The sequence below is a fragment of the Arvicola amphibius genome, chromosome 1 (genome assembly GCF_903992535.2).
Source record: "Arvicola amphibius chromosome 1, mArvAmp1.2, whole genome shotgun sequence".
NCBI lineage: Eukaryota > Metazoa > Chordata > Mammalia > Rodentia > Cricetidae > Arvicola > Arvicola amphibius.
The window spans coordinates 154,088,889-154,160,977 of NC_052047.1; the positions used below are offsets into that span (position 1 = coordinate 154,088,889).

Here is a 72,089-nt window from a genome sequence, read left to right on the forward strand (position 1 = left end):
AATAGATATTTTAGTGATTTCTGTACTACTTTAAAAATGACTGGAGAGAGCCAAGCATGGTGGGGCACACTGTGAATCCCAGCACTTGGGAAGCAGAGACAGTCAGATATCTGTGAGTTCAAGGCCAGTCTGGTATTCAAAGCCAAGTTCCCGGACAACCAGGGCTGTTAGACAGAGGAGCCCTTTCTCGAAACAACAACAACAAAATGATTGGAGAGAAAGGTAAGTGAGCTTAATGAATATGAATATAAAGTTTTTAATAGAATCATAAACTTATCCAGATGATATTGATCTAGAATTGATCCTAGAATAAGAGTTTCAAATATCATCTAATGTGACAAATATTCTCTAGAATGGATTATGATTCCACATCAGCTACAATTAGCCGAGAGAGAGAGAGAGAGAGAGAGAGAGAGAGAGAGAGAGAGATAAAGAGAAAGAGAGAGAGAGAAGCGCGTGGTCTTGTATGCACAACAGCAGCAACTACCTAGTATGGAGGGGAAGGGACTGACATTGAAAACAGAATAGACTCTTAGACATATAGGCAAAGGATGCTCAATCATACCACAAGGGCACTTGCTCAACTACATTCATAGAGATTTATTCATAATAGCCAGAACAAACCTAGATGTATTTCAACTGAAGACTGGATAAAGAAAATGTGATACATTTACACAATGAAGTATCACTCAGCTATTTAAAACAGGGACAAAAGGAAATTTGAAAGCAAATGGATAGAACTAGAAAAAAAATCATCTTGAGTGAGGTAACCTAGACCCCAAATGACAAACATGGTATCTACTCAGTAGCAAGGAAGGTTCGAGGGTGATGCTTGATCTCCGTTGGAAGGGAAAATAGGACGGATCTTGTGCATGGACTTGGGGCAGAGATTGGAATATGAGTGATCAGGAAGGGGTGGGGAGAGAGTACTGAAAGAGATGCCTAGAAAGGAGGTGCATTTCAGGGTCAGGTAGAAATCTGTTGCAAGGGAAACTCCCAGGTATCTACAAGGATGGCCCCAGCCAAGTCTCCTAGCAACAGAGGATGCATAGCCTGAACTGACCATTGCCCGTGACCAGGCAAGACTTCCAGTGGAGGAATTGGGACACCAATCTAGCCACATAATCTTCGATGTAGTCTGTCCTGCCTATGGGATGCGCTGGTATAAGGCTGGCACATAGATGTGGAAGTGGCCAACCAATGACTGTTCCAATCTGAGACCCATGCCACTAGAGGGAGCCCACCCTGGACACTGCCTGGAGTACCAGGGTCCAGAGGCTGGATGGCCCAAAGACCGAGGAAAGACCCAAACAGAACAGGAGAAAAAAATGTAATGATGCTTAGTAATATGCTTCTATACTTATAGATTGGTTCCTAGCTCAATTGTCATCAGAGAGACTTCAGCTAGCAACTGATAAGCAGATGCAGACACCCAAAGGTAGACATCAGGCTGGGCTCGGGGAGTCCTGCTGAAGAGAGGAAGGAAGGATTGTAGGAGCCAGAGGGGTCAAGGACATTACATAAATCGCCACAACATCAATCAACCTGGGCTCACAGAAGCTCACAAAGACTGAACAGACAACCATGGAGCCTGCATGGGATTGACCTAGGCCCTGTGTGTATATATATATATATATATGACAGTTGTGTAGCTTAGTCCTCTTGTGGGACTCCTAACAGTGGGAGCAGGGGCTGTCTCTCTTTCACTGACTTTTGGGACCCTATTTCTCATACTGAGTTGCTTTGCCCAGCCTTAATACTAGGCCAGGTGCTTAGTCTTACTGCAACTTGATGTACTATGTTTTATTGGTATCCATGGAAGCCCTGCACTCTTCTGAATAGAAACTGAAGAAGAATAGATGGGGGAGGGGGAGGGCACAGAGGAGAGTTGGTTGGAGGAAACTGAGAGGAGAGGAAGGAGCAGAAACTGTTCTCAGGATGTAAAATAAATAAATTTAAAAGAAAAGAAAATAGCCTTCCATCCACCACATAGAAAACAAGTCTAGCATCAAACTCATGTTGCTAAGGAGAAGAGCTGTCCCCTTAAAGTGTTGAGAAGAAGTGATATCCCACCAAGCCAATCCACCAAATTCCACTTTAGGCATTACAGTGTCCCTTCCATGTAGTTTCTTCTTTCTCTGCATATGAACTAAAGGAAGGCAAGGCAGCTTTTTCATAGATCCCATTGCATGTAACTGCTCAGTAACTGATGTTTGGAAATAGGAACGAACCCTGGATTAATCACGTGAGAGATAAACATAAGATTCTTTAAAAAAAAAGTACAGTAGTTATTACTGCATCCCCTAGGGTAGAGAGGAGGCTGGGAAAACAGTTCTCAGGTTGAAGGAAGCAGGCACATTGCTGACTCTGCTCCAGGGAGTTTGTGGAAGTCATACTACTTTGAACTCTTTTTTGACCAGGGAAGCATACCTGTTCCCCAGGAAGCCAAAGGCTGCCCTAGCCTCAGCTCTGGGGCTAGTTTCCTACTTCATTTACAGAAGACCATAAAGGAGAGCTTTGTCAATGAGTTGCAGAAGCCCTGGAATGATCTGACACATGCTGAACAGTCAGATCCTGGCTTTAATATGTCGTAAGGCTTTCTATTGCTAGGGCTGTGTGATGCCTGCAACTTCAGGGCCTTCACTGAGAGAGAAGCTTGCAGTGCACTCTTTACAGAATTAATATCAAATGCGATGGATAAAGAAGGCGGGCACCACTGTAGCTGCAGCGTTAGAAACGTTCCGCTGTGCTTCCTGTAATCCAGGTCCTGCTCATCACTCGTCCTTCAAATCATCTGCTATTTGTCTTCATCTCTAGTATTATAATAATTCAACTCAAAATCAGCTATCATCAAAAGAATACAGGACTGGGGGCTAGGGAAATGACTCGGCAATTAAAGGCATACACTGCTCTTGCAAAGGGACCAAGTTTGATTCCCGGCACCCATATTGAGCGGCTTACAACTATCTGTAACTTCAGCTCTAAAGAATCCAACACTTCTGACCCCACAAGTATCTGCATTCATATGAATGCCCACATGGAGACACACATGCATATGTTAATTAAAATAAAAATAAATATTTTTAAAATGCAGGACTTTGAGTAAATGCCATTTAAAATAAGTTCAAAGGCGCATAAAAAAAACCCTAAATATTTGTGATGAATCATTGACTGCCATCCATCTGAATCATGTGTATTCTCATAAGCAGCACTAAACCTAACAGTCTATGACAAAGGACGCGTCCTAAATCTGCACTGTAAAACAAGCAGGCAAGTTGTCACTGAGCACCTGGGGTTACGGAGAACTCGTTTGACTAGAAAACCAAACTTCAGTTTTGTGTAAGGATAAACGCTACGTGTGGCACTCAGGTTATCGTGTTGGACGGGGTGGTGTGAAGTCTGAAGGACACAGAACTTTCCCTGTCTCACTTTTCCCACGAAACATGAGGTTATAGTGACGATGTGGAAAACCATCCTGAATGACTGGAAATGACATGGCTAAGTCACAAGGAAACTTAAGAGTAGTCTGGACAGCGTGATGCGGACACAAAGATCAAGTACATCTGTGGGACTGAAATAAGAATGTGCAACATAGAACTGATTTGATGAATATTTACACATTTAAATATTTGCGTGTCGAAATATTTGCATATTTGATTGTCTGTAAAATTTCTGCAAATAAATGCTGGGTTCCCACAATTCACTGTATGCATATAATAACTTCAGGGAAATAAACTCATGCTTTCAACTTTAAATGGTAGGAAACTATACACATAATGAAGTTTAAAAACTGGCCAGTGATGGGACTCAGTGCAGAAAGTGGTTGCCACCAAACCTGACTATCTGAGCTTAACCCCAGCGACCAACAAGGCAACACAGTAGGTAAGTGACTCTTTCAGGTTGTCCTCTGTCCTCCACACACATGGTGTGGTATGAGTATATCCATATATACACCTACATCTACACACATGTGCACATATGCACACACACAGCCTGTAACTTTTTTTAAAAAAAAAATCAAATGATAGACTCTAGGAGATAAGGGAGTTCCCTACAAAATCCGTTCAACTCTTCCTCTATACACTTGCACTTTTCCTAACAACCAGATGTTTTGGCAACTGTAGATGTGCCAGCAGGATCCTCTAAGGTATTTTAGTAGCTGTACCTGCCCTCAAACAGCAACCCATCAATGGGTAAATTTAGGAATGTACAAGCAGAGTAGTCATCTACCCATACCTACCTCTTCACAGAGCAAATCACCTGGAATCTACGGGTGAGCTCCTGAACCAGTCTGAACCTGATCTCAGACAAGATGAAGACATTTCCCTGGAACACCTGAAATGAGGAGGCATGGAATTCTGTGGCTTAATAACATGAATATAATCTGTCAATTCTAGAAAAAATGGGAAATTTTCATTTTACATTAATTTTGCAGAAATAAAATAGATGTAAAAACATTTTATTCTCCTTTTTTGTGTATGACCTCAAACACTTTTGCCTCTATCTGCACAACTAAACAGAAAAAATACAACATTGAGAACATTTTTTATCTTTATTATCTACATATTTTAGTGTATTACATAATATTCACATATCTAATATATTAATATATAGGTGTTTTCCCTAAATGGCTTGCGGTGTCCTTGGAGATCAGAAGAAGGTACCAGAGCCCCTGGGACTGAAGTCACAAACTGAAGATGTGAGCCATTTTGTGAATGTTAGGAATCAATCCCTTGTACTCTGAAAGACTCTTAACCACTGAGCCATCTCTCCAAACCTCAACTTTGAACACTTAAAGGTATATTTTCTGTTTCCAAAATGGATCCCCATGTATATATTTCTAGTTCCAGTGTCCTAAAATACACAGTTTGACAAGACATGGGGTAAATAGAGAAGATGTAAGCTATAACAGTGGACTTTTACAAACCCCCTAATCAGAAGTGTTATCATTACATGTATAAGTCCTAGACCTCCTTCAGGAAACAGTTACATGAGTTATAACTGTGGCAAAAGCTTTTAATTAGAAAAAAATCCTGATGCTGGCTAGATGGTTCAGTGGGTAGAGCACTTGCCTAGCATGGCAGGGCCCTGAATTCAATGCCCAGCAGAATGAAGGGAGGCGGGAAAGGAAGGGATTATGAGATTATGTATCCACAAAATAAGCACAGTAAAGGAAAATCATGTACCACTTACAAATTTACTGATCCCACAGGAAACAGCAGGATAAGAAAACTCATAGTTGAAGCTCAGGACCCTGGTTACGGAGCAGTTGTTCCCCAGGTAAATGTCACCAGCTTTCAATTCTGTGTCGTTACCAAAGGGCCTCCTTTCTATTCTCACGATCAGCCAGTCATCAGAGCACACTGAAATCACTGCTAAAGCAACAACAGTAACAACAATAGCAATGTACACGTTATTTAGCTTTGGTGGGAAATGTATCTTTTCTAAAAAATTGGATAGTACAAACTGCCTTTATGAAGAATTTGATGAACACAGATAGTCAGAACATTACTGACAGCCTTAGAAATAGAGATTTTAGAATGGAATCAAACCTATCCAATAATCCTTTGCCTCTTAATATTATTATTATGGTACAATCCTGATGGCCAGTCCAAGCAAAAATAGTTGCCCATTTCCTCTTTGTATCCAGTCCAAGAGTTGTGACCTAGGTAACTTGAAGATAGACACATTTCCTTTAGAAACTAAATCATTCAGGAGGAGGTTAGCTATCATTCTTGGGAAAAAATATCACACCACGAGTTTGTTTTTCTCCCCACGTTATGTAGAGATCTGCTGTCAGCGCGGCAGTTGCTAGGTCAACACATATGTTCTTGCTACTGAGTACAAGATTCATGGGCAGGTAATCTATTCCTGTCCCAATGAAGAGGTTGCTCAAAACATTAAATAGTTTGCAGAGCCTATCAAGTCTGGAAACTACAGTCTATCCAGTGAAAGGCCATATCTTGGAGTGAAAACGTGGTATCTAGAATACAAGAAGTAAATTCTTTCTATCCATACAGGTAATCTATGTTCTCACTCAAGGCCTTGCTAACCAGCGTCAGATCTGCGGATGGAGAACATCAGTATCCCCTGGGCATCCCTGCCCTACGTAACCACTTCACACATATTAGTAAGACCTGAGCTCTCTCACACGTTTATTTTTGCACACCTAATATAATGGGTACCAAGAATTGCAAGATGACCAACTCTCACAGAAGCAGGTGAAGAGTTGCGAGGACCAGATGGGAGCAATCGTCACACACAGACATGCATTTTTATAGCACTAGTCTCCTCTAGAGGAAGGACCGCAACCTTTGTGTGTACCCGGCATGAAAGATCAGGAAAAAAAGTTATATTTAACAAAATAAAACAGATTGGTAGCACCATTGAAACAGGGAGTTTTAAACCAATTTTATTCATGGATTTTCTAGCACTAATCTAATATGACTCAAAAATATTTAATTCCCAACCCCGCCATCAGCCACACAACACTCTTTCCCTCTTACGTAGAAATATTAGACTCACACGACAAAAGGAAAAGTACCTGAAGGTGGGAAAACCTCAGAATGAGACACTACCAAGTAGGTTTGAGAGTCTCCTGCCAGACTAGGATAACAGCTCCACCCTTCCCAGAGGTACCAGGTATGATCATGTTAAAAGGCAATAGAGGTGGACTAGGTTTGTCAAGCTGTCAGTGGTTACTCCCTGTGAGCTCAGTGAAGAATAAATGGCTGCCTGCAGATATCAGAAACAATACTGTGTGAAAAATGCCTGTGGTTGTTTCTAACAAGAGTTTTGAAAGGAAAGGGAGACTTCAAAGACAAGTGAGTTAAAGTACTTCAAAGCAGAAACAAAGCCCTCTAGGACAGTGGTTCTCAGTCTGGGGGAAACAACCCCTTTGGGGATGTAACGACCCTTCCACAGGGGTTGCCTAAGACCACCTGCATATCAGATATTTACATTATAATTCATAACTGTAGCAAATTACAGTTACAATGTAGCAACCAAAATAATTTTGGGGTGGAGGGGTGGTCACCACAACATGAGGAACTGTATTAAAGAGTTGCAGCATTAGGGGGTTTAAGAACCTTGGCTCTCTAGGGCCTGGATGCTTAGTCAGCTGTAGATGCTTGGGGTGGGGTGGTGGTGGTGGTGGATTACCTTCTTGGCTATACAAGGTAGAATGGTTGGTAACGTCCCTGAGCAGCCACAGGTGTACCAGTTATAACTCAGCTGAGACAATCAAAACTGCCAAGCTGCCCTGGACAGCAAACCCTCCCCATCTGAGAGCCAGAGTGCCAACTAAAGGTGGGGGTGGGGGTGGGGGCTTTGCTTCCATAGAGACGCAGGAGAAAGCCCCCGGGCAAGTGCCTCCCAGCAGCATGAGAAACAGCAAGGCTAATGCGAGCCAGAGATGTTCTCTCATCTCCTGCACAGTAATACCAAAGACAGAATTGGGTGTTTGTAGGTCACTGGCTGTCTTGTCTTCTTTTATTATTACACTTTTTATTTATGGGGAGAAGGGCACCCATTCCACCTTCTACTTGTGAAAGTCAGAGGACAGCCCGCAAGAGTCAGTTCTCTCCTTCCTCCCTCCATGTGGGTTCCCCATGGACTGAACTCAGGTTGTGTTTAGCGGCAAGCGCTTCCACCCACTGAGCCATCTTACCAGCACAAACATTTTAAGGTATAATGCATCCCAAGGAATTTCCACTCATGGACACATGGAAAAAATTAGACACGTGGCTGAAGTAAGTAGCTAAAGTTTACACAGTTAATTGCCAGAGTTGGGGTTTATCTCTTTCTGGAACCTCAGGGTCTGAAAGAAGCAACTAGAACCCATCGGCAATTTCCATTCTGCCGAGCACCCTCCTGTCCTGGGTTCATATGTACAGGCACATCCCTCTGGCTGGCGAAGCCCTCTTTTGGCTTTCCTGAATTATATAAACCCAAGTTACAAAAGAAACATGGGACTAGTTGTTGAAAAAGAGAGAAAAAAGAGGCAGGAGGACTGTGGTGTTTTAGACAAGCACCTGGGCTAGTGAATGCCCAGCCAACACATGCTACTACGTTCACAACATTCTTTTTAAAAAAAAATTGAAGGGGTGGACGCAGAAGGTTTACCAGAAACCCAACAACAGAAATAACCAGAGTCCTCACTTCCAGACCTTGGAGTATAGACTGCAAAAAGCTGTCCTCTGGCCTCTACAGACTTTCACACACAAAAAGATGAACCTTTCCAAAGAGGCTGTTGATCATATAACCTGAGTCTGAAGAGCCATCAAATTGTTTACAACAAAATGAAAGGCCTTGAGCACAGCCTCGGCACGCTAACTTCAAGTTTAAACTAAGATTAACTGGAAACACCAACCCTCCCTGTTGTGTGATCAGCCAGGGCAGGGTGAAAGGGTCCTTGGAAAAGTCTCTTTAAATCAACATCTACCAAGGTATTTGTTTATACCTGGCTCGAGTCCAGAAGCATTCCACAAGAGACAAAGGAGAAAGAACCCGCCTGACAGGGCTGTGAGCGTCATTATGTCGAACTCCAAAGCCTCGGGAACCAGCCAACAGGAAACAGATGTCCTTGCCGGTTTATAAACCTTTGGCTACACTCAGCTGTCGGCAGTTACCCTCTGCTTAGATGGGGCGGAGGAGGCGGAGACTCTTCACATCTTCTCAAAATATGGTCCAGCGGCCTGGAGTGCTGCATCGCCTCACCTGGAAGCCCGTAGAACGCAAACTGCCAGGCTCCGCTACAGGATCAATCATAAATCCCATTGCGGCAAGATTGCTGAGTAGCTCACATGCGCATCAAGTTTGACAGGCATTTTATCATAGCACACACTTAACCTAGTACACTAGACTTGGTTTTTAAAAAATCGTCCTAATATTGATGCTACAGTACAAATAAAAATGATAATTCTGCCCGGCACCTCTGCCTGTATGGATGTTCTAAGTCATGCTCCACACACCTGTATGATTCTTGTTGCTATATCCTAAGGAACAAGAACCAATGAATGTCAGGGGGCTGACACAGGTGGCATGTTTCCGGTTGGCTTTTTCTCTCATTCTCTCATTGTGATTTAGTTTTAAATTCCCGGAACTACTAATGAGGTTGAGCACCTTTTCAACATGTAGTTGCCTAGGAAATTTTTGAAATGGTTTTTCTGGTTTTCTAGTTAGTTGTGCATGCTTTACAGAGCTATGTGCCACAGTGTGTGTCTGTCTGTCTGTCTGTGGAGGTCAGAAGACAACTCGTGGAAGTTGAGTCTCTTCCATCATATGGGTCCCACAGACTGGCAACTGCCCACCTGCTGTGCCACATCCCTAGCCCAGACGGAATATCTTCTACCACTTTCAACGATGTTAGTCAATGCTATTCTGGGTGTGGCTGGGAGGTTCTCTCTCTGAGACTAACATTTAAAGAAGTAAGACACGTGTTCCCGCTCCTCCCCTCCCTGCCTGACTTCAACAGGTGACACTGTGCTTCTCCTTTGAGCGTGGTCTAGAATCTTGAAACTTGCAGTACCTCTTGGTTCTTAGACTATGGACTGGACTTGGGCTACAACAACATTGCTGTCACCTCTCCTAATTGCCAGCCTACAAACATCAGGAATAGGGATTTCTGAGACTTCACAATCACAAGAACCAACCCACTGTTTTGTATGAGTATGTCTCTCTCTTTCTCCCTCCCTCCCTCCCTCTCCCTCTCCCTCTCCCTCTCCCTCTCTCTCTCTCTCTCTCTCTCTCTCTCTCTCTCTCTCTCTCTCTCTCTCTTTCTCTCTCTCTTTCTTTCTCTCTCTCCCTCTCTCTCTCCCCCCCTCACACACACACACACTCGCACACACACACTACGTACACACACTCCACGCACCCACATACCTAGACTAATACAACAGAAAGTCTTGGTAAACAGAAGAATTAGTTACAGTATGTTCTAATCAGTCTTTCCCTTTAGTATACTGTCTCTCTTTTAATAAGCACTCCAGACCTGGGATCCATAAAATATGTTCTAGTGCTCACTTTGAGAGCTTTAGAGGTTGTTTAACATATTTATATTTCGAATGTGCTTGAAATTAACTTTTGTGATTGAAAAATCACACCATATGGCTGCCTAACCAGGTGTTAAGTAAGCTAGCTCGCTTATTTGAAAGTGTAGCTTCACGAGTCTGCACCAGGTCTCTATGTATGAGAGCTTTCGGCTTAGTGTTTTATGGGACTTCTGAGTGTGTGAACGAGTGGGTCCCTGATTCTTGTGCCTGCTTCTGGGACTCCCTTCCTTTAGATAAGTTGCCGTGTTTGGTCTCGGTGTGATGGGGTTTGTTTTATCATACTGTATTTTATTTTATTTTGTCATGTTTGTTTGTTATCTCTAAAAGCCTGTTCTTTTCTAATGAGAGACAGAAAGGGAGTGGCTCTAGCGGGGAGAAAAACTGGGGGAGCAGTGAAAGGACAAACTGTACTCAGGATATACTGTATGAGAAAAGAATCCATTTTCAATTAAAAAAAAAAAAAACAAAAGAAAAACTTAACCAAGGCTGACCCTCTACATTAGGTAGAAGCTGAAGGCACAGGCACAACCTGTAGCATGGCTTTATTTATTTATTTAAGTTGGGGGTGCAGAGTTTGATGTAGTCCAGTCTGGGCTTGAACTTACTATGTAACTGAGGATGGCTTTGAACTCGTGACCCTTCTGTCTCTTCCTCCACAGTGCTTGGATGGCATGCAGGTACCACCACACCCAGCAATTTTTCTTCAATACGTGGTTTGTTAATATAAAAATTATGAAATTATATTTCCTTGTAAAAATATACAATTAGTTTTCTTCATATCTAGGTTCATGACTGTTTTACATGTTTACTTTACTTTCTTAATGTTGCCTTATGTCCTGCCTAGACTGTCAACATCTGACTGAGTCAATGGGGCAGTTATAGGTACCTTGCCCTCACAGGGGAAGTGACCAGCATTTCACTATGAAATCTGTGGGGCTTGCTGTAGGCTATTTTAAGCTTTCCCACACTAAATCTTTTTGTATTATTCACTCAGTTTATTATCATTGACCAATTAATTTATCAAATATTCCTCACGTCTAACTGACAGGACTATCATCCATTAATCAGAAGCAGTGATAAATATCTAATTTTTCCCATTATTTAGTCTTAAATTTATTATCTAGATTACAAATCAAATTATTTACCTATCAGGTATTATTTTGGGTCATATATTTCTGGATGGGTTGCCCACGTTTTAAACTTTTTACAACTACATTCATCCATAGAAATTATATATTTTCTTCTCTTTACCCACTGGTAGCTCAAGTTCAAACCCTGGTACCCACATCAAGGTAGAGAGAACTGACTCCACATACATGTCCTCTGAGCTCCGTACAGACTCCTTAGCACACATGACTGCATGCACATGTGTGTATACACACATATACTAATAATATATTTTAAAATAAGGAGACTCTGGCCTCCACATTCACACAAGAATACATACACATGCATAGATTGTGTACATAGACTTTTAGAAATTTAACTCCATAAATTGAAATTAAAATTTCCCCCCTTCAATTCTCTTGAGCTTGTTTTAGATTAAATTTATTTTATCCTTAAATGTGTGGTAGAATAAAATAAAGCAAGCTCTTCCTGAAGGTTCATAAATGGAAGTTTTGAAAAATTAGTGGCTATAGGAGTTTTTTAAATGATTCTAAAGTAAATTTGTTGGTTATTATATTTATCGGTACCAGCTAACAGTTGAGATGCTCTGGCAAAATGTGTCCCGTGTGATGACACCCCTCTGGCTTCCGATGAGCATTGTTAAGCTTAGTGGCTAGCTCTCAGTGTCATTAAACTGTATTCTTGATCACTGCACACCCTTCACCATCTTTGTCCGGGGCTGAAATCTCACAGGACCACGGGTCTTTTCATCGATTGAAACTTTTACATTATGTCTCAAGTTTTGCAAAGAAAGTCTCATGCTCATGATACTAATCTCTTGATTTCAATAGAATGCCTAGGAAAAAATAAATATATTATGATTTTTCATTCAACCCTGCACCTTCAGTTTATTTATCTATAGTTCAGAGATCAGGAGAGAAGAGGCTCAAAATTCCCTGAATTCACATGGATTTTAAAGTATGTTATATGTGTGTGTGTGTGTGTATGTGTGCGCACATGAGTGTACATGTTCATGTACCATGTCATACATGTGAAGGTCAGCAAACAACTTACTTGCATGAGTTAATTCTGCCCTTTCACCGTGTGGGTCCTGGGTATAGAACTCAGGGTGGCTAAATCAATAACAAGCTAACAAAATCTTTAGCAACTTCCCATACTGAACTGAAAGAGGACTTCTCTGGCCCAACAAAAGTGAAGTGTCCCTGTAAGGAAGGGAAAGGTACAGTCTTGCAGCACTGCTGGTACTGATGAGAAGCTGTGGGAGACAGAAACACTGAGACTCGACAAGGCAAAAACATGGAAGAAGCATTTATTCAATTCCCATAAACTATTATAAATTTTGTTTGTTTGTTTGTTTGTTTTGAAACAGGACGTCTCTGTATAACAGCACTGACTGTCCTGGAACTCACTCTGTAGACCAGGCTGGCCTCAAACTCACAGAGATCCCCCTGCCTCTCCCTCCTGAGTACTGGATTCATGTCATGTGCCACCATCCCTGGCTACAATATTTTAATAAATCAAGTATCACATATATAAGAGATGTTAAAAGATGCTTGGAAAAAATTGTAGAACATTAACATTATTTTTTGAAGCAGGTATAGGTCACAAATTTGAATGACCACATATCTCAAGTTAGAATTATGAGGGTTCCTTCATATGTGAAAATAATACTCATTTGGGGAAACTAAATTCCCAGACTATCATCTTTTTAAGCAATTCTTTGGCTCATTTAAGAATAGCAATCTCAAAATAGGCATGATAATGCAGTCTAGTAACCACTTAGGAGGTAGAGGCAAGAGGATCGGGAGCTCAGGGTCATCCTTGACTACATATTGTTCAGAGCTAACCTGGGTTACACAAGACATTGTCTCAAAAAGAAAAAAAGACCTGTCTCATAGGCATTAAGTTCTTCTAGGATAAAGAAGAAATCCTGTTCTGGATTCTGTGGGCAACAGGGATGTGTATGGTACACACACATACATGGAGACAAATGCTCATACACAGAAAATTATTATTTTAGCTAACCAATATTGGGGCTGGCCAGATGGATCCACTGACCAGTAAAACACACTTGCAAGCCCAAACACACAAGTTCTATCCCTAGAACCCACATAGAGAGAGAACTGATTTCAGGACGTTATCCTCTGGCTTCCACTGATAATAATAAAGAAAGAAGTTGATTAATTTAATTACATAAAAGATAAACACAATCCTATTACATATTTATGTGACAGATTGCAAATACATTTTTCTCTGCCTAAAATATATTATATTATAAAACAGACACTGGGAGTGAAACTTCAAACTTAATGAGGAAAGTAGTGAGAAATACTGAGGAAATACCTACTAGCCAAACGAAATCACAATTACAATCATTCTGAAAAAAATCGTAGCATGAATTTAAAAACCCAGAGACAGATATTGGGGTTCAAGCTGAAGATTAGAAAAGCAAAACAGCCAGTCACTAGAGACTGAAGTTATGGGTCCTTCCTTGGCTGTGTTCACTGTAAAAAGGCTCAAAGATGTTACTTAAGTTTAACAGACGTCACAGAACACAGTTTAAATCAGTGACCTCATGTTAAATACAACCTCCGCCCTCTTTCTCTGCAGAGGTAGCAATAAAAACTGTGTGCAGAAAAAAAAAAACAGGTGCAATGTGGCCTCAGTAACAGTCCACCCAGTACTAAAATAGAATTCTGTCAATTGCATCAATGTATCCAATAAAAAAATAGGGTAAAGACCTAAACAGAGAACTCTCAACAGAAGAATCTCAAATGGCCAAAAGACACTTAAGGAAAACGCTTAACATCCTTAGCTATTAGAGAAATGCAAATCAAAAAACTTTGAGATACCATCTTACACCTGTCAGAATAGTCAATACCAAAAACATTGATGTAGCTTGTGCTGGAGAGGACATGGAGTATGGGGAACACACCCCCATTGCTGGTGGGAATGCAAACTTGTACAGCTGTTTAGGAAATCAGTATGGTGATTTCTCAGAACATTAGGAATAAAGTTACCTCAAGACATAGCAATACCACTCTTGGGCATATACCCAAAAGATGCTCAATCATACCACAAGGACATTTGCTCAATTATGTTCATAGCAGCATTATTCATAATAGCCAGAACCTGGAAACAACCTAGATGCCCCTCAACTGAAGAATGGATAAGGAAAATGTGATACATTTACACAAAGGAGTACTACTCAAAGATTTTTTTAAAAAATGATATCTTGAAAATTGCAGACAAATGGACAGAACTAGAAAAAACATCCTGACTGAGGTAACCCAAATCAAGAAAGACAAATATAATATGTACTCACTCATGAATGGATTTTAGACATAAATCAAAGAATAACCAGCCTACGGTCCACAAGCCCGGAGACCCTAGACAACAAAGAAGACCCTAAGAGATACATGCATGGATCTGCCTAGGAGGGAGAAAAAGGCAAGCTCTCCTGAGTAAATTGGAAGATATGGGGCAAGGGGAGGGTGGAAGGGTGTCAGAGATGGCAAAGCATAGCGCCCCTCCATGTGTGGTTCCTGAGATGCAGGAAGCAATTCCCTCCAGGCAACCCTGTGGCAGCTAAATAATACAAGGAACTTTGAAGATTTTGATGTTCAAAGATTAAAAAGATCCACTTGTTCTTTTTTCATCAGTTCATAACTCTAAAGATTTGATTATATAGTTAAATTTGACATCCACCAAAAGTTTCTTGTATCAGCATACATTATCATATTACTTATTCTGTAAATTAATAGTATTTTCTCAAGACTCACAGTTAACATATTTAAGAGTGAGAGATTTATTAGTTAAATTTACAAGGCCCAAAATTGATAGCTTTAATTTGACACAACTTTCTCTTTTTCTTCATTATTGAAAAGGTGAACATAGTTCTAAATAACTAACAATACAAAAGAATATAAAATAACGGTGAAAATTTTTTGCCAGATTACTTATTAGAGGATCTTCCAACAAAGATAAAAATGTATATATGTCCATTATATACAGAATAAAATAAAAGGAACTATACAAGCTATAGCATGTCTCTAGGGTACGAATTTATAGGCTCATATTCATTAATTTTCCAGATTCCTAAATTTTTATAAAAGACATACAAGAATATTAAAAAGAAAACAAAAATAAGTCCCTAAGCTTCCAATAGCAGCAAGCGGGCTTTTTCATTGAGGATTTAGTCTATTATCTGTTTTCTCATGGCTTAGATAATCCAATAGTTTGTGTTTTTCTGCTAAAGTAATCAAAGAAAACTTTATGCACCTTAACTTTGCATAAAATTAGCGAGTTTAAAGTACCTAGTTCAGCGGCCATTTCGTATATTTGCATGTGTGCAGCTGTCAGTTCTATGGCTTTTATAATATTTTCATCACCTCCCTACTGGAAAACCTACAACAGCTATGCAATTTTTCACTCTGTCCATGTCTAAATGCCATTCAAGCTCTGATCTTTCCGTTTCTATGGACCTACCTATTGTGGGTCACATAGTGTGTGACTTTCACATATACATTCTTACATTTAGTATGCTTCTAAAGGTTCATTCACATTGTAGCATATCAGTACACTTCTTTACGTGGTTGAATGTTTCGTTGTATTGATAAGCATGTTTGTTCATCCAAGCAATAATACATATTGGGAGGAGGAGTTTCCATCTTGGCAAACAGTTCTCTGAGTCTTTCTGTATAATACAACTGTTTTCAATTCTTTGGGAGGATATGGCTTACGTTTGGGGGTGCTGGGGATGGTTGGATGGTTTGGAAGGTTTTTGTTTTTTGCTGTTGTTTTCTTTTGTTTTTTTTAGAGAGAGTATGTTTTGTTTTGTTGATGGTCATGCTATAACTCAGGCTGTCCTGGAACTCACTATGTAAACAAGGTTGAATGTGTTTTATTGACTCTTATTCACCCCACTGCTGATGGGAGATTCCCATTCTAGAGCAATGATGACAACCAAACCTGCAATACTCAAAGCTAAAGAGACGGATTGTCAGCAGCTCATTAGTAAACCCACTCACAGCCGAGGAAGGAGGAACTGAAAGAGCCACCTAGGGGACTACAGGAACTCAGGAATAGGGCCATGGGACACAGTCCTTGCAGAATCAGATGAGGTGACCCTTGGTTCCTACAAGAAGATATGATTGACTTGTTTGAGTGATTCTGTAGGCTGCCAGGGCAATTAAACTCCACCATCCAGAGATAATCAGGGTTGTTTGTCTCAGCGACCTTGTTTTTGGGAGCTGAGTAGGGAGGGAAATGCAAAAATGAATTATTATGCAGCCTTCTTTCACCAGACATCAGACAGCTCACAAGCAGTTAGTGGAAGCAGCAAATTTTTCCAGACTGCAGTAGACAAAGGTCTAAACTTTTCCACACGCGGTAGACAAAGCTTCTAATTTCTCTTCTTCCATCTGGAAAACATTCTTGTTTTTGTTGTTGTTGTTGTTGTTGTTTTGTAATCTTAGTGGTTCTGAAAGTGGTTATCTCATTTTTATTTGTGTTCCCCTAATAATGTTGAATGTCTTTACACAGTACTCAGGATGCTGAAGCAGGAGGGTCATTGATTTTGAAGTCAGTCTATGCTTCATAGTAAGATCCTGTCTCAAATAAAAGGGAGTGAAGATATGAAACTTTCATGATTACCTAGTAGCTGCTGTCAACCGATTCATGATGTAAATAATTTTAAGAGGACATCTAAGAACTTTTACAAAATTTTTCAAATTCTGCTAACTAGACTACCACCGTCCAAAGTTAAGATTTTTGGAAATAAAAATTTACTTTTCGTTCAAAACTATCAAAAGCTAAATAGGACCTCATTTTCTCCCTAAATTTTATTTCTCTTTATGGGCCAGAAGGACAAATCCAAGACTTCAAGCTGGCTTTGACGTATCACTACATAACAGAAGAACGATGGGAAGAGGGAGAACACGGGAAAAGCAGAAGTGAGTCTTCCGTCGGCCCGCAATGGACAAATCTGACCTCATCCTTTATTACCCATCCCCATAAATAAGTGATGTGGGAATTAACAAGAGGGACAGGCTGAGAGTAACAGCTGTCACTATTCATCATGAAGACAGCCAAATACCAGCCTACAATTATGCAAGTCAGGATTTAAGCTTTGACTGGGAATAAAAATAGCTACTAAAAACGTGAAACTTTGGGGACGGAGAGATGGCTCAGCAGGTAAGAACACTTGTTGCTCTTGTAGAGAATCTGAGGTTCAGTTCCCAGCACCCACATGGTGGTTTGCAGCCATCTGCTACTCCAGTTCAGGAAATCTGATACACTCTTCTGACCTCTGCAGGCACCAGGCTCAAATGTGCTACATATGAGCAGGCAAAACAACCATACACCGAAAATAAAATTAAAACTCTTAAAAAAAACCCTTTAATTTTAAAAATGACATCATTACAAATTTAAAATGCAAGGACATTCCTTCCACCTTCTCACATAAAAGTTCACAAGTGTGGATTGCAAAGCAGGTCCTTCGTTAAGAATAGTAATTTGGAACGGGTTTAAAGATATTTCCAGGGCAGTGCACTACCCACGCCAGCCACTGTCCCCTAGTTAGTCTAGTAGACTTGTGTCCTCATCCAGAATCATGGTTTAATTTCTATGCTTAATCAGAAAGGGTTAAAATGCACATGGTCCACAGAGAGAAAGCTGTTCCTATAGCAAAAGGAAAAAACACAGTAGATTAAGTAACGCTGCTAAGAAACTATAATCCATGCAGAATCAGTGAAACTCCCACAGGAGGAGTGTGAGAGGAAATGACATCAATCTTAAACCTCAAAACCGTTAGAAACGTTTCATCATTAAAGTAGCACACATAGCTGGGCGGTGGTGGCGCACCGCCTTTAATCCCAGCATTTGGGAGGCAGAGGCAGGAGGATCTCTGTAAGTTCGAGACCAACCTGGTCTACAAGAGCTAGCTCCAGGACAGGCTCTAAAAGCTGCAGAGAAACCCTGTCTCAAAAAAAATAATAAAAAAATAAAGTAGCACACATAAATTATGTAGACATAAAAGTACAATGCATCTCTGATGGAGGACTTTCATTGGTTAATTAATAAAGAACTAACTGCTTGGCCCAATAGGTCAGACATAGGTGGGTGGAGTAGACAGAACAGGATGCTGGGAGTGAGGCAGACGTTCAGGCAGTCAGCATAGTCAGTCGCCATGCTTCTCCTCTCCAAGACAGACACAGGTTAAGATCTCTCCTGGTAAGCGACCACCTCGTGGTGCTCTACCAGATACTAAATATGGTTAAAGCAAGATGTGAGAAATTAGCCAATAAGAGGCTAGTACTAATGAGCCAGACAGTGTTTAAATGAATTACAGTGTAATTATTTGGGTAAAGCTAGCCGGGTGGCCAGACCCAGCCGGCCGTTCCATCTACACATCTCTAGTTTTTACTTAAAATATCAATTGATGCATATAAAGAATAAAAGGTCCTGTCCATGAAGCTAGAGACCATTTTTGTACCTTAATAGAAAATGCCTTTACTTTGCACAGAAACACACGGCTGATTGTTACAGTTAACATTTATATTACCACATCTTGGGACACCCAATCCTTAGCCACATACCTGTTGCAATCACCAAAAGTTTTTCTCTGGATAGCAAGATTGATAAAATCTCTATTAAGACTCAGTAGGTACAAAATTATGTGGTATCTGGGAAAATAATGAAAAATTCTTAGGTCAAAAACTATGTTAGTCCAACAAAATGTCTCAGCAGGTAAAGAGATTTGCCATCAAGCCTAAGAAACTGAGTTCAGATAAACAGATTTGCCACCAAGCCTAACAAATTGTGATCTACATGGTGAAAGGAAAGGACCAAAATTCTCCCATAAATTATTCTCTGAACTCCATGTATGTGCGTGCCATAGTCCATGCAAGTCCACAGATAGATAGATGGATAGATAGATAGATAGATAGATAGATAGATAGATAGATAGATAGATAGATATAGACAGACAGACCGATAGACAGACGGGACAGAATAGATAGACAGACAGACACGATAGATATGGTTATTCTTATCCAGAAAAATAAAATGTGAATATGAAAACTATACCCAATACTCATGTTTGCCATATTATTCATAACAGCCAACATATAGAAATAACCTAAATGCCCACTGATAAAGAGAATGATATGTACAGATTGGATATAGATATATCTATATATATTATGTTTACATATCTATAGTATAATATGATATAGAGATGAATAAACACACAGTATAATTACACCTTTATTCAAGAAAAGAAATACTACCTGTTACATTATGTTTCCTAAAGAATCCAGCCACAGAAGAGTGTGCATTGCACACAAGCCAAGCGCAAAGATGATTTTTTTTGTTTTATGTTTTGAGCATATAAAAGACATCTGTCAACTTTATAAGTTTGTTGGACTGTATAACAAACCCGTGTCCATGACGTATGGAAAGGGTAGTATATAATAATAAGTTATGATGACCCTGCAAACCAACAAGATTTATCACTGTCTCATTCAGTCTCAGCTGTTTTCAAGTCATGGGATCAGCATACACATCACCTGTCTTGTAAATTTTTCTAGTTTATTTTTTTATGTCTGTAGCCAAGATTTTCCAGTGCATCTCCTCCAATAAAATATGGTCTCTATTAATTTTGAAGGAATCCACAGCCTTCATTTCCTGTGAAAGCAAAAGCATAGCCTCTCTCCCAACATGATACATTTTCTAAATTCCATTTTAAAGTTAGACATCCCCTAAAGTATCTAGGTTTGGTTTAACTCAGCAATTTTCTTTACAATCCCATGTCTCTCAGCAGCTACTGTTTGCTCATCAGCATCATAAAAAATTCAAAGTCAGCAAAGCACCATGAGGATCCAGACTCCCTGTGGTTTTGTTTTTATTACTCTACTATTCTTTTAAGACTTTACTTATTTTTAAGCTATTTTTACTTTTCTCCTGTGGTTGTCTATGCCCATTTCTTTTCTTTCTTAAGCATCCATGCACACTGTAACCTGTTTAATGTTTTTGTTGTTGGGTTTTTTTTTTTTTTTTTTTTGGTTTTGACCTGTTTTACTGTGTACCTGTAGCACTCTCTGACCACATGAGCCAACCCTTAAACTGCTAATCAGCAGGTAGGCACTCTGCCTTGTGGCTTTGGCAGTTGGCTCCACCCCTTCTCAGCTGTGAGAGCCACACCTTACGCTGGCTAAGAGCCTGTGTTTAATTGGGAGCTGGGTTTAACCAGGAGTTCCATCTAATCTCCCCAGCTCTAGGAAGTTGGTACCCATACTGTGGCAAATGTTTTTACTTATCTTGCTGTTTCTGCTCAGCATCCTGGCTGCTCACACTGCTTCTGCTGCCCAGCAGCACCTCTTAAAGGAACTGCAACCTTTTCATTTTTTTTTCCCTACGTGGAAATTCAGTCCCCATGCTGGGCGCCATCTGTACTTGGAATTTTCTTTGGGCTGCCAACCCAGCTCCCAATAAAGGCACAGGGACTTATTAATTATGAATGCTCGGCCTTAGCTAGGCTTGCCCACACTACCTCTTTTAACTTAGTTTAACCTGTTTCTATTAGTCTACTTTTTGCCTCAGGGCTCTTTTTTATTATGTATGTCCTACTTTCCTGCATTCTTCCCATGTCTTACTGGTGGCCCCCAGGGTCTCCCTGTCATCCCCTTTTCTTTCTTCTACCCTCAAATCTAAATTCCTCTTACGACTTACTCTCCCTTCCCAGAAGTTCCGCCCCTACCTCTTCCCTTGCTTTTAGTTGTTCGGCTTTTTATTCGAGCAATCGGTGCCTTAAGCAGACAAGGTAAAACAGCAGCACATCCTTACCTAGTTAAACGAATATCCTATAACAAACAAATGCAGCAAAGCTTTGCACTTAAACAATATTCTGCAACAGTACCCAAGAATGGTTGTCAAGTAAAAAATGGAATCCCCCCTTCTACATCTACAGCTGCCGATCAAGTCAGCCAAACATTCCTTCATGGATGGGGAGAGACTCATGAGGCTCCACCCCTACCTAAAGTATTTTGACAGTTGATGACACTAGAGGAGGGAAAAGTATTGTTTATTTAGGAAGTATGGCCACAGATGCGGTGCTCAGGCTCTTGTCCATGCCCCCATACCCATGCACATATAGGCAGCACTAGAAACCCTAACTAACAAGATATGTGAGGTGAAGTTAGGTAGATGAATCATAGTGCTTAAAAGTCCTCCATTTGAACTGACACCTCTTCTTCCATGAGACTGATAGTGGACAGGGCGGGTGGATAGGATGGGTACATAGGAGCATTTTCATATTCTATATAATAAAGACATTTCCGTTCCATATTGTAAAAATGAGTCTGTATGCATATGCTATTAATTTTAGCATGTACACACTTGTTGTGGAATATCTAACTATGCAAAAATGTATTGCATTGTTTATGTCATCAAGCTGGACTCTGGGTTCTGTGAAAGAGCAGCCATGCCCTTAACCACCAAACCACCTCTCCAGCCCCAAACGACTTCTAACCAAGGACTTCCTTACAAGACCATGGTGAGGGTTACTTAGAGATGCATGGAATGAGCCCAAAACAGTATTACAAAGAAAAGTCCCACCTCTAGGTGATCTCCAAAAGCATGTAGATGAATCTTCCTTTTAACTTTCCACCTCCTGAGTACATTAGCATCCCCACACAAAACACACGGAATGAGCAGGCCAGGTGCAGCAGCTGGGGGGAATTGGGCCAGGCCCAGGTGCGAAGCAGTGTGGGGTGGGGGGGGGAGTAAGTGGCTGTAAAATTCCTCTGAAGCGCAGGCACCCTTCCACCATTACTCCTTCCATAAGGGAATACTAACAGGCCAAACTTTAGTCCGGTCTCTGAGGAATGATCACTGCTCTGAGTTTGAAGATGGTAATGGCTATGAAATTCCCAGAGGACAGCATCCACCCGGCCTTCTATGGTTTCTAAGCACACTGCAGAGTTGAGGGAAAGTCAGATGACCTTTTTACTTAGTAAACGAGATTTTACTGGAAGTGGAGGGAGCTTCACCAACACTTTACTAGGTAAAGGAAAGCAGATAAAATGCCTCTCTTAATAATTGTCTTCAACAGGGAAAGGGGAACTGCACATTATTTGTCTGACTTTTGTCTCAGCTTCTGCAGAGAAAACAGTATCATGTTTAACTGAAATTGAAGAACATAGTCTAACACAAGAGAGATTGAGATAAAATAACTATGAAGAATTAGGGTTTATCACTTAGGTCAATGTAAACCTAACACTCACTCTTCAAATTACATGTTTGCCAGTGGCCATGTCGGAGGAGCAGCAGGTGGCAACTGACTTCAGGACATTGACCCACCAGAAGCAAGGGACTGATGGGTGAATCTCAGATAGGCCAAGGCCCCAAGAGCTTCGTTAGGCTTTAGAATGTTTCTTGCTACTGTTGTGCCTTAATTATGTTTGTTGCTATTTTCTCTGGTATCTGGCATGGTGTGAATAGGTATAGGAGGATGCCAGTGCCTTTGATATAGTGTGATTATATCATGGAAATATCCCATTCTACTGGGCCTTTTTTCAGTGGATTATGAAGATGACTTCCTCTTAAGCTGTACTGTTTAACTGAAGTAATGATTTTATACATTAGTAGTGTTAGTCTAAATAGAACTTTGATGACTAGGGTTTTTAACAAATATAGTAAGGGACTAGGATAGATGTTAGTTTAGTGGGAAAATTAATATAGGTAAAGGTATGCTATAGTGTTGCCCCTGCCTCCTGATAAAGCAGGGGTTGCAGAGGACAGAAAATAACAAGAAAGTTCCATGCAGCTCAGACTCAGAAGTTTCTCTTGAGGAGCCATATAGACTGTGGCTTAGATTAATGATTAAGGAAAGCAATCGAGAGTCCCATGAATTAGCTCAAATTCTTTTTGATATTGGAAAATGTGTTCACAGGTTTTAGTGTACAATCATGACTAAAACAAAGCTTTAAGCCATATTGTCTTAATGTAACTAGAAAACAAAGAATTGGGTGACTAGTTAGTTGGACTACTTACGTTAAATGGAAAGTGAGCTAGAACCTGCTTTCTGGCAATATAAAAACTGCCTATGTAAATGGTTATGGCTTAAAGGCTCCTGATCTATGAGAAGTTCTAAAAAAAATAGAATCTAAAAACATAGATTATGTTGGTTCTTGGGGGACAATTTGCTTTCCACCTGTAATATGTAAATATGTTTAATCATGTAAGGTAAATGGCACAAACCACTTTACTTGTTTTCATGTGATCATTCACTTGAAAATAGAATGTTAACCACACTGTAATTTCTATATTGGCCTGAAAGATTTTGCTGGGGTATATAAGCCGTAAAGGGGAACAAATAAAGATGTGCAGAAGGAAAACAACCAGGGAAGGATGTAGAAGGAAAGATGTAGAAGGAAGACATCAAGAAGGAGTAAGAAGGAAAACATCAGGGTAGAAGAACAGAACAAGCAACAGAAAGAATAAAACAGAAATTTTTATCCCTCAGAAAAAGAAGTCTGCGTGTTTTTCTCACCAGCTCTGCATCCCATTTCCAGTCTTTCTTACCTGCAGAAGTCTGGACCATTTGCACATTTTATTAAACTCTAATGTACATTTGAACCATGTGAGTATCTTACCAAAATACTAATTACCAAGGGGTAGATAATGCAGAGTCCAGCCGCCAGTCTGCTCCATTGTCGCCGTCTGAGCACTGCTCCCACACCACTTAAGGCATTCAAATGGCAATAATAGAAGCAAAGGCAGAGGAAAGGTAGAAGTGATGTGGGTCCAACAGAGCCAGTCAGTCGTCACTGGTGTCTTCTCTATGTGCCATGGTCAGGGAGGACCAGGCAGAGACAGTGTCTTCTGGGCATGGCAGGAGTGTTGTAGCTGCTGAGAGTTCATGCGTACGTAAAACCTGTCTACGTAAAACCTGTCTAACGTCAAATCAGTCAGCATTCCAGCATGCAGAGAGGAGGGGCTCAGGAACCTCCATCCCTAACTGAGCAGCTATTGACTGATGATCACTGGGGAAGAAAAAGTCAGGTTTTAAGGCTGTGGCACCTGGGATGTCAACCATGCTCCAGTAGAATGCCCCACACCTTAGATATGGGCAGCACTAATAGACTTCTTAGTTTTTTAAGGACAAAGTTGGGAAGTGGTAGGGATAATAGAAGGTGGATCTTGGAGGCATTAAGGGGGAGAATAAGGTGTTGAATATGATCAAAATATACTGTATACATATGTGAAAATATGTATAAAAACTTAGAAAAAACTATGATCATTATACTTAGAATGATACACATTAATTCTTCAATAATTAGAAGCAGCTTTAATAGAAATTTTTATTGATTAATCTGATTTGATAAAGCTAAAATCAGGGTACAGCTTTTTAAAATGAGAATATATGAAGGTAGCATGCCATTTTATTTAAAACTGAAAATCAGTCACTTTTAAAAATGGATGAGAGAAAGACATCCTGCAACCATCTGCATTCTGGAGAAATGGAGAGGGAAAAACTCTAATCCACGCAGCTAGATGCTTCATCAGGCTGAAGCCTGCTGGTTCCCGAGGTCTGAGGCTCCTGCGACACCTGCCTGGTGTCTTGACCTGATGCTGAAAAGCTAAAGAGACAGAATATGATGTCATCGGAGGGCAGAGGTGACAACTATAAGTACATGTTCAGGAAGGATATCCAGGTGACACTGCTTCCTTGGCCCACTGATTGATAAATCTCAACATAGGTACCATCCACTCTGAAGATGAGCTCTACCTCCACTCAGTTACTCTTCTCTGGAAACACCCTTACAGAAACAACACCCAGAGGCATGTCTCCCAGACCCCAGGCTTTAAGTAAGACCAGTTGTCACAAGACCAAGAGGGACACCTCTAACTCCTATGGGATCTCTGACAAGGAACAGGCCTATCTCACTAATAATTTTTTGTTGTTTTTTGAGACAGTTTCTCTGCAGCTTTGGAGCCTCACTAACAATTTCAACAAACACAGGAAGGCCTAATCTAGAAGTTGTTTAAGGACAACGTGTCTTTAGTCAAATGGGATATGCCCTTAGCTGTTTTCTTGGCGTATTTTAAGTCACGCCTGACAAAGCTGTGAACTATGAGTCTGGGGTCTCCTTACTTTAGCGGCACTGCAGGAGCAGCCTGATCACTCTTGCGTACTGTCATGTCTACTTCCCATTCAGGAGGGTTGCCAGTTGAAGTCTCCTCTACTCTCAGCCTTCACAGAAAAGAGGATACCGACTAAAAGTGGGAGAGGGAAAAAGAGAAATATCACAGAGGGCTGAAGATCCATTCAGACCGTAGAGTTTAGAAGACTGCACTCGAGGCCAATTCCAGTGACGTAGATGCACGGACTCAAGTGAACCACTTACAACAACGTAAGCCTAGGATATGTGATTTTTAAAATCTTAGTTGTCGTGGGCAGTGGTTTAACATAGAAACTCACTAATGGCCAAGAACAGAAAACAATCATCAGTAAAGTGGTCATCCACAAACTGAGTCATTTAAATCACATACGCGCATGTACACACACACACCAAACGCACACCCACACCGACTATAAACAAAGAGAGTAGGGAGAGATGGTAAGAGCCAAAGGTCAGGGAGGACCAGACGAGCATCTCTGGAAAGGACTAGGCCTTTGCCTTCATGAGTTCACAGTACCTGCGGGTTACCGTCACAAAGACCTGCAGAAGATCAAGCCAAGGCAGCATGCATGATCCATGGACCGGGAAGATGCTTGTGAGCCTACCCGCTTAACTGAGGAGGAGCCATGAACAGTTAATGGCAACTGGGGAGGGAGGGCCAGGTTTTTTAATGGTTTGACTCCTGGTAGAGTCAATCATTACTCCAGTGAATGAGCCACACCCATGAGTATATGAATAGTACAAATTGGAGTCAATAAGTTATTTTTTAAAAAAATTTAAAAGAACACAATTGCTTATGAATAGGATAAGGAGGGGGAGGAGATAGCGGTAGGATGTGGGAATGAATATTATACAAATACATTGTATGCAATTCTCAAAGAATATTAAAAATTGCCTTAATAATGTTAATTGCTCCAGGACAGCCACAGTGGTTACATAGAGAACCCTGTCTCAAGAACCTTTAAAGGAACTATGTTAGTTGCTATGGTACGTATTACTCTGTGTGTGAAGGCATCATGGAGGATAGCTTCAATTATTACTTGAAGGGAAAATTAATTGTTTCAAGGAATCACTTACAAACAATGTAAGCCTAATGATATGTGATTTTAAGATCTTGAATGTTCTCTCATATGTGGATCCTGAATCAGACACCTAGGATCTGAGCGTCCGTTAGAAGGGTAAGAGAAGGCATTAGTAGAAAAGGGGAAATGGAGGGTAATGGGGAGAATATGGTCAAAGTACATGAAACACTTGAATTTAATATGTTTACGAGCCCCTCACTATGTGCAGTGAGCATAGGCTGATTAAAATTATTAAGTGATCTGATAAAGTGAGGCAGCGCTGAGGGAGGCTTCAAAATGACAGGGAGGCTGCCCACTAAGAACACGATTAGCCCAACTTCATGACACGTTTATGTGCAAAACCATTTGAAAAACACATTTTAAATCTCTTTAAAAGCGCTCATTAAATGATTTTAACCAGAAAAATCTAATAGATGCCTCCCCAAGCCTTGCCACACTTATTATGACTTTGCTAATCCCTGTCTCAGTGTTGCTAGTGAGCTATAATTTAGGCCCTTTCCTCAAAAAAAATACTTTTTTTTTCTCAAAAAAGTAATGATAAGATACTGAATCTCACCCCACGGGTCGGATTAATCTGCCTCTCTCCCTATGACGTCAGCCCTACCCACCCCTGCTGCATTGCTGGCCTGATTTCTCTGACATAGTTCTGTATCTTTCAGGCTTTTCATTCTGTCCTCATTACACTTGGATGTGGACTTCTTTTTAAAGCAGCCTGGCTCGATTAGCTGGGTGGAACCGCGAGGGTTTCAGCCATTCAGACATCATATTAAAGAAGTAGATTAATCTCCTCTTCTCCAGTATTCTAATGCTCTAGAAGACAATCATCACTTTGAAGGCCCAGGACCAAGGATATCAACATTTGTATTCCTGCTGGCTTTGGTTCCCACCAGCACCACACCTGCCCACACCCTGGGTTGTGTGGTTTAACATTTAGGGCTTGGGTCTTTCATCCAGAGGGTTGAGGAGAAGCTGGGGCCTTGGACAGGTACCCCACATGTGGTACTCACCTGTGTAGAACACAGGACAGACGCATCTCAGTTCGGTTAGTAGAGTTTTTTGGGATATACGTAAGTTGTGTCTGAAGCAGAGTGACATCATAAAGAACCTGAAGGGGCAGAGAAAGATTTAAAGTATCTCACACATCTCAGGAGATCAAGGGATTTGAGCTAGAGCTTATAGGTACTTCAAGTTCAAAAAAAAAAAAAAAAAACAAAAACCTTAAACAATCACTCATGAGGAGGACCATCTTCTAAGAGATAGGTTCAATCTAGTACACTACTCAGATGTAAACAGGCAGATCAACTTGTTTATGAAAGAGATCAGATCTTTCATTTGTATTTTTAAAAATCACGTGCTTACACCTCCTTTCCAGAAACACAGTAGAAGATAAAGTGTTGCTTATTTCGGGAGAACACCAGCTTTCAGATAAGGCTGAAACCCATTTGGAATTCAGACGTCTGAGAATTTCGTTTTAAATGATTGAACTCAAGACATCTGTTTTGAGACTGGGTCTCTCGTATTCTGTGCCGTCCTTGAACTCTCTAGGATGGCCTTGAATTCCTGATCTTCCTGCCTCTAGGGTCACAGGTGTGCTCCACCAAGCCAAGTTTCTGTGGTGTTAGGAATCAAACACAGAGCCTTGTACATGTTAGATGAGCGTGCTATCAACTGAGATACATGGATAAAAAGAGAATATCATTTCAAGAAGAAGAAGGAGGAGGAGGAGGAGGAGGAAAGGAAGGAAGGAAGGAAGGAAGGAAGGAAGGAAGGAAGGAAGGAAGGAAGGAAGGGAAGAAGGGAGGGAAGGAGGAAGGGAGGGAGGGAGGGAGAGAAGGAGGGAGGGAGGGGAAAAGAAGGAGGGAGGGAAGGAGGAGAGAGAGAGGAGAGAGGAGAGGGAGAGCGAGAGAGAGAGAGAGAGAGAGAGAGAAAGGAAGAAGAAGAAAAAAAAAAGAAAACACACCCTGATGAAGTTCCAGTACTAATCAGTTAATCAGTTCTCTGGCTGGACCACAAACAGCCTGCAGGATCCACCCACAGACGTCTGAGTTCCCACAGCCCAGCTCCTTTCACACAGTAATCATTCTCCAAAGGACACCTAATAAACACTATGCATCCTGCATGCACAGCTCCATCTAAAAATTTCTTCCTGTCTCACCAAATCTGTCTTTCACCCCAACCTGTAAAAATTGTGTAATGTCTTTTAATAAATATTACAGCATTTCTGATTTTTACTTTTGTAATCAACTAAAATTCCCAGTTAATGTTAGACAGCAATGCATAACAAATGTGTCAATGCCCCCCAGTCGGGAACTCTGAGGCCCTTTGTGATGTTTAACCAACGTCTATCCCTTCCACCTGGGACTAGAATGTTTGTGGGCTGCAATGTGGCAACTAGTTTTGGAAACTACTTTGTGATGCACTTGAAAACGGGTCTCTTCATCTCATTCAAGTTAACATCAGTTTTCCTGGATGTGACTTTAAAGACATTAACCCAGCTGTAAGACAATAGAAATTATGATTTCCATTTTGTGGGTCCAAGGAAGGGACCACAGACACTGGTGTTTCTTCTTACTTTATTGACAATGCCGCAGGAGTAAGTACGGTAGGTAAAGTCATAGACATACATTTGGCCAGACGGTGCTCACAGGGCAGCCATGTCCTAAAAACCACTTCATCAGGTTCCATAAATATATTGTGGAATAGTGTTGTGGCCTTAATCCTAAGATAGAACCAATGATTGGTGCATTGCAGACGAAGGGCTAGGAAGTAGAAAGGAGAATATTTCTGTTAACAGGCTGTATGTGAATCGTCACAGAACATTTGAGCAAAGCTAGTTACTGCAAGAGCTCCTCCCTTAACAAAATAAACATGTTGTAGAGAGAAGCAAGTCTCTAAAAGATGATCCTCTGCTATGACTCATCCCTAAGATACCCACAAACACTCCTATCTACCAAAGACATGTTTAGTAACTCTGTTGGGGAGTGGAGAGCAATAGAAATTTAAGACATTTTTAATCCTTTAATTCCATGCTCAGAAGTCAATAGTTTTCTTAGGACAAGTCTCACTACGTAGCTCTGGACGGCCTGGAACTCTCTAAGCAGACCAGGCTGGCCCTGAACTTAGATCCACCTGCCTCTGCCTCCCAAGTTCTGAGATTGAAGGTGGGCATCAATCATGCCCAGCCTCATGGTCAACATTTATACAGCTGTGCCACAGGACGCATTTCTATTGTAACTGTGTGAAGCGCAGAGCATGGCGCACTCTTGATCAACTCATGCTCCTCTACACTAGCCCTTGCCTTCATTTTAGATCCACAGCTTCGTGGTGCCTAAAAGCAGAACATGGAGGTTGATAGTGATAAAACAACTAGTCAAGAATACTACAAACCAACTTGTTAGATATTGCATGTTTGGGAGACCCTGCTCTTTTTGTTAAAGGGAAACAGAGGAGGAATGGATCTGAGGGAGAAGGGTGGTGGGAGGAGGGACTGGGAGGAGGGGGAAATACCTCTAAATAACCCTGAGCAAAATAAGCTGTAGATGAACTACAATAAAACTTCAGATACATATTTCTGCTTCTGTAAAGCTGAAGTCGAATTAGGAAATGTGCAGAGGAATAAGTGATTAGTAAGCTTCCGTGTGGATAGAGGGCAGACACAGAGACCAGATACCACAAGGACTCCCATCCTATCTGAAATTTCACTTTGATCCTAATTTACGCCAGGGAAGCAAGTCAACGTGGATTTAATAAGTCTGCATAAAGAGGCAATGGATACTAATATGATTGCTTAGAGCTGTCTCCTTTAAATATCTCCTAATAAAAAGAATAAAAGACATTAACCAACAACACTAAGAGTCTTGCAGCTTTCCTAGCATCAAGACTAGACTATCTTGTTGAAAGTAATCAGAGGAAAATAACTAAATTTTTATTGTAATTTTAAGCCTTCAACTAAGAGTCTGCACTTATATTTAGGTAACCAACCACTTAAGTTTGCTTAAAGTAGGAGACTTGTTGGCACTCAAACTAAGGAAACTGGGGCCCACTAGTCACCTTACACCACGAGGAGCTGGCCTTCCCTCTCAGGTACTGTGGCTCTGCAAAGACAAGGCCAAGGAAGGCTGAGCCCTCGAAAAGGCTCCTTTTCTTACCTGCCACAGGGTGTCCTGAGATCATTGGTTTTGTTTGTTTGTTTATATTTGTTGGATTTTTTGAGACCAGGATTTCTGTGTGCAGCCCTGCCGCTCTGTAGGATAAAGCTGGTCTTGAACTCAGAAATAAAGGCTTGCACCACCAAACCCAAGCGAGTCCCAAGTTCTTAACAGTCCACGAACACCTCTGTGCATTCCAGTCTGCCCACTTTCCTCACATCTAGCTCACCTCACGTACTGAATCCCCAGAATGTGATGTGATCTGGGAAGGGTCAGAAGAAAAGGGGAACTGGAGAAAGAAACAACTCAAGCTTAGGACAGTGTCTACTCTCAGTAGAAACTGTGAGATTCTCACATCATGCATCTGAAAGAGACCAGTCCTTTATGAAACAGTCTGAAAGCCTCATCTGTCAGCACATGTTATGACATCCCAATTCTCCACGTCACAAGCGATACCTGACCAATCATCAGCACTGGTCGTCAGGATGAAAAGAAGCAGAAGGAGTCCCCGCAGGCCCAGGAAAGACTTCATGGCTCAGACTGAGATCAAACCCACAGAGGAAATGAGAAACAGAACAAGTGAAAGGCCTCTTATATGCCGGAATAAGATGGCCTCAGTATGGGAGTACTTAACTGGTGCCTTTTACAGCACACACGTGCCACTAATACAACCATCAGTTCATCGTCTACAATGTAAGGCTTTACTTAGGTGTTGAAGAACCAGGAGAGAACGTGATGCGAATCCTGCCACAGTGGAAGCACACACACAGTGCCCATCATGACTGCTGCAACATTAGAGCTCTCCGGGGGATTCAGAGGAATGGGACGCTGGCTTGCATCAGAATCTGTATCAGTGTGTACAAAGTGATTTTATACAATAAGGTAATACTTTGTTAAAACTCCCTAACATCCCAAAATATCTGTGCCTCATCATCTGCACACTAAAGGGGGAACTGTATAAGAAAGTAATTGTCCTGTGTCAGGCAGAATGCAAAGGTTCAACACCTTGAGACCTCACACTTCCTCTCCTCTCACTGACCTGCCTCTGAGCAGAGGCTCACTCAGGTTCACCTGCGCAGTATTCGTTCTAATACATGATGGCATGATTTACAGGCATTCCTTTTTTTCTGATTCAGCAAGACAAGAGTGTGCAGAAAATTTACATTTTTAAGTTCCAAAGTGTCACTGATTCTGATGCCTTCAGACGTGTTGGGGCACAGGGATTTGCCTTCACAGAGCATTGCTGTCTTGATACTCATTAGAAGGGCTTGTTTGCAAACTTAAATACACACAGCACCTGAGTACTTTGTTACCCAGCAGATTCTAACACAGAAGTGGGGGTAAGATTCAGAGATGTTGCAGCTGTAATAACTCTCAAGTGATACCAATGGTTCTCTATGACTACATTTCAAGTATGAGCCTGGAAATAAATTTATACCAATTTAAATTCCTTGCTTCTAAACAAAAGGTGGAATTTCTTCAAAATGAGAAGTTAAAATCTCACTATGAAAAACAGCTTAAGGGTGTTCAATCATGCCACAAGGACATGTGCTCAACTATGTTCATAGCAGCAATTGTTTGTCATAGCCAGAAACCTGGAAACAAACCTAAATGCCCCTCAACTGAAGAATGGATAAGGAAATGTGGTACATTTACACAATGGAGTACTACACAGCAGAAAAAAATAATGACAGCTTGAATTTGCAGGAAAATGGATGGAGATCGAAAACATTATTTTGAGTGAGGTAACTCAGACACAGAAAGACAATTAACACATGTACTCACTCATCGGTGGTTTTTAAACATAAAGCAAAGAAAGCCCAGCCTACAAACCACAATCCCAGAGAACTTAGGACAACAATGAGGCCACTAAGAGAGACTTACATAGATCTAATCTACATGGGAAGTAGGAAAGACAAGATCTCCTGAGTAAATTGGGAGTCATGGGGACCTTGGGGGAGGGTTAAAGAGTGGGGAGGAAAGTGGCAGGGCAGAGAGCAGAGAAAAATGTAGAGCTCAATAAAAATCAATAAAAAATTTAAAAAAGAAAAACAGTCTCAAATACATATTTGAGTGCTGGGAATGTAGCTTAATGGTGGGGAACTTCCCTACCTTCTGTGGACCTGTAAGTTTGATTCCCGACACCCCCCAAAAATATATATTAAGCTCACCCCCGTCTCTAGATCATTAGTTGAGTTCAGAACTACATTCCATGACAATGCATCATGAAAGACAGAGCTACTGAAAGGCAAAACGGCTAGAGGAATACACCACTTGTGGACTGTATTACCTGATGTATCATTGCACTAATCATCATCCTAGAGAGGGCTGGGGCTTGTGACTCGGCTGACAGACCTCTTGTCTAGCACACACAAAGCCCTTAATTTGAACCTCAGCACTTATAAATTATGAGTGATTATGTATGGGCTCCATGAGATGGCTGTCTCAAAACAAAATAGACACACCAACAAATAAATAAATATAACTGTTCTACAAGGTCACTATGTCCATGAGGGTATATATTCCATGGAATTTTCATCTCCAGGCTCAGCAAATCTGTTGTACAATAAGAGATAAAGATGTAACAGTAGAAAGAAATGTAACTACTTATTACCACAAAATAATTTTTATATAATTTAAATTTCTTATTAATTTATTAAAAATATGTCTTTGTTTTAAAATGTGTCCTTTATTTTAAAATGTGTCTTCAAACAGCCCTTCTACAACACAAATAAGAACCTGGGGAAAAGTAAAGTTTTATATTTCTTTTTTTAATTATTTTCCCAGCCTTTTCTTAAGGTTTGAGAGTGAGCTCAGTGGTAGATCACTTGCCTAGACATCTCAAGGTCCTGGGTTCCGTGCAGGACTGGAAAAAATAATTTCTCAAATATTTTCAACCCACTTCTAGTACAGGCACATATTTCAGCGTGATGAGCTCTTTGTACTTGCTGCCAATTAAACCAAAAAATCCTCTCCTCCTGTAGCTACAGGGTGTGCCCCACGTGGTGTGTGTGGTGTGAGAGAGAGATGCCTAGTGTGGGGTGGTATGGTTTGTGTGTGGTGTGTGTGTGTGTGAGAGAAGAGAGAGAGGAGGATGAGAGGAGAGAGAGAGAGAGAGAGAGAGAGAGAGAGAGAGAGAGGAGAGAGAGAGAGAGAGAGAGGAGAGAGAGAGAGGCCTATGTGTGGGGGGTGTATGTGTTGTGTGTGTGTGTGTGGTGTGAGAGAGGAGAGAGAGAGAGAGAGAGAGAGAGAGAGAGAAACGTGCCTATGTGGGGTGGTGTGTGTGTGTGTGTGTGTGTGTGTGTGTGTGTGAGAGAGAGAGAGAGAGAGAGAGAGAGAGAGGTGCCTATGTATCTGATGATGTGTGTGTGTGTGTGTGTGTGTGTGTGTGTGTGTGAGAGAGAGAGAGAGAGAGAAATGTGCCTATGTATCTGGTGATGTGTGTGTGTGTGTGTGTGTGTGTGTGTGTGTGTGAGAGAGAGAGAGAGAGAGAGAGAGAGGTGCCTATGTGTGGGTTGTGTGTGCGTGCGTGCGTGCGTTGTGTGTGGTTGTGTGTGTGTGTGGGTGTGTTGGTGTATTAGCCATCGTTAAGTATGGAACGCAGTGCTATGAACTATAGTCTCAGTACTGTGTGTCACATCTCTAGATTTCATCGTCCTAGACAACAGGCACTTGTACCCTGGGACCTACTTCTCTCCTTCTCTTATCACTGTTATTGTTTTCATTTCTTAATACAATAAAGATGTATTCAACCAATCTCTAATTTTCCCTTCTGCTTAAATTTTTTATTACTTCTTAGTTTTTAAGGGTATGAGGGGCTGGAGAGACAACTCAGTGGTTAAGGGCACTAGCTGCTCTTCCAGAGGACCTGTGTTCAATTCTCAACCACATGGTGGATCTCAGCCATATTTAACTCCAGGAGACCCAACACCCTCTTGTGGCGACTTTCACAGACACCGGCACAAACATAATAAACAGAATACGTGCAGGAAAAACAACAACAAAAAAAAATATACATACGATAATAAAATAATATCTTTAAAATACACAGTTTTTGAAAAAAATCAGAGTATTTTTATTTACTAAATGAACATGGTGTTAAACTGCCATGAAGTGTTTGTGACCATAGTTTAGCGCTGCTCTCGGATTTCATCAGAGAAGCTCTGTTGGCGGTGGGTGGGCAATGGTCAAGGCAGAGACTCACAGCTAGTCAATGTGCTGAGACCAGGTGACTCTGAAGAGCTTAGCCCTAAATGGGCACCTATGGCACCTTCTTCACGGCTCGAGGAGCATCTCTTTAGAAATAACCCAACCAGTACAGCCTTTCAAGGATTGTCACATAGGAGGGGTAGAAAGAATGTAAGAGCTGGGGACGGGGAGGGGGGTGTCAAATGTCCTCCAGACATGGCACGGCTGTTACTCCCATGAACTCACAGTAAGAGTGTCTACACTCAGGAGAAACTGGACAAAAGGGGGCTCTCCAATATACCATTATGGATGAAAAAGAGGCTCCCCAAGTCCCACCCTTCCCTGAGAAGCAATAGGCAATTAATGGTTGCTGGAGGAGGGGAAGCTATATTCTTCAGTGATGTCGCCAGTGGTAGTGTGCCCTCTCTCAAATAAATATCCTGCAGGCCCCAACTCTGTAGACATAGCTATCGAAATGCAGAACACAGACATACAAATAATAAAAACTGACTAAATTAAGCTGCGTCTACAGTGTATTTCTGTGTGCACGCGTACACACAGCATACATTTAGACGGCATATATATATATACACATGTACACTTCATGCCCACATTCATACCTTTTGGAAAACTTCAAAAAGTATTACAATATCTATCACTAAGGAATATATTAAGTAGGTCTTTAGGTTTGTGGTTGGTTGCCTGTCTGTTTTATGGTTTTTCCGGACAGGGTTTCTCTGTGGAACAGCCTTGACTGTTCTGGAATTGGCTTTTTTTTGTTTTTTTTTTTTCAAGACAGGGTTTCTCTGCAGCTTTAGAGCCTGTCCTGGAACTAGCTCTTGTAGACCAGGCTGGTCTCGAACTCACAGAGATCTGCCAGCCTCTGCCTCCCGAGTGCTGGGATTAAAGGCGTGCGCCCTGAAACTGGCTTTGTAGAGCAGGCTGACCACCAACTCAGAGCTCTGCCTGCCTCTGCCTCCAGCACACTGGGGTTAGAGGTGTGAGCCACCATGCCCATCTTAGGTTTTAACAAGTTTTGTAGTTAAAATTCATGTCATTTCATGAATTTTCTTTTTGGTTTGGTTTTGTTTGGGGCCAAGGGGTTGAGACAGGATCTCACTATGTAGCCCTGGCTGGGGAGGAACTCCTTATGTGACCAGGCTGGCCTCAAATTTAGAGTTTGCTTCCACTTCCTGAGTTCTGGAATTAAAGGTGTGTGTCACCACACCTGGCTCATGGGGTTTCTCAGAGCTACCTGGTTAACAGGACTCTGTTCCTTCTCTGCCCCAGCATACTTAGCACTCATGTTAGGTCTGCTATACCTCGGTTAACTTTTAAGTTATTGTGAAAAATTAATAACATTTTCAGATCTATCTGATGCCTCTCAAACTTCCACTGAATGAAAAAAACATGAACCCCTTATTATAGAAGTATTGAGATGGAAGATGCATTTTGAAATTTTTATTTACTTATTTGAAAGTTTTATTCTAGGAATACACAAAACTTCTCTTTTATACTACAATATCCTTTTTGTTTGTATTTAATTGTTTTTCAGATAAGTCATCAAGCACTTCTCTTAATAGACTTTCCAGAATATTTTCCACATGTACATTTTATTGTTGGTTATATCAAAAATAAAATGCTAGTATCCTGAGCTTGTGCAATAAATACCAGTGTAGAAAAACAAGCTGCTGGTGAAGTTAACAAACACCTTTATTGATATACCTGAAGAAAACTTAAGGCTTTTGTGGTCTTGTGGTTTGAATGGGAATGGCCTCCTGAGGGTCATATATTTTAATAGTTGGTAGAACTGTTTGGGAAGGATTAATTATGACCTTATTGAAGGTGTGGTTACTAGGGACAGGCTTTAAGATTTCAAAAGACCATTCCAAGTGTTCTCTGTCTCTCTCTCTCCCTCTCTCCCTCTCTCTCACTCATGTGTCTTTGCCTCATAGTTGTGTCTCAAGATGAGAGTTCTAAGCTACTGCACCGTATCTGCCTGCCTGCTGCCAAGCTCCCCATCACCGTGATGGTCTTCATCTCTGAAAGGTAAGCCCCAAATAAATGCTTTGTTTTATAAGTTGCCTTGGTCATGGTGTTTTATCACAGTAATAGAAATGTAAGACAGGTAGATCATAGGAAATTTTAAAGCCTTCATATAAAACTGACTCTGCAGGAAATACACACCACTCTTCCAGGATATCCCATGGTGCCTGGAACATCAAAGTCTCTCTGGTGGTCTAGAAAGGTTCAGTTTCAAGGGAATAAGGTATTAGTGGCTTAGATATTAGTGTCATTCTAGCAAGAGCATTATGAAATCACTGAAGAGCACTGGGTTCTCTCAAGGTTGGTTTAGGAATGGTCAAGATCAGGGTCTCTGTTGACCTCTTCTTCCTGATTGTTAATGGTAAGTAACTTCTGCTAAGTCAACTCCCAATACTACCAAAGAAGTAACTAACTAGTGAATTAACCAATTAAGCTAAATATGTATCACAAACTTAGGAAGATGGCTTCAACCACCGATGACAAAGTATGTCATTGTGTCAGAGTCAGGGGCATCCCTAAATCAACTCATAAACCACTAAAGACAAGCCAGAGATTTGGCCACATAGTCAAGCATTTCGAGGTACTACATAGACAGTTCAAAAGCACCCCAGAATGTATGCCGTTTTCATTTAGCCAACACTTTATTTCTACAGCCTGTATGATAAAGAAAGGCTCAGGAGTTGCAGTTTGCGGGGGGTTATTAAAGGTTTTTTTTTCTCCTAGCTGAATTGAGTTCATTGAATTCATCTGAGTCAAGCCTCAGGCATAAAAACACTTCTGGCTGCACAGTTCTTCTCAACTACCTGCTAACTGAGGAGGTCTCAGCCCAAGTCTGGCATGATGAAGGTTTTTGTTATATCAGGACTGCTGCTGCTGCTCATATCTGGGATGTGGAGGTGTTCTGGGCAAGAGCCAGGTATCAGAGTGGACCATTTCTGGTGATGCTTTCACGGGTTCTTCAATGACCATGAGTTATAAGGTTCTTAGTTTTGAGGGCTTTATTATCCCATCTGAAAAGTTAAAAACTTAATAATTCCAACACCTGGCATGGTGTTGTGTTCCCTAAGACAGAGTGGGTCAGAACTTCCTTAAAATACCTCCAAGTCCTGCAGACCACTAGAGACTCGGCTCAAAGGAGGCAGAGGTTAACTTGGGAGTTTTTCATATAAATTGTTGTAATGTCTTAGAAGGAAATTTGATTATGAGTACAGGTTCTAAGTATAATGTGTATAATGTGTATAATATTTGCAGGACTAAAGGGAATTTCTGGAAGGAGCACAGTTACCATGGAATACAATTATCACTGCTTATAGGAAGGGAGGGTGTTAGAGAGCAGGAAACACTCCCTATTCTTTGCTTTTAGATACAACAAAAGGAGAGTTGTGCAAAATGCCTATTGAAAATGTGATAGTCCAAGCTGATCAACTATGACCAAGATAAACTAAACATTTATTTTAATAGGAAAAACTATAATGTGAAAGTTAAAAGGTTAAACCGGGAAGTGGAGGTTTCTGAGATGATGGGAAAGGGGCATAAGCAAGAGAACCCTCCCATCGACACAAGGCAGCTGCAAAGAATGAAAGAAAGAAATCAGGTGGTGGTGGTGCACACTTTTAATCCCAGCACTCGGGAGGAAGAGGCAGGCGGATCTCTGTGAACAAGAGCTAGTTCTAAGACAGGCACCAAAGCTACAAAGAGAAATCCTGTCTCACAAAAAAAAAAAAAATGAGAAAATGACACTGGGGGCAGTGAGCTCCTCCACAAGGCTGCCAAGTTTGCCCAGGGAAGGTACGGGGTTGCTGAGGTTACCCAGACAAGGGGCAGTGATGGAATCCACAGTACAGCCATACAGAAGCAGATGGGAGATGAATTTTGAAAGCAGAGGTGAAAAGACTGAGTGGAAGACTGTGGGAGGGAAAGGAAGTGGGAACTGGGACTTTGGGCTTCAGCGGTGGGCAGATATGGTGCTGGGACTGGGATGAGGAAACACAAGCGGGAGGGAAGTAAAGACTGTAAGTTCCACATGGAACTTGTGCATGCTGAGGGCTACTTCAAGTCCTCTGTGTATCTGACAGCTGAATGGAGAGAAGGTGTGAGTCTTCCAAGGCCCAACAATTCGCAGAGAGCTGGGACTGAACACTATGCTCTTTGGGCCCACTATACTGAGGTGCCTTGGAGAGCAGAATGCTCATTTGTGCCCCAGAAGGACTCTTCTCCCAAGCTTTAGGATCAGATCTCCATGTGAACCATATGGCTGCTCTATTTGGCACACAGCCCTGGCCTGATGATGAAGACCTGTGGGCCATGGCAGTGGTTCAGTTAGTAAAGTACTTTCCATAGGAGCACGGAGATCTGTGCTCTGCTCTCCAGCACCCATGGAAAAGACTGATCCCAGCACCGGGGAGGTGGACAGACAGATTGCCAGGCTTGTTGGCCAACTACGCTAGCAGAGTTGGCAGGCTTCAGGTTCAGTGAGAACACCTGTCTCAAAAAATAAGGTGGGGAACAACTGAAAAAGGCAAACATCTACTGCTGACCACCATGTAAGTACACACATGCACACACACACACACACACACACACACTCACACATGCTCTCTCTCTCTCTCTCTCTCTCTCTCTCTCTCTCTCTCTCTCTCTCTCTCTCTCTCTCTCTCACACACACACACACACACACTCACAGCTTAAGTTTCACAGATGCCAAGGATTGGGGAGCTTGGTACCCAATACAGCACCCTGATAAAAGTACATACAATTCCAAATAGCCATCACAGTTAATCTCAGGCAGAGCTTTTGGGGTTTTGCGAGTTGTTTCATTTGAGGGATGTCAATGGGAAGAAAAGAGAAGTAGAGTTATATTATGACAGGGATTGCCTTTGCCTACACGCCCAATCTCTGCTTGTTTTGGTTAAACCAGGTCTTCTTTCATGCCATGTATTGAGGTGCAGCAGCTGACTGCCTGCTCTTCTCTTCCAACAGTATTGGTGGAGTGCAATTATCTGAATCTTCGTGTTGTAGCTAAAAGGGCACTGTTTTATTCAAATGAGCGTGTAAGCCCTGATGAATTATTCCTAGGGACGGGCTGCAGAGTGACTTTGGTGCGACCATTTGAATTTGAGTTTAATATTCCTATCCAGTACTGTGGGATTGTTATAGAGGTAAGAGAAGGAACTGTTTTACCTGCTGCCATCTGCAAAGTCTGGTCAAGTGTTACTTCCTGCTCTTGTCTTAATATGTGTGTAGCACTGGTACTGCCAGCCTGGTGCTTTAGCCTGAGAGGAATACAAAGAATGTGTTTGTCACTGCTACTCATTCACCAGACATTATGTACAGGACACTTGACATTAATAAAAAACTATATAGACTTTTCTATCAGAATAAATTAATGTTCTATCAGCATGACACACGTATTATTTTCACATGGCATTTTACACACCTAATCCTACAGAATCAATTCCGCCTCCACGTATATAGATGAGAAATTGAGTGTAAAAGCCATGTAACCAGACACATGAAGTTTGCATACAGCAGAGCAAGGGCCAGAGACAAGGCTTGCTGATGCCTATGCTAAGCCCGTTGCCTTGGTGCTATGATGACTCTGGCATGGGCAGAATGGAATGAACAACAATAATAAACGAAATACAAGACGTCCCTAGTGAAGTAGCCTATTGTGCTGTCTCCATCGCTAAACTACAGCTTATTCCTGGGGGTATTCCTGTGCTGCTCCTTCTTAGTGTGGTGCTCAGGGCCCAGGACTTAAACTAATGGTGGCTCAGCATCCAAATCATCCAAATCAGCAAACACAGAGTTTCAGATTAAAACTTTCCCCAGGAAGTAAAGGGGCAAGAATGGTCTGGAGTGGTCTGAACTAGAAGTAGACTTAATTTGTTCACTTCTGATTAATAGACATGTATGTGTTATATGTGTGTATGTGTGTATACATCACTGGAAGCAATAGTACTTCAGCATCTATAAGGAAAAGTAAAAGTCAACTTTGGTGGAGGAAGTTTCAAGCACATCCAAGGGAAATACAAAACATCCCATTTACCTTGCCTTAGTTTGCATTGCTGTAGTCATTGAAATAAGTGTGTTCTAGGAACCTAAAGCTCCTGTCATGAGCATGGACTAACTTGGACAGACTGGCATGAAGGGCCTTCAGTCTTCTCTGCCTCGTAGTATCGTGCAGTGATTGCCTATCTCAGTCCACTTCTCAAGCTGTGCCTACCCACGGCAAGACGTCAGGCACTCAGATTTGTTCCCATACGTCCATCAAAAGAAATCCAAAGGCATTTTGAGGTTTTTAGCAGCTAAAAGCAAGTGTCAGATATAGAGCCCTTCACAGAAGTGTAAGTCCATAGTTATCAAGTGGGGGCGAGCCTCTCCACAGGGAACATTGGGCCATTTGAGGAGACAATATCAACGACTCCTTCCAGAGAGGAGGAGGGTGCAACTGGCACCTGGGGAAGAGGAGCAGGTGTCTAGCGTCTGCAGGCACAGCCCCCTCCACACATAACAGAGAGCTACCTATCTCATGCGCAGTGTCAGCTGGGAAACCCTGGCCAACATACCTATACCCACCCTCTCCCCTTACCCCATTCTCTGGGCAGACTTCCTCTACAATTGGTGCAGCCTAAACTCTGCCAATCGTGATGAGGCCACTTCGTAGTCTTAAGAGTGTCTGTCTGTCTGACCTCTAGATTTGAAAGCTGAATGAAATAAATTTTTCAGACCTTGGGAACCACATGAATCATCATCCATCCCACTATTCAACAAGTTACTGACTTTGGAATTATTAACTGGGATTATATGCCAAATCTAATATGATCCCAATAGCATAAATAATGGAGGATCAAATTGTTACAGAACTTGAAGCCAGTATGGTAAAACCATAGGATTTGTAACTTATTACTAAATGTATATGCATTTCATGCTTAGGAAATCCAATTGGTCAATACAAATACACTGTTTTTTAGTTAACACTTTTCCTTCTAATGAGATTTTTAGAAACTTGTACATCCAAAGTAAAAGCCAAATACTGTGCTTGAAGTCAGAAGTATCAGGAGTCTCTCAGACTCCTTCAAATAGTTTATTCATCTTTTAAATCCTCACAGATCACGTTTCCATCTAAGTAAGAAAGAAATACTTCCTAGAACTTTGATTTGGAAAGGCTAGTAAAAAGCTCCAGGGATGATGTACCAGCCCTTGGCAATCTCATTTACAAATTATATGTCAAGTGTTTTGCTTTATTTCCTGTTTCAGTGCCTCTGATGGCAGAGAGAACTTTAAGCACATCAATTCAGTTGCATATCTTTATTTCTTGGGGTGGTAGAGTGGCAAATGATTTATCCTTCAATTTCTTATTTGAATATGTAAAAATGTGTTGTGACAAACCATATCTTTTATCTCAACAGGTAGTAGTTGATAGAACTATCTTTTATTCCTGGCTCACCTATAAACCCAAGAATCTACATATTTCTGCTGAGCTTCCGTTGAAGTGTGTGGTTCCCAGGTCAGTACCAAACACACGCTCATGGATTAAATTCCAGCAGCTCTTGGCTAAAATGTATCATTGTTTGTCCACAAACCTTGAAATTCATAACTTCTTTTTTGTTTTGTTTAGTTTTTTTTCTTTATTGGGAGGGAGTTTTCAGGGATTCCTCATGAGATCCTGAGTTTTGTAGCTGTGTGTCTACAGCAAGTCAAACCATCTTAACTTTATTGCAGCCCCTACCAGAGGTCAAAATTTAGGCCAAGAAAGTGAAACAAGTTACAAAGCCATGAGTGGGTCTTGGCTGCTCATCCTTTCTACTCCCCACAATGAAGGACATGTTGCCAGGCCAAGCACATCACACCAATACTGGCACGCTGCATCTATGGAAATTTCTTAAGTACACAGATTGGCTTTGACCTTCTGAAAAACCCAAAAGACCCTAGCTGGGTCTCATGGCAGTCATGTAAAACCAGCTATTCAGAAGGATAAGGAAGACAGACTGTAAGTTCAAGACCTGCCTGATGCTACTCCATGAGTTTAAGGCCTGCTATAAAAGCTGGACCATCTCAATATAAAAAGAGGGCCGAGGACAGAGCTCAGTGGTAGAATACTTACCTAAGAATCACAGCGCCCTGAGATGAGTCCCCAAGTACTGCAAGACAGAGGTGGGGGTGGCAGAAGGAGGGCAAGAGGCCGAGAGAGAAGAGACTGAAATTCTAGGTTACTAGAAGATTAGGGTTCAGAAAGTCAAATGAAAATTAATTCTACCTTCTTAAGTTTTAAAATAATTCAGCAATAAATGACATAAAAGATAAAGCTTTAAAAACAAAAACAGCCAACTGGTTTAAATAGTAAGTTTCTAACTCCATAAGTAATTTGGAATTAAATAAGACAAAAAAAATTAGAAAATTTCCAAAACATAGATTGTGTATACCATTAGCATTTGGGTAAGAATAGGACTCAGTCCTTTCTAATGAAAATAACCACTGAGCGCCGCTGTGTGCCACTCATAGAGTCTATGAGCCCAGGGCACTTGAATCCTTATCATCAACTCTGTGTGTACAGCATGAATACCAGGCCAACTTAATGACAGAAACTTAGATAGAAACATATTAAATGATTTTCTGGATACACAGAGCCAGAAAGTTCCCAATTTAATTTGACAAAATGACATGAAAACACTGTTTTCTTAACTAAGCTTTAGTGCACTGTGCTGGTTAAGAAGTTTGTGGAAGTCAACTTCCAAGATGACTCACTGACCTTCTGAAATGATACGATTCAAGGGAGGGGCTAGATGGCTCAGTGGGTAAGAGCACTGACTGCTCTTCCACAGGACCTGAGTTTGGTTAGCACCCACATCTGTCAGTTCACAACAAAGCCTTAGCTCCAGCTCCAGGGGGGAATCTTGTCGCCCTCTTATGGAATCTCTTGGGGCACTGTACTGTGTAAACACACACACACACACATATATAATCAAATAAAATCCTTAAAATTAATCAGACTTCATTAGTCCTGGTAACCTGCTAATTCAACTTGGAGAGATTTTAGGAATATCTTCCCTTCAGCCAATTACTCCAACACAGTATTTTCTGGAAGAGATTTTTCTTAACTGAGAATACTTTCAGTATCCATAGACTTATTAGCCCTCAATGGAGGTCCAAGACTGCTGAACAAGATAACGCAGTCATCTTAAAGCTATCAAAACTGTAGCTTCTTAGCAGAGTGTTTAAATCTATTATGTTTTACACCAAGGGCCACTGGACTCACTAAACTGCTGTGTGAGGCTGGACATAAGCCCAGGGATAGTGATTCTTTAGGCCTCTGCCCACTGTTTCTAACTCCTGTTTTCAATGTTTTGTTTTTCCTTGGCAGTTCTTATGCCACGGATGACCCAAAAATGCCTCCTTCCTGCCTCAATTCTGGTTCCTGAAAAGGCAGAGGACTCTGCACTTCTTGTAACTATGTCCACTTACAAGATAACTGGGGTAAGGACTCCTGTGAGGGGAAATATTTAATATGCAAACATTCACAGATTATATCAAAAGAAAAAATTATGCATCCACATTTAGTATTTGTTTGGGGAAGATCCTATAGTATCTCGACCACAAACTCCGTGGAGATGGTCATATTACAGTCACTGTACAACTTGATTAGAGGCTGCAATAAGGCCCCAGCCTTACCATCCTCTCTTCATTCTTGGATGTCTTTCCTTGACAGTAATATTTTGCATTACAGTATTTGGAACTGAAACATCTGAATCCAAAGTCAATGTCTGTAATGGGAGGAGGGACAGAAAAGTGCTGAATTTACCAATTTGGAACATTTTCTTCACATTTTCTCACAAAAAGACCAAATGTTCTAAGCTGAAGGTGGCTCTGAAAAGAAAAATATAAACAAAATGTTTTATGATTTACACTGGGTGTTGTCAAATATATTCAAGATCCCTTTGAGAACTGTTTTCCCTCTTTCTTCTGTAAGCCTTTAGAAAATGAAATCTATGTAGCGCTACTCATAAAAGATGAATTACCTGCCATACTTTTCCTATTTTTGGAGCCCTAAAGTTAGCTGGCTCCAGCTCAGAGAGTGCTCAATTAAAACAAAAATTCTTGATATATGGAATCCTCTCTCTCTCACCCACACCACACACACACACAGAGAGAGAGAGAGATGAGAGAGGGACGCGAGAGAGGAGAGAGAGAGAGAGAAACATACAACATTCGAGCAATAGTTTTTAAAGATATGAAAATAGCAGGAGGACTTGAGTAGCAAAAGAGGTGGTTCCCTGAAAGATGAGAGAGATTGATGGGTAAAAGGAACAAAATATATTATATAAATGTATAAATTTGGCAAAGAATAATATTTTTCTTTTATTGAACATAGTTTTTTTCCTCCCCTCCCTCTGCTGCTCCCAGCTCCTCCCCACCATCCCTTACATCTAAATCCACAACCTTTTTGTCTCCCATTATAAAACAAAAAGGCTTCTAAAGAATAATAAAATGAAATAAAAACACATCAGAATAGGACAAAACAAACAGAAGGAAAAGAGCCCAAGGAAAAAATACATATATAGATACAGAGACTGACAAATTGACACACACAGAGAACAACCAATAGCCTTGGCAATAGTCTGGATTCTTGAGAGTTCCTATGAAACCCTTTTATCCAACAACTCAATTAGATGTAAACCATTCCCGGTACTGGAAGCTTCATTTGGTGCAACAGATGTCCATTTAGAGCTCTGTCTCTCTGTTTGGTGTTGTGGGATCTCCTTCCGCTCCTTCAGCCAATAGCCGCTGAGATACCAGCCCATTGGGGTGTGGTCTCTCTTTTTAAAAGTGCGGCCACTTCCCTCCACTTGCTCTCTGGCTTCCAGCTCCACTTCAGGTGACTAGGCTCCCTTCCTGATTGCGCAGAGGGCTGTTGTCTGGGACAGTGATCTGTAAGTTTTTCCCCTTCAAATAAATAACCATTTTATTAATCATAATTCCAAGCTGGTGTGGGATTGTTTGTGATTTATGCCTTGGGCGCCAATCTGTAGAAGGAACGGTGGATTACGTCCTGCCACCCAGCTAGCTTTACCCAAAATAATTACATGGAAACTATTCTTTTAAACACTGCCTGGCCCATTAGTTTCGGCCTCTTATTGGTTAATTCTCACATCTTGCTTTAACTCATATTTAGTAATCTGTGTAGCACCACGAGGTGGTCACTTACCAGGAGAGATCTTAATCTGCATACATCCCGGAGAAGAGAGGCATGGCGACTCACTATGGCGACTGCCTGAAGCATCTCCCCAACTCTGTTTCCTTTCTCCCGCAATTCTGTTCTGTCTACTCTGCCTACCTAATTTTCTGTCCTCTTAAAGGGCCAATAAAGTTTTTTTTTATTAATCAATGACAGTAACACATAGACACTCCTCCATCAGTTTGGGGGTTTCATTTAGATAACCTTCATATATGTAAATATTTTAGGAAGTTTCTGTACCAAGCTGAGGATGACACTTGGGGCATTGAACTTGGAAAGAAGGGAGAGTGAAGATCTGTCTCTAGCTCACCTATCTGCTTAGCTGACCTACTTGCTTCTGTGGTAGCCTTGGCTAATGGAGTCCCAGGGAATGCCTGCTGCAGTTGGGGGCTGGGATAATGGGAGGAGTGGGGGAGACAGGCTGGAAGAGATCTGTGTAAACCCTTAGAGATGGGAGCAGGGAGTGGGGGAGGCTGCAGCAAATGGTCTGCTGCAGAGGTAGGGGTGAGACTGGGGAGCTGGATTTGGAGGTGAGGAGGAAAGGTGAAGAACTACTCTTAGCTTACCTCCACTTAATTGTTTTATTTTTATATATTTTGGTTTTTATTATCTTAAACAATTTTTAAGTGTAAATATATTTTCATCATGTGCTCCCCTCTCCCAAGTCTGTGATCACAGTCACAATCATATATGTTTGTCGTATAAAGAATTTTTAGAACAGTGATTAAAATATATTGAGAAATCAATATTGCTATTACTGTTACTCTATGAGAAAATGAAATAAGATAAAAAAGTTGTAATAATGAAATAAAAATATTCTTAAACACCAGTTGCTGGGCTTTTTTCCCACAGTCAACACCCTTTTATGGAGCGAGGAACTATTCTCATCAAAGACCTTTTCATCCATCCTGTCACCGCTGACTCACCATGGCAACATAAAGTTTATATATATTTACATATTTGCATGTTTTAATTGTATTTTAATATACTATAACCCTTTACGATGCCTTTGAAAATAATCTATCAGTGTTTTTAAGCTTTACTATAACCACAATCTATAAATAAAACATTTTATTTTGTGTCGTATTATGCCTCTAAATCAAGCTAATTGAGTTTTTACATTTTAGGCTAAATTAGTAGGAAAATGGGAGCTGGGGCAAAGCAATTACCAATCTTCTTTTTATTACCTTGTTTTTAATTCTTGCCTATTGAAAACTAGTCCCAGTAGTGTGTAGTAATATGACCTATGAACTTGCTTGGCAGAGAGTCGATGGAGACTGAAATCCATTAGAAGTAGAGAGAGCTCAGAAGTGTGAACAGCACATCTATTAAGATTCTCCCCCACAGCTAGCCAGTGGTGGCTCACACCCTTAATCCCAGTGCTCAGGAGGCAGAAGCAGGCATATCTCTAGTCTGAGGCCAGCCTAGTCTAAAGAGCAAGTTCTAAAACAGCGTTACACAGAGAAATCCTGTCTCAAACAACAACAAAAAAATCCTCCTGCAGGGTCTGGGCAAATGGATTCATAGATAAGAAATCTGTAGTGTCAAACTGAAATTTGAATCACAAACTTTAAAGTTGGGGAGGGGGTGGCCCAAATACCATTACAGTGTTTTGGAAGCAGAGACAAAGGGTCCTCCGGACAAGGTAGCTAACTAGACTACTAGCCAGCAAAAGACCCTGCCTCAGTAAATAATGTGGAGAGCAATAAAGGAAGATACCTGACATCAACCTCTGGTCTCCATAAGCATGTGCATACAGAGGTACATGCAAAAAGGAAGGAAGGAAGAAAAGAATGAGAAAAAAGAAAATAAAAAGAAAAGGAAAGGAAAAGAAAAGAAATAAGAAAAAAATGAAAAGAGACGTTCCTCCTGAATGAAATCATTCTGTAATCGAAGTTTAGGTGCGGGTGGTAGGTTCTGAGTCTGTTACATGGTTATTCTGTCAGTCAGTCTGAGGCAATGTTAGCAACCTTCCTATTCTTTCACTCCAAGGATGAAGAACTGGGCTGGTTGCCCCGGACACTGAAAGTAGTGACCATGTCTTCCTGTTTTTTTCCAATAGTTCTTTTGTCAATATTGCCATCATTTCAAACTTGGAATCCAAGCTAGCATTTGAGGAATTGCAGGTGTATGCTCTGTGGTGGGAATTCATGAACCATCACTTTATGATCTGGGAAAAGGATACAAGGCAGAAGCTTTCCAAAGTCCAGACTGTCCAATGCATGCTTGTCTCAAATCTGGGTTCACTTATACCTGGCAGGGGTTCAAGTGCACACTTTCTGCTTTGGCACTGATAAGTATTTCTATTTGTATATCCAGTTAACTGAACTCTAGCAAAGGAAGGTCTGTGAAGCTCCAGTAATCTCAGTCCTTTGTACAGATGGCAGATTCATTGCTTTGCTCATATTATCGCTCCTCTCTCTCTCTCTCTCTCTCTCTCTCTCTCTCTCTCTCTCTCTCTCTCTCTCTCTCTCTCTCTCTCTCTCTCTCTCTCTTGCACTGGTCTCCTGCAGCTCAGCCCAGTGCTTCACTGTAGATCTCAGTAACTGCTTCCATTAGTTGCTAGTTGAAGGTTCCATGATGGCAGTTAAGACAGTCATCAATCTGATTACAGGGGAAGGCCAGTTTAGGTGTTCTCTCCACTGTTGCTTAGAGTCTTAGCTGGGGTCATCCTTGTGGATTCTTGGGAATTTCCCTAGTGTCATGTTTCTCGCTAGTCCTTTAATGGCTCCCTCAATCAAGATATCTCCTTTCTCTCCTCAGTGTCCTTTCCCCTCCTTGAGCTTCCTGTTCCCTCATCTTCTCATCCACCCTCCCTTCTCCCCCCACTACTTCCAATTTTCTCAGGATATCTGGTCTGTTTCTCCTTTCCAGGTAGATCTAAATATGTTTTTCTTAGGGTTCACCTTGTTACTTAGCTTCTCTAGGATCATGAACTATAGGCTCAATGTCCTTTGCTTTACAGTTAGTATCTACTTATGAGTGAACACACACCAAGTTTGTCTCTCTGGGTCTGGGTCACCTCACGCAGGATGTTTTTTTTCTAGTTCTACCATTTGCATGCTAATTTCAAAATGTCACTGTGTTTTACCACTGACTAGTACTCCATTGTGTAAATGAACCACGTTTTCTTTAGCCATTCTTTGGTTGAGGGCCATCTAGGCAGTTTCTAGGTTCAGGCTATCATGAATAATGCTGCTATGGACACAGTGGAACAAATGTCCTTGTGGCATGAGCGTGCATCCTTTGGGAATATGCCCAAGAGTGGTATTGCTGGGTCTTGAGGTAGATTGACTTCTAATTTTCTAAGAAACTGCCATTCTGATTTCCAAAGTGGTGTACAAGTTTGCACTCCCACCAGCAATGGTGGAGTGTTCCCTTTATTTTGTATCCTCTCCAGCATAAGCTATCATTGGTGTTTTGATCTCAGGGTTGAATGTTATAAAATGGTATCTCAGGGTTGTTTTGATTTGCATTTCCCTGACGGCTAATGATGCTGAACAATTCCTTAAGTGTCTTTCAGCCATTTGCAATTGTTCTGTTAAGAATTCTCTGTTTAGATCCGTTTCCCATTTTTTGATTGGATTATTTGGTAATTTGATGTCTAGTTTCTTAAGTTCTTTATATATTTTGGAAATCAGTCCTCTGACTGATGTGGGGCAAGTGAAGATATTTTTCCATTCTGTAGGCTGCCATTTTGTCTTAGTAACTGTGTCCTTTGATTTACTTCTCAGTTTCAGGAGGTATCACTTATTGTTTTTCTCAGTGTCTGTGCTACTGGTGTTATATTTAGTAAGTGGTCTCCTCTGCCCATGCATTCAAGGCTACTTCCCACTTTCTCTTCTATCAGGGTTCAGTGTATCTGATTTAAGTTGAGGTCTTCAATCCAAATGGACTTGAGTTTTGTGGAGGGTGATAAATATGGATAATTTTCTCTTCTTTGAAAATCAGGTAGAATTCTGTGATAAAACCCTGGGCTTTATGTTGTTGTTGTTAAGGAGACTTTTAGTTTCTGTTTATATTTCACTAGGAATTATGGGTCTGTTTAAATTGTTTATCTGATCTTCACTTAACTTTGGTAACTGCTATCTATCAAGAAAATTATCCATTTCTTTTAGATTATCCAATTTGGTCAAGTACAGGTTTTAAAAGTATATCCTTATGATTTTGTGGATTTCCTTGATATCTGTTTTGTTCCATTCTTCATTTCTCATTTTGTTAATTTGTTCTCTTTCTTCCTTTTGGTTGGTTTAGATAAGGGTTTGTCTATCTTCTTGATTTTCTTAAAGTACCAACTCTTTGTTTCCCTAATTCTTTCTATAGTTCTGTTTTTACTTTGTTGATTTCAGCCCTCAGTTTGATTATTCTTGCAATCTACTCCTCTTGGGTATGCTTACTTCTTTCCATCCTAGAGCACATCTGAAAAGATGTGCTGTTAAGTTGCTATTATGAGATCTCCAGTTTTTTTTGTAGGCACTTAGTGCTATGAACTTTCACCTTAGTGCTGCTTTCATTATGTCCCATAAGTTTGGGTATGCTATGTATTTATTTTCATTGAATTCTAGAAAGTCTTTCATTTCTTTCTTATTTTTGTCTTGACCCATTTTTCATTCAGTAGACAGCTGTTCATTTTCCATGAGTTTATAAGCTTTCTGTTGTTTCTGTTGTTGTTGATATCCAGCTTTAGTCTATGGTTGGTGGTCTGACAGGATGCAAGGAGTTATTTCAATTTTCTTTTATTTTTTTCAAACTTACTTTGTGTCTGAATATGTGGTCAATTTTATAGAAAGTTCTCTAAGGAGCAGAGAAGATAGATTCTTTTGTGTTTGGATGAAAAGTTCTGTGAATATGTTAGGTCCATCTGTTTTATAACATCTGTTAGCCTCAGTATTTCTCTGGCTTACTGTCCATTGATGAAAACAGGGTATTGAGACTCCCACTATCAGTGTGTAAGAGTCAATATGCGATTTAAGCTGTAGTAATATTTCTTTTGCAAAAGGGGGTTCTCTTTTGTTTAGGGCACAAATGTTAAGAACTGAAATTTCATCTTGGTGGATTTTTCCTTTGATGAGTATGTAGTGTCCTTCCCTATCTCTTTTGATCAGTTTTGGTTTGAAGTCTATTTCGCTAGATATTAAAATGGCTGCACAAGCTTGCTACTTAGGTTCATTTGCTTAGAATATCTTTTTTCCAACTTTTTACACTGAAGTAATGTCTATCCTTGATGTTGAAGTGTGTTCCTTGGATGCAACAGAAGGATGAATCATGTTTTCATAGCTATCCTGTTAGTCTGTTTCTTTTTATTGGGGAATTGAGACCTCTGATATTGAGAGATATCAATGATTATTGATTCTAAGAGATTGACCTAGTGCCCACATGGATCTTTCACCCCTATGTTCTAGTCTCTTTGGTACATGAAGATACTCTGCCAGCTACCAAAGGAGAAATGTGGATACAAACCCAACTACAAAACCCTTGGTCAACAATATTTCCTGTCTGTCAAATATGCTGGGACAATGGTGCCACAAAACTTGTAGGAGTAGCCAAACTATGCCTGATTTAACTCAAGTCCCACTCCACAAGAGGGAGCTCATGTCCAACACTGCTTGGATAGCCAGGAACCAGAGAATGGATAGTCCAGAGACCTAGGGTAGAACCAAACATGACTGGTCTTGAAAGAAAGAAAGAGAGTAGAGAGAGAGAGAGAAGAGAGAGAGTAGAGAGAGATAGAATGAGAAGAGAGAGAGAGAGAGGAGAGAAGAGAAGAGAGAAGGAAAGAAGAGAGAGAGAGAGAGACGAGAGAGAGAGATGAGAGAGAGAGGAGAGGAAGGAAATGACTCCTAATGATATTCTGCTATAGTCATAGATCAGTTGCCTTGGTCCCAGTCATGATCAGAGAGGCTGCCTCCAGCAGCAGATAAAAGCAGATGCAGACCCACAGTCAGACATAATGTGTAGAGAGAGTATAAATTGGATGTTTCCATCTGGTCCATCCCCCTTGGAGCTCAGGGAATCCCACAGAAGATAGGGAGGAAAGATTGTAGGAGGCAGAGGGGATGGAGGACACCAGTAGAACACACCCCACTGACTCAACTAAGCAGGGCTCCCATGGGCTCACAGAGAAGGAAACAGCAAGCACAGGGTCTGCATGGGTCTGCACCGGGTCCTCTGTATATGCTGTGGCTGTTAGCTTCATGCATTGTGGGACTCCTAACTGTGAAAGTGGGTGTATCTCTGGCTCTTTTGCCTGCTCTTAGGACTCTTTTCCTCCTGTTAGGTTGCCTGGACCAGCTTCAGGGTCCTTTGCCTTGTCTTATTGTATTTTGTTTTCTTATGTTTGGTTGTTATCTCTTAAAGGCCTGCTCTGTTCTGATAGTAGACTGAGAAGGAGTAGATCAGAGAAAGTGGGAGGTTGAAGAGGGAAGAAGGGAGGTGTGGAGAGAGGGGAAACTGTGGTTAGTTAGGGTGTATTGTGAGAGAAGAATCTATTTTCAATAAAAAAATTCAAAAAACAATGAAATGAAAAAGAAGAAAGGACTGTGATCTGTTATGGAGGTTGTATTTAAATCAGATGCAGACCTTAACTATCTTATCATTCATCATTAAGAAAACTAAGTTCATCCTAAAGATACAACTCCTATGTTTAATTTTTTAGGACAAGATATAGAATGTCACTCCTTCCTACCTTCTCCATCTGCCCCGTTACTTAAGAATAACAAACCTGATCTGGAGAGCCAGCTCAGTGGTGAAAACACTGACTGCTCTTGCAAAAGTCTGCAGTTCAAGTCCCAGCACCTGCATGGTGGCTCACAATCATCTCTAGCTCCAGTCCCAAGGGCTCTATTGCCTTCTTCTGGTCACTGAGGGCACCAGGCATGCACATGATACACATGCATACACCCAGGCAAAATACCCATTTACATAAAATAATAAAATAATTTTTTTTAAAAAAATTGCCCCCAAGTTAAAGAAAATTTAAAAACTTGGGTCTGTGATAGGTCCTCTGTATACAAACTGTGGTTGTTTAGCTTGGGGTGTTTGTGGGGGTCTTAACACTGGGAGAGGGGTACCTCTGACTCCTTTACCTATTCTTGGGACCCTTTTCCTCCTTCTAGGTTGAATCATCCAGTCTTGATATAAGAGTTTTGCATAACTCACGTCGTGGTGGTGGTGGTGGTGGTGGTGGTGGTGGTGGTGGTGGTGGTGGTGGTGGTGTACTCCTTTAATCCCAGCACTCCTGAGGCAGAGGTTGCAGATCTTTGTGAGTTCAAGGCCAGCCTAGTTTACAGAATGAGTTCCGGGACAGTCAGGGCTGTTATGAAGAGAAATACTGCTTTGGGGAAAAAAAGAGGGTTGGGGGGAGACAGGGCTAGAGATATGACTCAGCAGTTAAAAGCACTGGCAGTCCAGTTCCCAACATCCACATGGCAGTTCACAACTGACTGTAATTCCAGAGACCTGACACCCTCACACAGGCATACATACAGGCAAAACACCAATGCACATGAACTAGAAATAAACAAATTAGTTTTAAATGTTTTTTTAAAGACGTTTTACCAAGTCTTATTGCACCTTGTTATGCTGTGTTCGGTTGGTATCACTGGGAAAGCTGCTCTTTTCTAAGGTAAAACAGAGAAGCAGTGGATCTGGGGGTGGGGAGGACTGGGAGGAGTGGAGGGAGGGAAGGCTGAGGTCAGAATATATTGTATGAGGGAAGAATAAATTTTTAAAATGAGAAGAAAAATTGTTAGAAAACTATATAGTAGCCATCGTGACCCTTTTCTGTACAGAGCAAGATCATGGCTTTCAAAACCATTCAGTTCATCTTAATCACTTGAGATTCAGAAGCATGTGTGATATTTAGAAGCTGTGGCTGCTTCAACGTGTTGCCTAAGGGTCCTGTTTGCTTTACCTTTTTAAGTAATGGAACTTATTTGGTATTTAATGGAGTGACTCTTTGTGCTTTTATTATCCTTTATTAGAAGGATCTTCCTTGTTTTTAACTTCATAGGGCATTCTAATAAAATGTGTTTTCTGTTACTGGCTTTTCTGTTGTTTATGAATAGATTGTCGATATAGTATGAATGTCTGTGCTCCTGCCTCCAAAATTCCCTTGTTGAAACCTAACAGCCAACGAATGGGCTTTTGAGCTGGAAAACTGTCAGTGGGTAAAGAGCAAACCACAGAAATGTGAAGACCTGAGTTTCAAACCCCAGAACTCATGTAAAAAATGAGTCTGTAACTGAGTATTCCTTCAGCAAGGTAAGAAATGGAGATATGAGGATTCCCAGAAGCTGACAGGGCAGTTAGTCTGGCATACAACGGCACAAGAGAGACTCCATCTCAAACAAGGTGGAAGATGAGGAACAACATCCAATGTTGTCTTCTAACCTCCATAGATGGACCGTGGCACATGTGTGTCTACACACACACACACACACACACACACACAGAGAGAGAGAGAGAGAGGTGGGGGAGGAAGGGAGGGGAAAGGTAGATGTGCTTTCTGCTCTGGAGCTCCTGCTCTCAGCTGGTGTTACCTTCTGCTTTGTCAAATGACCAGCTTACCCAGCTGTGCAAACACTGCTTTTGAGGGCCACTCTCTCTGAACTCTAGGACCTGGTTTTTGAGCACTCTGCTGACACTCGGTGCTTTCCTCCACAACACTTATAGGAACAGCAATTAAATATTTGCAGAATTATGTCTTAGCTGTGTTTAACATCTGTCTCCCTGCCAGACTCAAGGCGAATGTGTCTTTCGGCTCACTGCTGTGTTCCTATTACACAACACAGAAAGTCTGTGATCTAAAAGTCTGCCAAATATTTGCTGAAAGAAACCCTAAACCATTATGCCAAATGGCAGTAACAAAATCCGATAATCTTGTTGGAGAAATGTTAAGATGGGGTCTTAGGTAAAACCCTAGGGGAAAGTATTTGGAGTGGGGGAGGGCTTGGGAAACCATGCTTTTGGCACAATGTACAAGCCAGTGAAGTAACAGGCGAGAGTTAAAGAGTCTGGGGAGTAAACTTATTTAGCCATCATGTTTAAAGTCTTGATTTTTATCCAAAGTGAACTGAGCAAGAATGGGAATATGTAAAAAACATTTTAAACTGTGCGGTTGAACAAAAAATTCAAAATTTATATTTTCATAGATTACAAGTTAAAAGATATAGTTGCAACCTATGTGATAATTTTATTTCCTTTCAATGTGGTCCTGTTTATGCTTCTGTAGGGCCAAGGTAAGAATGAGTCAGAGAGGGACAAAGGCAAATGCTCAGACACAGATTTCAAAGCAAACTGTGGTAATGTTAAACTGAGATGAACTAGTAAGGGCAGAAGGCAAGAGACTGCTCCAGCAGGCAGACCCCGGTGACTGTTAGGTAGCTGACTCAGGGAGGAAAAGATGGTGTTAACCAACATAATCACCAGACTCCAGGCAAAGACAAGAGCTGGCAGCTCCTAGTGAGATAAAAACAGCTGTTAATTTCTTACTGCGCACTATGCACCAGGTGCTGTTCCGAGCACCCTGTGTGTAAGAACTCATTTAATCCTCATAAACCCCCAGAGTTAAGGGCTTTGATAAGAAAACTGAGACTCAAAGAAGTTAAGGGAGTTATCTGTGATCACATAAATATTAAATTGGCACAGATGGAAGAGTAGATTTAAAATGCTGGTTTTCAATAAATTCAATAATTTAATATAGAAACTAAGAAATACCAAGTTAAGATAAATACAGACTCTAGACTCTGGGCTTCTTAAAAGTGACACTCTTTCAAAAAGTCCTCAGTTAAGTGTGGGACTTCAGAAGCCCTTCCTTCCCTTATACACACTGGGATTTGGATTGATTGGTCATGTGCAGGCCTTGGGTATGCGGTCATGACTGCTATAAGTTCATTCTGGAAATGGCCCCATCATTCTGACCAACAATATTTCAACATCAGATATCCACTCTCTCTAGTTCTTACCATCCATCCACACATCTTCCATAATTTGAAAGAGCAGAGAAGGAACACAGAGAAGGGAAAGAGATGGGTGGAAAGGATGTAAATATATGACTCACCTACAAAATTCTCAAAACAAAAAAATGTAAATTTAAATGAAAACATGAACAAAATATTAAAGAAAAAGAAGTTTATGACTATATAGTGAAGGGTATGCCCTGAAAGTGAATAAATGATCATACTGGCAACAAAACAGTCTACCCAAGGACTGGTGAGATGGCTCAGGAGTGTAAAATCTGACCACTAAACCTCAAGAATATGTTTTTTACATATTCCCATTCTTGCTCAGTTCACTTTGGATAAAAATCAAGACTTTAAACATGATGGCTAAATAAGTTTACTCCCCAGGAGTAAATAAATAAATAAATAAGTTTAAACCCAGGCACACACATGGTAGAGTGAACAGACTCTTGCAAGCTGTTCTCTGACTTCCACATGCACACCATGCATATGCACCTACACACACTGATAGATAGATGATAGATAGATAGCTAGATAGATAGATAGATAGATGATAGATAGATAGATGATAGATAGATAGATAGATAGATAGATAGATAGATAGATGATTGATAGATAGATAGATGATAGATAGATAGATAGATAGATAGATAGATAGATAGATAGATAGATAGATCCATATTTCCTATGCTAAAACAGCTTTGGGGTCCTAAAAACAATTTTCATTCAAAAGACCACAAAGGAGGGATGAATATGATCATTATCCATATCAGTACAGTGATATACATAAACAAAAATACCATAATGAAACCTACTATTTTATACACTGAATAAAAATAGGGATAGGAAAAGAAAAGGAGGACACACAGAAAGCAAAAGCTGTGGACTCTCTCTTACACATTAACACTGTATAAGCTAGCTGGGGTCAACCATGCAGAGATACAGAATATAGCTAAGAAAGCTTACCGTAGAGAAGACAGCATGGAACAGTAGAGATCTGACTTGGTCAGCCTTGGGCTAGTCATATTAGTACTGAACTGCTGGGGCCTAGTTAATACGAGGGACAGCTGGATCCACACTTACCTCCTTGTGATATTCTATGTATGAACCCTGAGAATTGTTATGTCCTGTAAGGCAGATCATAAATTTCACTTATTGCTATTCTGGAAAAAGTTACCATAAAGAGAAAAATCCTACATAATCATTTATCTATTTTTCTCTTTTTTATTTTTCTAAATACTGCATGAGTCTCAAAAGATCCTTGACATCATGGAAAAGACCATTAGCTGCCTTTCATGATACGGTTCACTCACAAAAAGCGCCCCTAAAGGATAATGAGGAGAACAAGGAAATACTGGTATATGGTGAAGAAAGAAATAATGGGCAAAGTGAGTCTTAAAGAAAGAGGAAAAATAAATAAAACGAGAAGCAGCAACCCTGCAAAGCCTGAACGCTTCCCTTTTCAGGAATGAATTTAAACTTGGGACAGCCTGCTTCATACACACGTAATGTACAAAAGGCCCCCAAACTGCTTTTCTGCATGACTCTTTCCTTTGCATCCTGACTCACCTGCATAGCTTCTGAGACCACTTTCCTTTTTATTAACCACAATCCTGTGTGCCAGTGACACTAGAGAAAAGCTATAGTGTATATAGAGTTTTCACTTGCTTCCTTCTGCCCTTTCTCCTCACACAGGCCAGAGGTAGGGCAGCCATTGCACCAGAGTCTGTCAGGGAACAGAACCTCACTCAGAGGATGACCAACTGCCCCTGAGTTTTCTTGCACTGAGGGGCTTCCTGGGAGGGCTGACAGAGGGACAGATGTGGAATGACTGGGATGGCTGCTCAAGGCAATTGGTGATGGGAAAGGATTTCTAGGTAGAGCAACCTCAAATGGCTGAAGATTCACTCCTAACATGTATACTTCCTGTGTTTCCTACTGTATAATTCATATTATACACATAAAATCTCATAACTCATAGGCTTCTAAATGTATAAAAATTGCTTGCCTTATAGTTTTAGATCCTGGGAAGAGTTACAAGATGTGGCATGTTACAAAAGCAGGGGTTCAAGATTGTTTGCTAACTCTAGACTTAAAACAGTGGTTTCTATTTTTGCTGCAGGTTTGGGTCACCTGAAGGAACTTTCAGCAAACACTAACATCCAAGCCTCACACAGACCACTTAATATAGAAACTGAAAAGGGAAGGACAAGTTTCAGGACTATTTAAAGGCCCTCATGTATTATTAATATACACCAAGATTGAGAATTATTTTTCTTTCTTCGTTCTAACAGATTTCATGTGACACTTGCATATATGTATATGATGTATTTTGATCATCCAGCCCACATTGCTTCATGTGTCACTGCACTGCTCACTCTTGTCCCCTTCCTCTTTGCACCTAGTTTGCTTTTCATGTCTTTTCTGTTTGTCTGTTTATTATGCAATGGGTTTCATTAGGGTTGCACACAGGAGCTTGGGTACATAGCTATTTACAGAACGTGGGCCCTTTTCCAAGACTTTTTAAGAGCATGTGTAATATGATAAGTCTGGCTTTGTTCTTAATATGTCAAAAATGCTCATGGACTACTTAACTGGCATGAAGAACCATCGATAAACTTTGAGGAGAAATGCTTATCCCCCTGGGAAATGACAGAGTGACGTGTTCACCCCGAGCTGTTCCAGCTCTTGTCTTTCCCAGGCTGATCCCATCCTAACTTTGGAAACCTCATGGTTTTGCCCCTCCAGCTGAGCTACCCTTTTCTGGGTGGTTGAGGTGTTGTTCAGGAGGCCATTATGTTCTCCTTGTTGATCAGATGATGCCACCCCAATTCAAGTACCTGCTACATGGCCTAACTGTCTAATCCTGTCTGCTCTTCCACAGTTGTGCTGAGAGTTCTCTCTACACCAGGCCTCCTGGACAAGGAAGGGAGCCTTCGCTCTACTAAAATGCAGACTCTCTCATCACTGTCTGGCCATCTCACTGCAGTGCTTCCTTGGCCTTTTCTCGTATGGTTACTCCTAAACAATGAGCTTCCCTTCCTCTCGCCTGACAAAGTCCAATCATCCTATCAAAGCCCATCTCAAGCACCCCTTCTCCAGTGGAACCTTCCCTGGGCCTCGCTAAGTGTTGTGAGCTCCGCTCTTCTTTGGGAAAGTCATTCCACTGGAGCCCTGTTTTAGAGCCTTCATCCCAGGACTCTGTCTCCTGCAGTTTGGCTGTTGGCTATAGTTAGCAAGTACTCCCTGACTTAGAAATGGCAGAGACGCCTGTCCTACTAGGGAGGCTACTGATGTGGTTTCCCACATCTCCATCCAAACTAGCTCTAAGCTTCCTGATATCAGAAAATACCCATTAATTGTCTGAGATGGTCCGCATGTCTCAGTGTTCAGGTTGAGTTTTCTGGGTGTAGCCTTCCACTATGTTTAAAGTGAAGTCTCTCATTTTCTTACGCTCTCTTTCTCTCTTAGGCCCTCTCTGTCACAACCAACTTTTACATAGTATGTATGGAACTGTAGCAAAGTCAGGACACAATACTCAAGAATATTTCTTGGAAAATATTAATTGCACCAATTTAAAGTCCTACCTGCCCTGCTTGGAAAGACATACCTGGATGTTAACAAAGATGTTCTTTGTGTTCATGGCTTAGATATGAGCACTATAGCTGCATTTCACCACAACATCAGGAACATGTGGGATACAGGTATCCTTTGTGAGCCAAAGAGAGCCTCAAAGTAAAGTGTTATCCTTCCCAGGGGGAACTCAGTTCTCACTCTATCATCAGGATCTGGAATCAGTTGAATAGTTACTCTTAGGGTGGTAGACATTGTTTTAGTTCCAACTCCAGTAATAAAGGTAGATTATCTTCAAAGGGGTGTTTTCCAATTGTTTGATAAACAAAAGTCTGAGCACCATACCCACTATATAGAAGATAGGAATCCTGTATCTGGATTCTCATTATTTGAAATGTGTGAACTCACCAGAAAACAGTATCTGTGTGGAAGGCAGATGGATATATTCTATAAGAAATATAGCATAAATTTCTTGTTCAAATAACAGATTTTGCAATGAGGCATAAAGGAGAAACTTCTTCTGTGCTCATTCCTGAGTAAGCTACTAAAAGACATAAGGCATATGAACGCAGTGTCTAACCTTAAAGCCAGCTAAGACTCCTAGCAATCATGGATATGTAGCCTGAACTGGCCATTGCCTGTGACCAGATTGGTGCCTAGCTCTGTTGTCAGAGGTTTCTGTCCTGCCTGGTTCCTGTCTTCCCACCAGGTCCCACAGCCATTTAACCCCAAAGAAATCACAGAGAGGTCTATATTAATGATAAACTGACTGGCCCATTAGCTCAGGCTTCTTATTAACTCTTATAACTTATATTAACCCATTATTCTTATCTATATTAGCCACATGGCTCGGTATCTTTTTCACCGGGCCAATCACATCTTCCTTTTTCTGTGGTTGGGACAAGACTGGGGAGGAATGGGCTTCCTCCTTCCCAGAATTCTCCTGTTCTCATTGACCCACCTCTACTTCCTGTCTGATTGTCCTGCCTATATTTCCTGCCTAGCTACTAGCCAATCAGCATTTATTTAAAACATAATTGACAGAATACAGAATTGTCCCACACCATAGCCCAATTGCTTTCAGAGGGCTTCATCCAGCAACTGATGGAAACAGATGCAGAACTACAGGAGTTTAGGGAATCCTACAGAAGAGGGGGAGAAACTATTATAGGTAACAGAGGGGTCAAGGACACCACAAGAAATCCCATAGAATCAAATAACCTGGGCTCACTGGGCACACAGAGACTGAACTGAAAACTAGGGAGCCTGCATGGGACTAACCTAGGCAGAGTGCATATATGTTACTGTTGTATAGCTTGAAATCCATTTTGCACTCTAACTAAAAAACAAAATTTTAAAGGATTAATGGTTAAAGATAACAAAGACACAAACAAAGACTTTGATATGGCATGCCCCTCTATATGCTGTGAATATGTTTTACTACAATTAGTTAACAAAGAATCTGATTTGGTCAATATCCAGACAGAATAGAATTAGTGGGAAATCCCACCTAGATAAAGCAAAAATAAAGGGAAAAAGAAAGCAGAGTCTGGGATACACTAGCAGATTCTAGAAAAGCAAGATGGGAGGTAACAAGCCACAAGCCTCATGGTAAAATATAGAATAATAGAAATGCGTTAATTTAAGTTGTAAGAACTAGTTAATAATAAACCTGAGCTAATAGGTCAAACAGTTTGTAATTAATATTAAGTCTCAGAGTAGTTATTTGGAAACTGGCAGATGGGAGAGAAACCTCCAGCTACAAGACTTGACATTACTGTTCACTGTAAGTGGTGTGATTGAAAAATATATTACTTCCTAGAACACTGTTAAGAGTGTACACACTGAGCCGGGCGGTGGTGGCGCACGCCTTTAATCCCAGCACTCGGGAGGCAGAGGCAGGCGGATCTCTGTGAGTTCGAGACCAGCCTGGTCTACAAGAGCTAGTTCCAGGACAGGCTCCAAAGCCACAGAGAAACCCTGTCTCGGAAAAAAAAAAAAAAAGTGTACACACTGTAATCAATTACATAGAAGAGATATTGTTTCTTAGCATGTAGACAATGGTGTAACTAAATCAAGCTCACTTGTGTACCCACCACCTCCCTTTTTATTTCTGTAATGAGACTGAAATTTATTCTGTGAGCAATCTTGACTAGTACATCACTGCCAGTTCTGTGGTTGTCATGTGATACATGAGAGCTCACAAACAGAAACATTGTTCCCTTCAGCCAACATCTCTCTGTTACATCTCCACCATCATCATATTAGCCCTAAAATTATCTGCAACCATAATGTCTAACTTGAAAAAAAAATTAAAGAAGATGATTAAAATGAGGAACTATCGTGGGAAAACCAAAACATACGGTCAGTTGTGTTAATAAGAGAAAATAAGGAAACTCAGCCCCAAACATAAACACAAACATGTTTAAATGACACAAAATATGAGCCAGCAATCAATGACCCCAGAAGACAAAAACCACATTTGCTATCATGGGGAGCCTTCCCTCTCTGTAGATAGCTGAAAGAGTGAGGAGCCATGAGGAAATTAATCTGGAAAACTTTCCTTGGCAAGAAGGGACATAAAGTACAAGTTAGCTGAAGTTTTCAAGGAGAGTAACACAAGAGATCCATATGGCTGCAACAGAATCAGCAAGAGAAGTGGTTCAAAGTGTGACTGCAAAGGAGACCAGCGCCTTGCAGAGCCTCCGGAGTGATGGACAGACTGACTTCATTAACACTGAAGCCTCTGTGTTGATGATCTCCTCCTAGGTGCAGTGACTTAAAACTTAGGAAAGACTCAGTCCCTTGGAGTCTCCAGATGCTAGTTCCAGTTCTGTGAGTAGGGGAGCTCACCTTACTATACAGTGTGACTATATCAGTGAAAAAAAACTGCATGCTTCATGATGTTCACTGAGGGTACAGTTTCTAATTACTTAATGTGGTAGTTTGAAAGAAAATGGCACCCAAAGTGAACGGCACTCTTAGGAAGAGTGGCTTTGTGGGAGTAAGTATGGCCTTGTTGAAGGAAGTGAGTCACTATAAGGGTGGGCTTTTGATATATATATATGTATATACATATATATACATATATATATATATGCTCAAGTCATGTCCATTTCTTGTTGCCTGCTCAAGATGTAGAACTCTCAGCTACCTCTCCAGTACCATGTCTGTCTGCATGCCACCATGTCCCACCATGATGATAATGGACTAAACCTCTGAACTGTAAGCCACCCAAGTAAATGTTTTCCTTTATAAGAGTTGCCATGGTCATATGTCTCTTCACGGAAATAAAAACTCTAACTAAGACATTTTAAAACGGTATTGGAGTTGTAGAGATGGCACAGGGTTAAGAGCATGGGTCCCGAAATCACCATAGCAGATTCAGATCCCAGCATGCACACAAGATGCATCCTCACAAATGCCCAAAGGGGATAGAGAAGGAAAGATCACTGGGGCTGGCTGGCTTCCAGTCTAGCAGGGAAAACTCAAACCCACGTTTCAGGAAAACACCCATCTCAAAGGAAAAGGACAGAATGTGATGGAGAATGACATCTGATACCCTCTCCTGGTTTCTGTGTATACATACTCACACACACATACATGTATATACATACATAAGCACATACCTACATGTGTGTAATATGCATATATGCATAAACTAATTAAATATTTTAAAAATAAAAAGTGTTCGATGTGAAAGCTACAGGTAGCAGTGATGTGGGATTCCCCTCTGAATGCTGTGAATACCATTGGTTCATAAAGAAACTGGCTTGGCCCAATAGGGCAGAACAGAGCTAGGCATGGAAAACTAAACAGAATGCTGGGAGAAGGAAGGCAGAGTCGAAGAGAATCCATGTAGCCCCACTGGACACAGACACCAGAACTTCACCCGGTAAGCAACAGCCACGTGACGATACACAGATTAATAAAGATGGGTTAGTTTAGGATATGAGTTAGCCAGATATACACTTAAGCTATTGGCCAAATAGTATTGCAAATAATATGGTTTCTGTGTTATTTTGGGGCTGAGCAGCCAGGAACAAACAAACTAGCGGCCTTCTTACTACATAGCAGAATCCACTTTTATCCCTGAGTAGAAGAAACAAAATTAAACAAAACAATTTCCACGAAATTGAAGCCCACTCTTTATCTAAAAACCAAACAACTTCAAGGAATCTTCACTGGAACCCAGGTCCAGGTTGACTCAAATGCATATAGTCAGAATATCTACCTGAATGCAGCTTTCCACCAAAAAGCCTAAAAAGGGGGCTTGCACAGTGAAATAATCCAGTGCCTACCAAACACCTAAACTTTAATGAAATCGTTGCAGATAAGCAACAGGAGGCTATTGGCCTAGGAGAAGTCCTGTCTATATTCACAGATTTGTCAGATTTCCGACCTGTAATTACTCAAGAATTTGTTAAGAGATACTCATTATCTTTGCTGCATTATCCAACACTCCAGTTCTCCTATCATTCTGCTGCTTGGAAGTCACCTTTACACACCGTGGAGGGCCTATGCAGTAAGCAAACTCAGATAGGCAAATGGGAATGAGTTACATCAAGGTAGGAGGGGTCAGCATAGGTATTTAAGAGTGACTGGGTCTGGAGCAGACTGTTTTACAAAAGTAAGAGACGACAGAGGCACACTTCGTTAGCAAATACTGGTGTCTGTGGAAAGGGAGACGTGGACAGCACAAGAAAGTGTGGCATGGCTTGGCTTACCTTCTACCTTCTAAACATTCTCTGGGCTGTGGCAGGAACCAGCACCCGAGCCCAAAGCTCTTGCTGTGAGTATGGTGATTGTTCCAATGGCAAAGACACAGCCATCTCAGGCATAGTTTTACTGATGAGAAAGAGGTAGAACAGCAACCACTATAGGAGTTCTGAAGAGGTGGGCATAAGTCAGGGATAGCGACATGTTCATCTTTCATGACTTCCTAGCCTAATTCTCTGAGAGTAAAGTCCATGCACTTTTTATGGAGAGAGAGTGAATTATGATGCAGGAATGTTGGTTACTGGAACAAGAGAGATACTTAGTGGTAACTATGACCACATAGGAGGTTTGAATATTTGCTGAGCAGAGCATGCTCAAGTCATCAATATTCTTCATGGAAGAGCAGAGGGAAATGGATGCAAAAGAAATGAGTGCCTTCTAGGCAATGGTGAGAAACCATTTTAAACACTTCTGAGCTGTACTGCTTAAAGTTAGCACATTAAAAAAAAATCACCTTAAAGATAGAGACTGCTGGAGATGAAAGGAACCTCTAGAGAGAAGTGTTGACACTTTCTGCGTTTCTCTTCCGCCACTCCATCCTCAAGACTCTCAAGTCTTCTGCTAAAAGACCTAAAAGACACAGGAATTACACTTCTGGGAAAGGGGATGAGGACTGGGGGGAATGAGGGATTAGGAACAAGGGCGGGGGTGTGACAAGTGACTTTCCTTTTCTCAGCTGTCCCCCCAGAACAGCAGCCCTGGGTCGATGGCCTACAGAAGCTCATGGAACGCTCGGTAATGAGGTCAGATTTCCCAAACCCCAGCATCCTGATTGCCATGAACCTGGCTGGCACCTACAGTCCGGAGGCCCAGAAGAGCCTGACTAACGAGCTCATGAGCACTGACAGTGCAGGTTAGACACTGGAGCACCCCCCCCCCACCGCAAAGCCTGCATCTTCCACACACCGGCTCCCCCGGACCCCGGGTCTATGTCATCACCCGCTCCAATTCATTCACCTTTCCCTACACAGCCGCAGACGTCTGTAACTAAACGTATGTGACATCAGAATTGTCATGGAAGAGGGCAGGGACGCACAGGGAGCTACAGACTCAGTGCAGAAAGCAGGGGCTTCTGGTTTCAAATCTGCTGCTTATGAGCAAGTCACTGGATGCCACTTTCCTTGCCCTCTAAGGACAAAAACAATAAAACAGTGAGAGTAACAACAAAGTCTAGGGTCTATTCACTTCGCATGACCTGCGTGAGGTTCAAGATACATAGCAAAGTCTACTTTCTGCCTGTATGTTTCCACAGACTTTCATGGGGTTTCTCATTTCTTTTTCTAAACAGACAGCAGGAATTCTTTTCTTAGCATATATTAATCATGTGAAATAGTTTCATTATTCTGTCTTTGAGTCATACGGACAACACTAGATTCAGTGTTTCCTCAAAGATTTATTTCCATATTTCTATTCTGAAAAAGAGGGATTTCAAAATGACGAGAATGCACTACCTAAAACCCAAATCCTGAACTTGCGGCTCTGGCTATGAGGCTGGGAGATGCTGTGCATGGTGGCGTACACCTATAACTCCAGCACTCAGCAGGGGATCTCTGTGAGCGCTGGCCAGTCACGGGTAAAGAGTGCCTCAAAAAATAAAAGGGGGAGGTGGTGAGCAGCAGCTGAAAGATGGATTAGTGAGGTGGCTCCGTGGGTAAAGGCACTTGTTACACAGGCTTGATGATCTGAGCTTGAGCCCCAGAATCCACATAATGTTAGAAGAATAACTGACTCTACAAAGATGCCTTTTGACCTCCACATGTGTGCTGTGGCTTGCACACACACACATGCACACGCTCATGTGTGCGCAAACACGGTAATAATAATAACAATAAATAAATAGTTTAAGTTTATAAAACAAGTGCGACACTCAGTCTAGTCCTTGGGGGCGCTCTGCCTGGGAATGCCTGCCATCGCCATTCTGTTCTCTTTTCCATAGACCTGACAAGCGGGCAGCTCGCCCTCACCATTATGGCTCTCAGCTCCTCATGCCGGGACCCTGGAAGCAGAGTGCCCACTCTGCTAAAGAGAATGGAGAACTGGACACCCTCAAGTAAGACCTCGTGGAGAGGGAGGGGAGAGTGTGGGCAGGGTCCTTCCTGAGAATTTTTAACTCAGAAAGGAAAATTATGGAAGTGGGAAGAGTGAAAAGTCAGGGAAGAGACACAAGGCCACCTCTGCTCTGACAGTCCCACCAGTGAGAGACTCACTTCTCAGCCAAAAACAAATTAGAGAAGCCAATTCCCCACGCATGTACCGGCAGCCACCATCCTCCCAGAGCCAGCACTGTCCCCCCGCTTCAGATGTCAGATGACATTCTTCCTCTGAGAAACACTGATGTCACCCTTTGCCAATATTGTCTCTTTTTATGGTGACAGGTTTCTAGAGATTTCTATTTAAAAGCCCTGGTCTTTGCTACTCAAAATGTCCCCAGTGTGGTAAGTGTCGAGCTAATGACGGTTCTCTGTTGTCTTCTGAGGCCAGGGTGATGATGCCTCGGGCTTCTATGGGGCCAGTCTAGCCATCCTCGCACTGTGCCAGAAGAACTCAGAGGCAACCTTACCCATAGCAGTGCGCTTCGCTAAGAACCTGATGAGGGAGTCTTCCATCGGTGTGGGTAAGTGGAGGCTATCAGACACTGACCAAGGTGAGAGCATCCGTGTCGCAGTAGATGAGAGGTGGTGATGGAGGGGGAAGTAAAGAGGAAGAACCTTCCACGGAGGTGGAGCTGAGCCCTGCAGGTATGGGTGCAGGAAAAACGTTGAACAAATGTTTATTGGACACATGAGTTGAGGGCAGACTCCACTGAGAAAAAAAACCCGAAACAGAAGTCACAAGTTATCTTCACATAAAATGGAGATAAATGTCTTGCCTCGCCCCTACCCTGCACTCCTTAGTTTGTACCAGTTCTCCCAGACTCTGAACTTCAAGATGTTTCTCCTTTTTCCATGCACATATCCTTCCTACAAACAGCTATTTTCTGGAACCAACCAAGAGAACTTCTTGTTCCTCTGTTTTACCCACGCTGGGCTGCTAATGAATGAATCCTTTTCCTCTGTGATGCTATTTCCTTCTTTTAGCCTTTCTGTGTAGAACGATCCTCCTCCGTTGAGCCCCTGGCATGGACTCACTGTCGCAGTCCTCTGCCACTCTCGAAGCAATATCATCTCTGGCTTTCACCCACTTCCGTGGGCCTCGACAGCGAGCTTTCTCTTTTCACTATAAGACAAGCAGGTAGGATCTTTCCTGGGGGTCAAGAACAGGCTGGTTCCTCTCCTCCCGGAGCCTCATACATGGTTGGGTCATCTCTGTCAGTTCAGTGAGGTGGACTTTGTCTTCGGGTGCCAATAACGCTGTCACCCTTATTGAAGCTATGAGATTTTCCAGTGAGCTGGGAAAGGCGGGGAGCTGAAAGCTGCCTCTCGATAGCATTTCCCTTGCTCTGGTCTTGTCAGAACTTCCCCATTCGGCCCACACACGTGTATCACATGCAAAGTCTCTGCGCTGAATGCTATGATGTATGCATGGAGCCCAGGAACCACACATACGGCACAGAGTGCTGACAGAGTAAAACAGGCATGAACCACACACCCTAAACCACAGGCCGCTGTGCTGGGAAGACCAAAATGCCTTCCCTGAGGTGTGACTGCTGGGCCTTCCAGAACTTCTGACATCTCAAGAGATCAACACTGAGATGAGAGAAGTGGGATTTAATAACTGTCATTTGCACTATTTAAAGCTTTAAAGTCTGGAGCTGCTCAGCTGTATTCATTTATTTTAAAGTCTGGCCCTGCCGCTTACTGGCTGTGTGGCCTTGGGCAGTTACTTTACTGCTCTGAGCTCCCATTTCCTCATCTCTTAAATGAAGATACGTATAGGCCCTGTTCACGGGTGGTCCCAAGAACTAAAGGAGGTCCTGTAACTAGGTCACAGTGAGCAACTGGTGAACACTGGCTATGGTGGTGACTATAGTGGGGTCTGTCCCCTCTGCCTTCCAGATACTGGAGCGGTAGCAACCTTGGCACTGACCTGCATGTACAACAGGATTCCTGTAGGCTCTGAGGAAAATTACAGAGAGCTGTTTGGTGAGACACTGAAGGCTCTTGTGGATGATATCAGCTTGAGGATCAAAGCAGATGGCATCATTGGAGACACCTACAGCACTGGCCTGGCTATGCAGGTAAATGCATCCTATATTCTCCTAATCTAGGCCAGAATAACAAGCCTGAACTGTAGGACTAAGGGACTTCATGTCTACTAACATGCCTGGGAAAGTCCAACTAATGTGATTTGGGATCAATTCCTTAACTACCTTGCCTCAGTTTCTCTACTAACAAAATGCTGGTATGTACTAGCTCACGGATAAAATGTGAAGATAAACCTCAAAGAATTCATCTCCTTTCTTGGAAAAAATGAAACAAATCAAGAATTTTGAGGGTTTATTACCAATAATAATCAGCTTACTAATAACAGTCATACAGTATTGAAAGTCTGGTGTACACATACTGATATGAGAGTAGCTCTTCCAAAAGATATTCATGAAATTTTCTGCTTCAAACTTACCATGGAAGTGTCCTTTCTCTCCTACTTAACCTTACCCACAAAAAGTGGCTTGCATTTAACATGAGTAATCTAAAAATGACTCTCTCTCCCTGTCTCTGTCTCTCTGTCTCTCTCTGTCTCTCTCTCTCTCTCTCTCTCTCTCACACACACACACACAAATGAATAATAAAAGTCACCCAGTAAACAATGGAGCCGAGTCTGAGAAGCTGAGTCTACAGTCCATTTTATGCCTCCCTCACATACCTCCAGGCTTAGATTAGGAAAGACGCTACTTGACAGCCCCTAATCACCACCACCTCCAGCCCCCGGTGACTAGAATAGGAATCCACCACGGAAAGCACAATGGTGGAGAAAGCTTAACAACCAGAGTCAGAAATTATAGAGTCACAGTGGTCAAATCCTCTAGTCCATAATGAGATATTAATGGTCTAAATATCTTGGGAAATTAAGAGAAAAATTGCACCATGAACTCCCAACCTCAGAAACCCCAGGAAAGGGAAAGGGCTGGAGTTACGATGTCAGCCCTAAGCTTTGTGTAGCTCTCGGCTACTATTACAAAGAAATCAGCTCCTAGAGCAAAAGAAACACTTGTGTGGGTTCCTGCCACACACGAAAACTAGGGAAGAGTCCAAACGGCGTAGGGAACAGTCAGTGTCAAGCTAAGCGTGAAGATAAATCCCCAGTCCAAAATACCAGAGGTGGGGTGACTAAGAGCAAAGCCAGCTTCTCCGTCAGTCTCTGGAATTCCGTCATGAAGCAAAACCATTTTCCCACAGCTGAACCATACAAAAGCGTACCCAGAACTCACATCTAGAAATTCCTGCAGAAAGCAGGCAGCCTGAAGAATGAATTTAAGCTGGGTTTGGCAGGGCTGGGTCACATGCTTAACCTTGTCTAAGGGTTTCGTGTGTTTTAGTGCCAGATTAAACAGGTTAACAGATTTAGTGCAGAACTGTTTGCCTTGCTGATTCCACTTAGGAATTTCAGTTTGGATTTTATCGCTTTCTAGGTACACTCTGGTAGATTACACCTGAGAATAAAAGCTTTTCCTATCAAAGGGTAAGACCTCAGCTACATCCAGATACCACTCACCACATAGATTTCTTGTTACTTCAGACACACAACTTCTCCCTGCCTGCCTGCTAAGGAGTATCTGCCTGGTGCTTCTTAGACCAAACTGCTTGTAAAGCGGCCTTGATGGGGAGTTACGGTCTGCTTTGCCAAAGTTAGCAGGGTGACCACACCTGCCACAAATGTTCAAGGGCTTTCCCTAGCTGAAACAACCATCTCAGACTTCCCTCCGCCACCAAGTTTCTCTTTCCAGTTTCATGCAAATTTGTCGTTAGCCAACAAAGCCCAGTACCATACTTGGTGCCTCTAGTTGGCATAACTGTAAAGGAAGGGAGGATGCAATGACAGTTTCCACATCATGTCTTGCAAAATTCTTTTCCACACTTGGCCACTGGACCCTCAAATGATAGGCCCTCCAAGGACAAGCAGGACTTTCTAATTTACCCCAAAGATAGAAAACTAAAAAAAAAAAAAAAAAGTGGATTGCTTGGTGTGCTAATCCAGACTCATTTTGCAAGTACCTGCAAAGGTGGAAATTTAATATTTCACATACCTGGGTGTGCCCAAGGCTAGATGAAGTGGTTCCAAGAATAACCAGAATTAGAAGATCAAATGGTGACATCGGGGACCACTATTAGTTGTCTCTCATCACTGGTTTCCCTCACTCTCTCCTGCTGTGTGGTGTGTAAAATGGTGAATGACAGCTTGGTGTTTCCTCATATATCCCCAACTGAAATACACAAGCAAGAGAAATGGTTTACTCCTTCAGTACTGGAGTATCAGGGAAGGACTGATTGGTGCAGGCACCCACCACGCATTGTTCCCAAGGAGTCCAGTGAAACCCAGGCCATGACTCCATCTGAGGCCAGGGTTATGGAAACTGTGACTGGCAGGCCTACGTAGACACAGGCTTTGGGAGGAGTCCACCAAAAGGTGTGCCTGACAACACTAAGCAAAAACAGACTATGCATGTGCCAGTCCAGGCCGCCTTAGACCACAGCACCTTCTGTGGTTTGCTTTGTTACTCCTGCTCCACATCTAAACACTGTCCACAAATGCAGCCATCTTAGTGGTATTTCCTGGCTCTAGTCATTGACCCGATAATTTTTCTGTGGTTATTTTTTAAAAGAACTTATCAGTGTTTGTTTCTTTAACTCTTTTATTTTGTCTTATGTGTATAGGGTGTTCTGCCTACCTGTATGTCTAAACATCCTAAGCATGCTTAATCCCTGAGGAGGCCATAAGAGGGCAAGGCCATAAGAGGAGGATGGATCCCCTGGAACTGGAGTTGCAGATGTTGTGAGCTGTTGTGTGGGTTCTGGGAACCAACAAGGTCCTCTGGAGGAGCTCCTCCTCGTTGAGTCATCTCTCCAGCCCCAACGTTGTTTATTTCTTTAAATAGCATCTGGTTTGTTATAGTTAGACAGAAGATTGCGCCCACACCTCATGCATGCGAGGCAAATGCCTTGCCTCCACACTACACCGCCAGTCCTTCTCCATCATGGGACTGACACTGTGGGGTGCAAATGTAATTCCAAACCCTGTGCTGCTTCAGTTTGGACTAGCATAATGATTCGCGGTCAAGTTCAACCCCCAAGAGCCAACTCCCTGCCATACCTAAGCTCTCCTCTCTTTCTCTCCTCTTGCCCATGCCTGCCCCTCTCTCCTAGGCTCTCTCGGTGACACCTGAGCAACCCATCAAGAAGTGGGACTGTGAGAAGACTATGAATGGGATACTCAATGAGATTAAGCAGGGAAAGTTCGAAAACCCCATGTCCATTGCTCAAATTCTCCCCTCCTTGAAAGGCAAGACTTACCTAGACGTGCCCCAAATAATTTGCGGTGCTGGTAAGAACTTTTCAATGACCTCCCTTCTTATGTCATAAAGTTGCTACTTACAGTACAATGGCATGTGATTTGATGCTGAATGGCATATAAGATTGGTTTGTCTATTCATCCCAGATAGGTAGATGACTTATCTCCAACCCCCAATCATGTATACTAGCACACAGCCAAAGTGCCTAGCCTTCAGAATTCAGCTACTCATACTGAACACCTACTTTAAGAAGGTAGATGGGT

At 41.6% G+C, this 72,089-nt stretch overlaps 2 protein-coding genes and 1 pseudogene across 2 annotated transcripts in view; 2 read left to right on the forward strand and 1 right to left on the reverse strand.

Moving 5' to 3' along the window:
* Nucleotides 1-24,720: 24,720 nt before the first annotated feature.
* Nucleotides 24,721-31,128, reverse strand: LOC119804324 (annotated as a pseudogene).
* Nucleotides 31,129-37,670: 6,542 nt separating this feature from the next.
* Nucleotides 37,671-46,356, forward strand: Oosp3 (oocyte secreted protein family member 3). The gene is made up of 4 exons (XM_042054441.1): nucleotides 37,671-37,746; nucleotides 39,810-39,988; nucleotides 42,242-42,339; nucleotides 46,293-46,356. The coding sequence occupies exons 1-4, from the start codon at nucleotides 37,671-37,673 to the stop codon at nucleotides 46,354-46,356; spliced, it is 417 nt and encodes a 138-aa protein (XP_041910375.1).
* Nucleotides 46,357-64,260: 17,904 nt separating this feature from the next.
* Cblif (cobalamin binding intrinsic factor) overlaps nucleotides 64,261-72,089 on the forward strand; it is a 13,085-nt gene continuing 5,256 nt past the window's right edge. Inside the window, exons 1-6 of the mRNA XM_038316041.1 lie at nucleotides 64,261-64,392; nucleotides 65,056-65,232; nucleotides 66,316-66,429; nucleotides 66,856-66,993; nucleotides 68,375-68,556; nucleotides 71,681-71,858. Of these exons, the coding sequence (XP_038171969.1) occupies nucleotides 64,314-64,392; nucleotides 65,056-65,232; nucleotides 66,316-66,429; nucleotides 66,856-66,993; nucleotides 68,375-68,556; nucleotides 71,681-71,858 (868 nt within the window). The 5' untranslated portion in view covers nucleotides 64,261-64,313. The remainder of the gene's footprint in view (nucleotides 64,393-65,055; nucleotides 65,233-66,315; nucleotides 66,430-66,855; nucleotides 66,994-68,374; nucleotides 68,557-71,680; nucleotides 71,859-72,089) is intronic.

Bases quoted from the DNA above. Each gene is read 5' to 3' on its own strand.
- Oosp3 (XM_042054441.1), top strand. From the start codon at position 37,671: ATGAAGGTTTTTGTTATATCAGGACTGCTGCTGCTGCTCATATCTGGG. The intron at 37,747-39,809 runs GTATCAGAGTGG...CTCTTCCAACAG, and splicing joins GTGTTCTGGGCAAGAGCCAG to TATTGGTGGAGTGCAATTAT. The intron at 42,340-46,292 runs GTCAGTACCAAA...TAAATATTTTAG, and splicing joins TTGAAGTGTGTGGTTCCCAG to GAAGTTTCTGTACCAAGCTG.